This window comes from Hordeum vulgare, chromosome 4H (genome assembly GCF_904849725.1).
Source record: "Hordeum vulgare subsp. vulgare chromosome 4H, MorexV3_pseudomolecules_assembly, whole genome shotgun sequence".
Classification (NCBI taxonomy): domain Eukaryota; kingdom Viridiplantae; phylum Streptophyta; class Magnoliopsida; order Poales; family Poaceae; genus Hordeum; species Hordeum vulgare.
Genome location: NC_058521.1, coordinates 356,487,456 through 356,559,544, shown reverse-complemented (window position 1 = coordinate 356,559,544; position 72,089 = coordinate 356,487,456). Strand labels below are relative to the sequence as shown.

General features: G+C 46.7%; 1 protein-coding gene across 1 annotated transcript; it reads right to left on the bottom strand.

Moving 5' to 3' along the window:
- Positions 1–15,121: 15,121 nt before the first annotated feature.
- LOC123448614 (chromatin-remodeling ATPase INO80) lies at positions 15,122–27,794 on the bottom strand. Its single transcript, XM_045125567.1, has 22 exons — positions 27,551–27,794; positions 26,536–26,620; positions 25,518–26,308; positions 25,238–25,435; positions 25,006–25,116; positions 24,301–24,686; positions 24,075–24,183; positions 23,919–23,999; positions 23,534–23,700; positions 23,315–23,440; positions 23,001–23,162; positions 22,870–22,927; positions 22,478–22,708; positions 22,240–22,386; positions 21,567–22,121; positions 21,192–21,449; positions 20,824–20,931; positions 19,076–19,170; positions 18,825–18,981; positions 17,550–17,750; positions 16,722–16,850; positions 15,122–15,852 (listed from the first exon to the last, which is right to left on the bottom strand). The coding sequence occupies exons 1-22, from the start codon at positions 27,626–27,628 to the stop codon at positions 15,595–15,597; spliced, it is 4,491 nt and encodes a 1,496-aa protein (XP_044981502.1). The 5' UTR covers positions 27,629–27,794; the 3' UTR covers positions 15,122–15,594.
- Positions 27,795–72,089: the final 44,295 nt, after the last annotated feature.

Here is a 72,089-nt window from a genome sequence, read left to right as displayed (position 1 = left end):
CATCAATTTGAAAAGCAACACTTGGAATTTTGCATATCAATTCTTGCTTGTATCAAGGCAAAGAATCAATTAAGATGAATTGATTCTATTTGCAAGAAATTAGAAATCTCAATTGCAAATAAATGTATTAATCTCAACATGTAGCGAACATGGAGATACATACATTTCGGAATACATCGTACTCAACACAAATACACTACTATTGTAATGAATAGTAATGATATTGCAAACTTGATGTTCAAGTGAAAAACTTGATTTGTATAGTCCTCAGATTAAAGGAGATGATCTTGTATCAAGTTGCAAGATAATTCAGCAAAGTGAATTAATATTTTGCGAGAGAAAACTAATCTCAATCGCAATGAGATTATTTTGCGAGAAAATAATAATTCTCGATCATAAATTAATATTGTTGTGCGAGAAAATTTAATCTCAATCGCAAAACAATGTCTTTGTAACAGTTTTGAACATGTAGGTGAAAAGGATCGAGATGGACCTAGAGGGGGGTGAATAGGTACAGTTCCAAATTTTAATAATTACTTAGCAATTTTAGGCAAAGGTACGGAATATGAGCGTGAGCTTAATAATTGCAATGACAAGGAGCAAGCTATTTAGAGTGAAGTAAGGCAACCGGTAAACAATAATCAAATGCAAGTACGTAATAAGGATTAACACACATAGAGAGTTAGGGTTAGGGATAACCGAAACTACAAGAGAGACGAGGATGTATCCCGATGTTCACTTCCTTGGAGGGAAGCTACGTCACCGTTAGAGGGGCGGATGTTACCACGAAGGCACACCAACGCCACGAAGGCTCACCCTATTCTCCCTTTGAGATAACACCACGAAGGCGTTTCTCAACCACTAGTGGTAAGCCTTGAGGTGGCTTCCAAACCTTCACAAACTTTCCGAGGGTAATCTCAATGGTTTGATTCCTCTCCGAACACTCCTACCGCCTAGGAGTCTCCAACCTCCAAGAGTAACAAGATCACGAGGATTGCTCAAAACTTGCTCAAATCACAAATCACTTTGGTGGAGAGGAGGAGAAGGAGACGATCTATCTTTTGATTGGAACAACACTCAAAGGGACTCACAAATGCTCTTGGGATCTAAGATTTGGTGTAGGCAAGAGTGAGTGAGGAGAAAGGTGTTCTTGTAAGTGTCCTAGTTGTGTTGAACACCCTCTCACGAAGTGGGAGGGGGGTATTTATAGTGGGGAGAGTAAAACAGCCGTTGGGGTCACTTAAGTCTGACAGTGGTTGGACATCCGGCAGTTTCTCGGATGTCCGGACGCCCACAAGGTGTCGGACGTCCGACAGGGTTCGGTCGTCCGAGAGATGTATATATATCTGGAATCACTGTGTAGTTGAACTGGGACTGGACGTCCGGAGGAAGCCGGAAGTCCGAGTTATTCGACTCAAACTTCTCTGGTGCGAGATTCCGGATTTTCGAAGGAGGTCGGACGTCCGGAGGGAGCCGGAAGTCTGAGTTATATGGCTCAAGTTTCTCTGGTGCAAAGTTCCGGATTTCCGAAGGAGGTCGGACGTCCGGAGGAGGCCGGATGTCCGAGACATTGGTTTTGTTTTGAGATAAGAGCAGAGTAGTGGGGATGTGGTATGAGCAGAAAAGTCGAGATGTAGTATGAGCAAGTTAATCGCAAAACCTGTGGTCCCCTCTTAATAGTGCGGGATCCCTATACTCAAGAATAGTAAATTTAAAGGATAGTCTACATCATCTTTTCTCAATCCCGAGCCTTCTTGACATATAAGTCCCGATCTTCTCAGACCACCTTGGCACATAATTCTCAATCTACTAAAAGTACTTGCCATCCTGAGATACACTCAACAAATAAGATTAGTTTCCTATGTATATGTTGTCATTAACACCAAAACTCGATTAAGGGCATGACTGCAGTTTCAATCTCCCCCTTTTTGGTAGTTGATGACAACATATACATAGCTCTCAAAAGATTTAACATACATTTTAGCTTTGGAGAGGTTTAGTACGGAGCTCCCCCTTAGTATGTGCATGGTAAAATATCGGAGCTCCCCTTTAATGTGTGTATCGAAAATATCATTAGCAAAGATAATAGATCATCATATGAAGTAATGGAGCAAAACATAATAGCATACGATGATATCATAGCAGTCCATAGCAATCACGACATTCCTAGGTAGCCATACATAGGTTTATCCATTACATTTCACAAACATGCAAATTGAGACTAAAGCTCCAAAGACTAAAAACTAAGATACATTACTCCCCCTTTGGCACCAAGTACCAAAAAGGGAGGCACCAACAGCATGAACCATGCTCAGAGATCATCAGCATCATCATCATCATCGTCGTCGTCAGGCAAGCCACTGCCACCAGCCTCGTCAAGAAAATCAGCCCACTCAAGACCAGATGGGAAGCCAAAGTCAGAAGGAGGAGGAGCAGGAAGGGCCTCATCGTCACTCACATCAAGAGCGTCCGAGTCTCTCAGACGAGCCTTGAGGGCATTCTTGGAGGAGACGAGGCGAGAAACCACATCATGAGTTTGACCGCACTGGAAAGAGAAGGCCTTCATCATAGCAGAATGTGCCTTGCAAATGAATTTGGCAAAGCGACCGAGAGGAGCTGAGCTGGATGAAGGGGTTGCTGTCTGGGCAGCAGTGCGGCGAGTGGAGGTGGACGGTGGGGTTTTCTTGGGAGCATAGTTATCCGCCATGTGAGCGGGAATGACCCACTTGTGATGCGTGTGAGTGGGAGCAACAGTGAATTCAGCAACACGGTGAATAAAAGCCTGGATGAAGGGGGCATGAGGGAAGGCTCGCTTGTATTGAAAACTAGCGAGCCGAATCTCATGCCATAGAAAGTGAGGCACATTAATTTTGCGCTTGGGGTTCTCGTGTAAATGTGACATGATGTCAATACAGTAGCCACTACAGGATCCCCTATCACCCATCTTGGGATAGATGGTGCGGATAAGACATTGAAAGATGATAAAGTAGGGAGAGCGCCAGATGGATACTTGGTTAAGATCCTCCATCCGTTCGTCTGCATCAAGTTCACGAAGTGGTTTGAGGAGAAACCCACACGCCTCAATTGGCTTATGTGCATGGTTAGGATCATTCTTATGGATTTTGAAGCCGGAGTCGGGGAAACCGAGTGCGGCAACAAACTCATCATAAGAGGCTGTGAACTGAACGTCAGAGGTCATCCAGCTAACAGTGTTGTTTGAGCCAAAGAAACATGTGGCATAAAATTGGTGAATAGCAGCACCGTTAAAATCGCACCGAAAAGCAAAGGGGGCAACAAGCCCCGATGACTCAATGAACTCAATGGCACCTGGGTATTTCGCCGGGTGCGTGCAAATATGCTCAAGATCAATAAAGTGGTGGACAGGGAGACCCTTAGGAACAATGACAGTAGTAAAGATGTCCGCTTGGACGTTTGTGCGGAAACGTGAGTCCATAGAGTCACGTACAACAGAAAATTGGTCAACGTCGCGGCGGAAAGTGAAGTAGGAAGACTTAGGAACCGTGGTGAAGTCCTTGACTTCACGACCTAAAGTAGGAGGAGGTTCAAGAGAGATGCGACGAGCTTCACCTTCGGGCTGTTCAGGAGGAGGTGGTGGCATATAGGAGGGCCTGCGAGTCCCACGCTTCGGCATAGACTTCAGAACGGCGGGCTGTTCAGCACGGTCCTCAGCTGCAAGCTCATCCTCGAAGTCAGAACCATCAGACGACGAGGGGAGCTGTTGAGGAGGAGGACATCGGGCGACCTGTTTGAAGGGACGGCGTTGCCCATCGGAGTCATCCGACCCCGTGCCAGTAGGGGCACGAGCGGATGAGCCAACAGTGTTCTTCCGGGCGGTGTGCTTAATCTTGGGCATGATGAACAAGGCCTACACGGTTGGAAACCCAATGGGGAATGGTCACGGTCAAACCACATGAACGAACACATGAACTTGGGAGAAAGGGGAACCAAACGCGAGTGAGACCGAGGGGATACCTGCAAATCGAGAGAGGAGAGGAAGGGAAGACGGATCCCGCGGAGGAGATCGGATCCTGCGGAGGAGATCAGCCAGATCCCGAAGGTGGCGGCGCGGGCGAGCTCCCCTGGCGGCGGCGGTTGTGGTGGCGGCTGGGAGAAAAGGAGGCGCGTGGGGGCTAGGGCAAGGCCCAGCCCACACCCTTCTATTTATAGAGCTCCCGATGTGTCGGACGTCCGACACGCGTCGGACGTCCGGAGAGAATTTAGCCGTCGGACGACCGACACGGGCCGGACGTCCGGAGTGTGTTTAGCCGTCGGACGTCCGAGACTCGTCGGACGACCGAGAGAGGAGTAGGCGGAGGCAAATTCTGGGATTTGGATGATGAGGTGATTGGACATGGTTTATCACAAGGGACACCGAACACAGTTGCCTACAAGAATTATATATACTACTTGTGGAAAGTAGTTGATTTATGCATATTTGTAGGATTAGAACACAAAATTATGACGTAAGTCCTAGTGACTCCCCCTAAATGCATGCCGACATCAAGACAAGAACATAATGTGAGTGTGTGCATGTGTACATGATTTCAAGTTATGTTATCAAGCTCCAAGATACCAAGTTCACGCCTAAGTTGACAGAATCTTTCTACGCTGAGTGGCTTGGTGAAAATGTCAGCGAGCTGCATGTCGGTACCCACATGGGTAATATCAATGTCACCCTTTTGCACATGGTCTCTCAAGAAATGATACCTAATATCAATATGTTTTGTGCGAGGGTGATCAATGGGGTTCTCGGAGATCTTTATGGCACTTTCATTATCACACAGAAGAGGCACGTGTCGATACGTGATACCATAATCCTTTAGGGTTTGCCTCATCCATAGCAGTTGGGTTGCACAGCTTGCGGCTGCAATATATTCGGCCTCGGCCGTGGAGAGAGAAACACAATTCTGCTTTTTCGAGGACCAACTTACCAAGGAGCGTCCAAGAAACTAACATGCACCGGAAGTGGATTTCCGTCCCACTTTGTCACCGGCCCAATCCGCATCGGAGTACCCAGTAAGATCGAACTTTGCATCCTTAGAGTACCATAGGCCTAACTTTGGGGTGTGAACAAGGTATCTAAGAATATGCTTAACCACCGTATGATGGCTTTCCCTAGGGGAAGCTTGAAATCTAGCACATATGCCTACACTTAACATGATGTTCGGTCTAAATGCGCAAAGATAAAGTAACGAACCGATCATAGAGCGGTAAGTAGATGGGTCAAAAGGAATACCGTTGGTGTCTTCATTTAGAACGACATCTCTGGCCATGGGTGTCTTCATTGGTTTAGCATTTGTCATATTAAATTTTTCAAGAATGTCCTTGAGGTACTTAGTTTGAGACAAGAAAATTCCTTCTTGAAATTGTTGTATTTGAAACCCAAGAAAGAACTTCAAGTCTGTGTTGAGTGACATCTCAAAGGTCTTGGTCATGGAGGCCGCAAACTTCTTGCATAAATGGATGTTAGGAGAACCAAAAATGATGTCATCTACATAGATTTGGCATAAGATCAAATCACCATTTTCCCTCTTAGTAAAAAGAGTGGGATCGATCACCCCTACTACAAAGCCATCATCGAGTAAGAACTTCTTAAGATGATCGTACCAAGAACGGGGTGCTTGTTTGAGGCCATACAGAGCCTTGTAAACTTTGTACACATGGTCTTTGTGGTGGGGGTCAACAAACCCAGGTGGTTGTGATACATATACCTCTTCTTGTAGAGGACTGTTAAGAAAAGCACTTTTCACATCCATTTGATGCAAAGTAAAACCATTGAAAGCAGCATAGGCCAATAGAATGTGAATGGATTCATGACGAGCAACGGGGGCGAAAGTCTCACCAAAGTCCAAACCTTCAACTTGGGAGTACCCCTGTGCTAATAACCTTGCCTTGTTGCGTAGGACAGTCGCATTCTCATCTTCCTTATTCTTGAAGATCCATTTAGTTCCAATGACATTGTGTTCCTCAGTTGGTCGTTCTACCAATGACCATACTTCGTTGCGTGTAAAACTGTTTAACTCTTCTTGCATAGCAAGGAGCCAGTCATTGTCACAAAATGCATCCTGAACCCTGTGTGGCACAGTACTAGAGACAAACGAAAAGTGAGCACAAAAGTTTGTTAATTGTTTACGAGTCACTCTACCTTCCGACACGCCGGTGAGGATTTGATCAATATCAACACGACCGGCCACACGTGGCATGATGGAGATCAGGGTTTCACGAGGTTCGACTTCGTTTCCATCATCAATGTCCTCAACATATGGATCATTAACGTGCGGTGGAAGATATTCCTCTTCGCGTTGCACCTGTTGAGGTTCATCATCAACCATATCCATACTTTGGTCTAGCTCTTGAAGATCAACTTGTTCTTGAGTGTGATCAGGGTGAGAGACATGTTCTCCCACTTGATCCTCAACAACTGGCATGATATGTGTGCTAGTATATTGTGGAGGTACGGGCAGTGAACTGTATTGAGGATGAGAAATACTCTCATCATCTTCATCGTCATCATGGGGTCTTTGTTCCATGGGAAGAAGTGCACCTACACCCATGTTCAAGATATCTCGCGAGGAATCTTCTTCACCTGCATCACTTAGATCAACTTGCTCCCCATGGGAGCAGTTAAATTCATCAAACGTCACGTCACAGGTTTCTATAACACATCCAGTGGATTTGTTGTAGACTCTGTAGGCGTGAGAGTTTGATCCATAGCCAACAAAAATCCCTTCAGTTGTTTTGGATTGAAATTTTCCTAACCGTTCCCGTTTGTTGAGGATGAAACACTTGCATCCAAATACGCGAAAGTACTTAACATTGGGCTTGTTCCTGGTTAGGAGCTCATATGGAGTCTTCTCCAATATTGATCGAAGGAAGAGCCGGTTTGATGCATGACATGCTGTGTTGACAGCCTCAGCCCAAAAACTATGTGGTGACTTGTATTCGTCTAACATGGACCTTGCCATTTCCACAAGTGTCCGGCTCTTCCTCTCTGCTACACCATTTTGCTGAGGGGTGTAAGGTGCGGAGTACTGATGTTCAATTCCCTCATCACTAAGAAATTCTTCTAGGGTGTAATTCTTGAACTCGGAGCCATTATCACTTCTTATTGCCTTGATGTCCTTGTCAAACTTCCGCTGGACTTGTTTGGCAAAATCAATGAAGGTGATCTTCGTATCGCCCTTGGACTTGAGAAAGAATACCCATGTGTATCTTGAGTAATCATCAACAATGACTAGGCCATACTTTTTCCCACCAAGACTTGCCCAAGAAGGAGGCCCAAACAGATCCACATGAAGGAGCTCTAACGGCCTTGAAGTGGATACAATGTTCTTGGATGGATGTTTTGATTGATGTTGCTTCCCATCTATGCATGCACTGCACACACGATCTTTCTTAAAAGATACATTGGTTAGTCCAAGGTTGTGATTGTCGTTTAAGAGATTTTGAAGATTTCTCATGCCGACATGGGCGAGCCGGCGATGCCACAGCCATCCCATGTCAGCCTTGGCCATTAGACAAGTTGTATGGAAGGTGCTCTCTTTTGAGAAATCAACCGTGTAAAGGTTGCCATCCAACCTCCAACAAAGGCCACTTCGAGAGTGTCTCTCTTAAAGACTTTCACATCCGTTAGTCCAAATAGTGTGTCATAACCAACGGAAGCCAATTGGCGAACTGAAAGTAAATGATATTGAAGAGATTGGACAAGCATGACATTTGCAAGAGACATGTCATTAGTGATTGCCACGTTGCCCAACCCAAATACCTGCCCTTTCGACCCTCCACCAAATACAATGCTCATGTATGGCCGAATGGCTTGCATGAAGTCATAGAGCAAGTTACTATCTCCGGTCATATGATTGGTGCATCCACTGTCGATCACCCATTTGACTCCTCCGGAGAAAACAGCCTGTAACGAATTAAGACTTGGTTTGAGGTGCCCATTTCGTCATGGGGCCTCTCACATTAGTTACAAGAGTCTTAGGGACCCAAATAGCATAAAACCGGAATGCATTACGGGGACCAACAAATTTAGCCTAAACCTCTCCTTCCTTTGATTTGCGAAGTACATAGGATGGAGGCATGAATTCAGTTGTCTTGTTGAGAGTGGGCAAACCCCTAGTGGCCGACCCACTCACAACATTACCTTTCTCCTTGTGTCCCTCTCGTACAAATATTTCTTTAAGCGGAGTGGTACACTTGAGAGGAGATGCACTTTTCTTGGCGGTGCTTGGATTGAACCCAAGCCCTTCCTTGGCAAAGACTCCATTGTGTTGACTTAAGATCTCATTGAGAGTCTTTTGTCCTTGTGCACATGTCATGAGACCTCTATCTAGCTGTGCCTTTAGCGAACAGTTTTCCTCAAGGATAGATGACAGTTCACTACTAGAGTTAGTAGTGCAGGTATCAACATTAATAATAGGTGAGGAGTAAGCCTTAGCTAGAGTGTCAAGATAAGTAACCTTGAGTTCCTCAAAGTTTTTTGTAAGAGCAGTGAGTTTCTCTTCCTTGTCCTTGAGAGACAAGGATAGGCGCTCACAGTCCTTGGAAAGAGAAGCATGAGAGTTCACTAGTCGGTTTTTATCATTTAATAACTCTTTGCACACAGATTCAACCTTTTTCAAGGAGGCAAGATCGTTAGCATGTTTATCAAGGTTTTCACCAACTTTTGAGCATAAAGCATCATTTTGTGCTTCCTCATACAGGACTTTCTGCTCAAGGATTTCATTTCTTTCCTTCTCCTCATTGACGAGGGTTTCGAGTTCCTTGATGGTATTGGTGTGCTTACTCACCATTTCCATAAGTATGCGAAACATAGTGAGCTTCTTTCCTTTAAGAGAGCACATAAATTTGTTTATTTTGACAAACACAGGATGATCTAAGTCATTATCCTCATAGTGATCTTCCGCATCAAGGTACTCATCAGGTGAGGTAGAAGCTAGACTGAAAGAGTTTAACCGTGGAGTTACCTTAACCTTATCATGGGAGCTTTGGTCTTCCTCATCTTCTATGGCAGTCTTTGCCATCAAACACTTGTGGGCGTTGCCCTTGTAGTCTTTCATATAGTTGTAGTGAACAACATCACCACTTTTATTGACTAGCCTCAAGGTGTTTTGTGTATCCTGAGATACTTCGGCAACCCCACCAACGTCTTCTGGATCTGATTCTTCTTTTGCAACCATTTCTCTTCCATCTATTCTCTTGAGCTTGGAGTTCATAGGGTTTGGCAATTTCTTCTTTACAAAGGTCTTCGGAAACCTTGGTTTATCTTCTCTCTTCTCATAAGGGCGGTCATTGGAGAAGTGGTTGATTTCCTCACAGTTATAGCATTTCCTTACTTTCTTCTTTGGGAATCTTCCCTTGAATTTTCCTGCACTGAACTTCTTTACAAAGAGAGCAATGTCCTCATAAGATGGGCTTTCATCAGAGTCAACATCATCACCATCTTCGCAGTCATCATCACCCTCTTCTTCTTCACTTTCTTCTTCGTCACATTCATGCTTGGCTTTCAAAGCAAGATTGATCTTTGATGTTGAAGTGCCATGCATGGCAAGGTGCTTTGTTGCATTTGCCTTTGACTCTTCAAATAATTGGAAAGTGGATATGATGTCATCTGGAGTCATTTCTTTGAACCCATGGTGCTGCCTCATGTCCCATACCATTTGATGGTGGTACGGAGCAAGAGCATGAAGTAACTTGTCCATGAGAAATCTCTTGGTCAGGTTGAAACCATCTTGCGTCTTGTCACAGTCACAGGACTCAATGTCTGCGGCGAGAGTCATGAGCCGTTCTAGCAGTTGCTTGGGAGATTCACCCTTTTCCATACAGAAATTCTGCAATTGCCCCTTGGCAATTTCATATTGAGCAAGCCGAAGAGTGGAGGTACCGGTCTTGGTCCTTATAATGCTATCCCACGGTTCCTTGGCACTTGTGATGTGAATGTAAGGTCTCCGTTGCTTGTCATTCATTCCTTTTCTTATGCACATGATCACAGTGTCGTTGAGATGCTTGTCATAAGTTTCTCTGGGAGTGAGGCACATTGGATCTACAGGATTGTAGCCATGCTCGAGGATGTCCAACATCTCATCATTGGCGTACCTAAGATGATCCTGCATACCAACTCTCCACAAAGCAAAATCAGAATTGTCAGCAAGCAAAGGAGGTTTTCCTCCAGGATTGTACTTAGGCTTCTCAACTTGAGATCTAGCATAAAGCCATGGAACACTAGTTTGGTTATTGCCTGGAGGTTGTTGGCCAAATGAAGAACCGTGCACATTTTGCCCTGAGGCCCTCGGGGACGTGGTTGTCCCCGTGGTTAATGATGCCAGTCTTAGTTGGACCAAGGCCTCAAGAGAAGCATCATGCTCCTCTTTTTGCTTGGCAAGGGCCCGTTCCAGGTCCTCAGAGGTGAAGGACCTGACTTCCGTGGAAGTCTCGTCCCTCTCCACTCGAGCTACAGTAGTGGGAATCCCGTCCATATCGCTCTAGGGCGGTTAAGCCACAAGAATAGAGCACGAGGCTCTGATACCAATTGAAAAGGATCGAGATGGACCTAGAGGGGGGTGAATAGGTACAGTTCCAAATTTTAATAATTACTTAGCAATTTTAGGCAAAGATGCGGAATATGAGCGTGAGCCTAATAATTGCAATGACAATGAGTAAGCTATTTAGAGTGAAGTAAGGCAACCGGTAAACAATAATCAAATGCAAGTACGTAATAAGGATTAACACAAGTAGAGAGTTAGGGTTAGGGATAACCGAAACTCCAAGAGAGACGAGGATGTATCCCGATGTTCACTTCCTTGGAGGGAAGCTACGTCACCGTTAGAGGGGCGGATGTTACCACGAAGGCACACCAACGCCACGAAGGCTCACCCTATTCTCCCTTTGAGATAACACCACGAAGGCGTTTCTCAACCACTAGTGGTAAGCCTTGAGGTGGCTTCCAAACCTTCACAAACTTTCCGGGGGTAATCACAATGGTTTGATTCCTCTCCGAATACTCCTACCGCCTAGGAGTCTCCAACCTCCAAGAGTAACAAGATCACGGGGATTGCTCAAAACTTGCTCAAATCACAAATCACTTTGGTGGAGAGGAGGAGAACGAGACGATCTATCTTTTGATTGGAACAACACTCAAAGGGACTCACAAATGCTCTTGGGATCTAAGACTTGGTGTAGGCAAGAGTGAGTGAGGAGAAAGGTGTTCTTGTAAGTGTCCTAGCTTTGTTGAACACTCTCTCACGAAGTGGGAGGGGTATTTATACTCGGGAGAGTAAAACAGCCGTTGGGGTCACTTAAGTCTGACAGTGGTCGGACATCCGGCAGTTTCTCGGATGTCCGGACGCCCACAAGGTGTCGGACATCCGGCAGTTTCTCGGATGTCCGGACGCCCACAAGGTGTCGGACGTCCGACGGGGTTCGGTCGTCCGAGAGATGTATATATATCTGGAATCACTGTGTAGTTGAACTGGGACCGGACGTCCGGAGGAAGTCGGAAGTCCGAGTTATTCGACTCAAAATTCTCTGGTGCAAGATTCCGGATTTTCGAAGGAGGTCAGACGTCTGGCCCTCAGACATCCGGAGGGAGCCGGAAGTCCGAGTTATATGGCTCAAGTTTCTGTGGTGCAAAGTTCCGGATTTCCGAAGGAGGTCGAACGTCCGGCCCTCGGACGTCCGGAGGAGGCCGGATGTCCGAGACATTGATTCTGTTTTGAGATAAGAGCAGAGTAGTGGAGATGTGGTATGAGCGGAAAAGTAGAGATGTAGTATGAGCAAGTTCATCGCAAAACCTGTGGTCCCCTCTTAATAGTGCGGGATCACTATACTCAAGAATAGTAAATTTAAAGGATAGGCTACATCATCTTTTCTCAATCCCGAGCCTTCTTGACATATAAGTCTCGATCTTCTCAGACCGCCTTGGCACATAATTCTCAATCTACTAAAAGTACTTGTCATCCTCAGATACACTCAACAAATAAGATTAGTTTCCTATGTATGTGTTGTCATTAACAACAAAACTCGATTAAGGGCATGACTGCACTTTCAGTAGGTCTAGCAATAACAGCCACATACTTATGGAATTCCAAACTCTATAAAAAAAATGGGCTAAATGCAGATCAATACATGGTCAAAACGTCACAAGTGTTAAAAATAACACTATTAGTTAGACCAAGCAGCAATAATCTGAAACTAGTACTAGTACTACTGACTAAAGAATAAACAAACACGTAGGTTGTTGGGGCGTTACTGCCATATGCACATCGCCACACAAGGCATCCAACCTGGTCCGCTCGTGTGGATAAGAAGATAGACACAAGAGAATTCCCTCATTTCCCTTCGTTCATCCATGCTCGAGGCAGAAGAACAAGCGGGGTGCTCCACGACCATCCGGCCGCCACCAGCACGCACCCTCTCGCTGCGGCATTCACTGGCGGCGAGAGGCGCTTCCTCCGCGCTCGTCCTCATCTGAGCATCCACCAGGGAGCTGTGTCCCGGGCGCGACGCCGTTCGCGAGTCCCAGTGATGCCGGACTCCACTAGCCGGCAAAGCGACCATGGCTGCTCGAATGCGAGGCCGCCGGTGGGCTGGGTGCCGGGAGGCCGAGGGCCACGAGGCGACGACGTGCGTCCTTCCTCGGCTAAGGCAGCGGTGTCGCAGGAGTTGGCGAGGGTAGAGGCGCGGCGGCCGTGTTCACATCCATGGTCGTGAAGCTGACGGAGGTCGACTCATTGGCCTGCGCACCGTCGGCACTGTCCATCTCAGAGTCGCTCCCACCATTGCCCGGATGCAGGGCAGCCACCACAGAGGCGACATGCATCCTCGGGGCTGCCGGACCGGCGAGGAGCCAGTTCTCCACCGCTGGCACTAGTGGCACGACATGCGGCGCAGCCGTGTGGTTTGCAGGATTCTCCCGCGCCGGAGCCGAACACGAAGGAAGAAGCGCCGGTCGGCGCTGAGACATAGGCGAGGGAATGACCCTCCATCTCGACAACCGCAGGGGTCAGAGGTGGTAGGTGCGGCGTAGCAATGTCGGCGTCAACTTCGACAGCTCTGGAGGTACCGCCGAACTCGAAGACGGAGGTGCGTGACTGCCCGACCGCGTCCTCGTTGACAGCGGGGCCGTACACGTGCAGGCGTGCAGGGGACAAGGAGTGAAGTCTGTTTTAAACCTTAAGATTATAAAGCCGGTCGGAAATGAACCCTCACCTCTAAATCCTTGAAATATGTATCCTATATTTATGAATCCCAATCAATCTCAACCCTGAACCTATCTAGACTTGTTTGACCCGCTAGGAAATCAAGTATCCCAGCCGGGATCACACTTTAATCCACTGACAGTACGGGTCCACATGTCATATTCATCTTCTCTAGCCCAATCTATCTATCTCTCTCCTGAGAAACCGCGTCGCTCATCTCCACACCTGCATCCGCTCCGTGCACGCCTGGGCGCAGCAGGGCCCGGCGGCGTTGGCCGCCTCCATGGCCATAGGGCTGGTGCACGTCGACGCGTTCGGCAACCTCCTCGAGCTGCCCAAGGCCCAGGGCGAGCTCTCCGGCACCGGCGGCAACGTTGACCGGCTCCTGTACTCGCCGACGCGCACGGATGCTTCCAGGAGGCCGTGGTCGCGCTCAAGCAGGACGTGGCCGAGGCGCTTGCCGTCGTGCACCGACGCGACGGGGCGCGCCTGGATTCGGCCGTGCGGCGCAACGCCGGGCCGGCAAGGAGCTTGCACGCCTCGCCGCCGCGGCCAGATAGTGTGCCAGCCGTCCCTCGCGCCTGAGAATCCTCGACGGTGGCCAAGGCAGCGCGACGGAGATGGAGGTGACGGGGCTGCTGATGGAGTCGGCCGCGACGGCGGCGTCGGCGTCCGCCGCGCTGTGCGGGATCAGCGTGGCCTTCTCCTTGCGACCGCGCCCAGAGCTTGGCGTGATATATATTGGCTGCCGAACTCTACGCTGGTGGTTGCCATCTTGTGCTGCTCCCGTGCTCCCCTCTGCTCAAGCTCGCCGTGGCCAGATGGGAAAAATGGATTGTGCTTGACCCACACCTAGGAGAAAAGCGAACACCCGACAGGATTGTGCTTTTCCTGCTCTGCCAAACATATCTAGGGATTGGATAGACCGGGATTAAAAAGGTTAGGGTACAGATTTCAGGGATTTAGAGATGAGGGTTCAGTTGCATCGGCAATTACAATCTTAAGGTTTATTTCAGACTTCACTCGGGGACAAACCACCCACCCGTGCGCTGAGCACGAGAACGGTGGTGGCTACGTGTCGATCCCGAGCATTGGTGCGGAGGGCATCGACAGTGGCGCGACACCGTTGGCCGGACCGACACCGATCTGGTGGCGGCGGCGATGGCCGTCGTGCTGCAGCAGGCAGCAATGGTACAAGGGCAGGAAACGAAGCATCGTTCTTACCTTCTTGCCCGTTCCTGCGATTGCCGGCGATTTTTGCTCTTGGTAGAGACAGTGTTGATAACGTGTTTGAGATTAAAACTATCTTATTTCAGGGGCAATCACAATATATATACAAGGAAACGGACGCGAAGGCAGCGATGGTACAAGGGCAGGAAACGAAGCATCGTTCTTACCTTCTTGCCCGTTCCTGCGATTGCCGGCGATTTTTGCTCTTGGTAGAGACAGTGTTGATAACGTGTTTGAGATTGAAACTATCTTATTTCAGGGGCAATCACAATATATATACAAGGGAACGGACGCGAGCAAAGAGATGTGTCCGTTAGCAGGGGCGTGAGGAAGCATCGTGACGGTTGCCAAAACAACCACACTAGAGATTACATAGGGAGGATTATCCCTTTAATTAAGAGAATTAATTAAATCCTAACAATTACAAGTCATTGTGTGAAGCTAATGGGTGTGCTCATGAACTCGCTCACTTCAGTTTCGAAGGACAAGAAACAGGCTCATGAACTCGCTCGCTTCAGTTTCGAAGGACAAAAAACAGGCAGATGTTTCCTGCATAGCAGTTCGGGCAAGAACTTGCTCACTTCAGTTTCGAAGGACAAGAAACAGGCTCATGAACTCGCTCGCTTCAGTTCCGAAGGACAAGAATCAGGCAGATGTTTCCTGCATAGCAGTTCGGGCAAGAAACAGGCAGATGTTTCACTTGCGTAAAGAAATCACTTGTTTGAATGAAGTGATATATGTTACCAACTCGGAAGCACAGCAGATGTTTCCTGCCATGTTCCTTTTTGGCCTAACAAAACTCTACGTCCCTACTCTCTTTACACAGTAAAATAATTCCTATATGTGATGGAACATTGCTAATGCTTATTTACAAAATGGCTAGACACATCGCCAACATTAGGGATAAGGGCTGGCGGTAACAGCCATCATTGGGCTGCAACTGCACTGAGGTTGCAGTCTCAGGCTTCTCAAAAGAAGCTGCACAACACAGTTAAATACTTATTAACTGCGTAAGACCTTGAGCAGATCCAGAGCTCCTCCTCTGGGCCAATAAACTGCCATCTTTGATGCTCCTACTAGACACCACAAATTAGAGTCTTGCCATTCGCATCTTATGTTCTCATCAGGTCAGCCCATAGGTCAACTACGCTGGAGGAGTCTGGTCTTGCAACTCTTCTGCATGATTGCTGTCATTGTTTTCAGCTGCATCTGCAGGTTTCTCAACATCAGAAGCAGCAACGGGTTCCTTATCTTCACCCATGCTCCTCACTAGTCTCTTTGATCTTTTAGGCATCAACGAAGCAATATGCTCCTCATCTTTGGCAGGACCACTCTCGGGGACATCACCATCCGCACCATCATTATCCTGTGACTTCGGAGGTTTCTTGTGCGAGCTTTTTTTCTGGAAATAAATATTAGCAGTTACTTAAACGAATGAAGCTCACACATAACAAGGCTGAGAAAGTTAGCTTAATCCGACAAAGCCTCAAGGAAACAACATGGGGACCAATTTATAATGATTGGTTAGTGTGCATTGTTATTATCTATTATTTCAGAGTTACATATTACAATTGTTGCAATTATGTAATACGTATAAGTTTTCCCAATACAGCACATTGCAAGGCAACTTATTCAGTGCAGGCAAAGATACTGAAATTGGAAGGGCGAGATAATCCAGCTCATTTTGTTTTGATCATCTCCTTAAATATATTGCACTTTTTGGTAGAATCTGGGCTAAAATGCAAGTCAAACCCAACCAATACACCTAAAGTTAATTTCATCTATGCATGTCAATCACAAAATGAGCTAACGAAGTTCTATATGGGTACCAATCCAATATCTGAAACTGAATCTATGTAAATACTCTTTTATATCCGCTTCAATTGGAATTTTAAGCTTGCATACTGAAGTAATGCCTCAATGATTTTGGGTTTGTATACGCACAGGGTGATATGAATTCCTAAGAAAATGCAGAAAAAGACAATTCAAAGCCTCAACTAAGGGTGTGATTTCCTATCACAAAAAAAAAGTGACTCGATAACTCATAAACATTTCCCTGTGTAAATACTCTTTTATATCCGCTTCAATCGGAATTTTAAGCTTGCATACTAAAATAATGCCTCAATGATTTTGGGTTTGTATAAGCACAGGGTGATATGAATTCCTAAGAAAATGCAGAAAAAGAAACTTCAAAGCCCCAACTGAGGATGTGATTTATCCTATCACAAAAAAAGAAGTGACTCGATAACTCATAAACATTTCCCTGTATACCTTTTTGCTGGTTGTATGATCTTGTTCTACAGGTTCTTCAGTTGGATCATCCAAGTCTTCAAGCTTCAAATCTCCTTCTTTGTCGACTTTGATGGCCTTTGCTCGCCTCTTCTTTAGTCGATCCTTTGCCTAAAAGGGTGAATATGCAGATGAGGAATATTCTTGCCAGACTTTTACCACTAACTAAAAATCATCTGTAAACACCTCAAAATGAGCTCAAGAATTCTTAGAAAATGCTTCGGTTTGAGCGAAGTGGTTGCTGACAAAGGTCTGAATTACAAAAGCTATCTGTACCAATTACCCGATGTTTGCTAGAAAAAAGGAACGATAAAATTTCTCCATAAAATTAATTCATAATGGGCAGAATCGCTAACACAAGACATCAGTAAACTCAAAGCCAAACAACCTAGCAGAGATCATGTTCATGGCAGGATGGCCTTTCCCTGTGAGTTGGAGAAAATGAGAACCAACAAAATTCTCCAATCTAAAACTGATTTTGGAATTAAAATTTGACGTAATAGCTTTCTTTGGGCACTCGGATTAAGGAGTTGATACGCTAGCCCTCTTAATTTCTTCAGAAGTATGTTTGTGTTCGAGTAGAAAGTCATCTTTAATGCAAGTCTGTTCACAATGTAACATATGTGCTTATACATAAAATGATGCATGCACAACAAACACACCTCACGGTATTGAAAAGCAGCAGTAAGAGTCAGTAACATTTAAAATAATGCCCACACAAAAATCAGCTGAAATTGTAAGACGTCGTCTATCCTCAAACAGAATAACAAGTCTAAATCATCATCTACTTATGAGTGAGGGAATAATTACCTGCATTGATATTTCTTTCAATTTGTGTGCAATCTGTGTATCATCAAGAAGTAATGAAACAACATCCTCCTGTCTCATCAGATGATCATCCTGAACTTGTTTCCCTTTCATAACCAACTCTTGCACTGCATTTTTCTGCTTTGCCCTTTGCAATATTTTCTCCTCAATAGTGTCTTTGCATATAAGTCTATACACGGTTACCTACAATTCCAGGTTTGAAACAATATATAAGAAACTGAGCTACTCAACTATTAATTTTAAATAGTGAATTTGTAAATTCGGATAACAGACTAGTGTTATTTGAGCCTGTGAAAACCAAAGAGTTAACAGATTGGAGCTAAACTTCAGTGCTTTTTTTACAAACACTGAAATTAGTGATCAAACAGGGTTTTTAGCAAACAAGAAAAACACAAGAAAAATCTGAAAAAGACTAATACAAGTAAACAATTGGCCAGAAACCATGAAAGATGAAAGATTGGCTAGTCTCAAAGCTTGCCTAGCCTGGTATAAAAAAAAGGATTAGAAACCATGTTTGTAACTTTCGCTGCCTTGTCACTCAACCCAAAATAAAAACTAGACATAAATGACTGCAGCAATAGCAGCATGACCTATATAACAAGAAACAGAACCACTCCTATGTTAATATTGTCAATTATGCAGCAACGATTCTCATAATAAAGAGTCCATGATACGAATGAATACATCCTATACAGGCAGTAAAATCTCGTGATGGCAGCCTAAGGATGAATCAGCAACAATACAATGATAACAAATCATCTTCTCACGCAAACGTTCGGGCCCATTTGCAAACAGATCTTCCCTTGCCATAATGTTGAATAGTTATCGGTCAAATGAAGACAAGTCAATCTAGACTATTGACAATGAATCTAGATTTACGCATTAGATTACAACATTGCTACCCAAGGAATACCAGGCAGGATTGGCAGTTTTAGTCCGAAAATCTTGGACAAGATTGGCAGATTTAGTCCGAGAATCTTTGTATAACAACAAATGCACATATTTTACAAACAGTAGCACAAGTCTGAAAATCTTTGTCTAGCCATAAATGCACAATATTTTATGAACAATATGGTGCTAAAATTGCAACAGGTTGCAAAGGCAGCCCTAAAGTAAACAAGCGAATGATAAACAAAAACTACACAATTCACAAGCACATCACACTGATACAGAATATCATAGCCAATAAAAAATGATCAAATAGTAGTTCAAGAAACCATGGCTAGACAATAGTATATATATTGTGGTTTAACTTACCTCCTTCGTCTGACCAAGTCTGTGTGTTCTATCCATTGCCTGCTGGTCTTGTGTCGGATTCCAGTCAATTTCGTAAAATATAACTGTGTCAGCAGCAGTCAAATTAATTCCAAGTCCCCCTGCTCTTGTACTTAGCAAGAAGACAAATATATCATTCCTACAGAAAACAAAACTCAGCTGAGGTCATGTTTGAAGAGCGTTATCATCTTAGTGTGGTAGTTACGTCCTATACAGTATCCACTAATGCCTACCTGTTCTGGAAATTCCGGACCATGTCACGACGATCAGAAATTGCAGAAGACCCATCCAGTCTGAAATACTTGAATTTCCTGAAATTCATGTAGTCCTGAAAATAGTAATGCATGACACACAAAGTTAGAGAAAGGTTCAACTTCCACTCATAAACACAACAAGATCTTTTGAATGAGTAGTTCATAGATAAAACTCATAATGATAGTAGGGCACACACTTCCCTGTTAATTTCAGTTCCTACACAAAGTTCACAAGGCCAGTCAAAAAATAATGGAAACCTAGGATGCTCCTAAAGTATCTGAAACACGGTACTCAATATTTTGCATCCTGTTGGTCAATTATGAAAGCTCAAATCCAAAGTGATATTTTTAGATATGCATGCATAACCAAGTTTTTTTTAGAATATTATTATTATTTTAACAAATCTCAGGTCTATCACTCCAAACTAAGAAATTGCAAAACTATCACCCTATCGTTGCTAGTGGCAATGAAAATAACTGGTCATGGTTGTTTGCAACAAAAAGTGGCTTTTCGTTTGGAGGGGCAACGAAAAGATTGCAACATCAAGGCACTGAGCATCCTAGCACACCGGAGGTCCCTTGGCCGAATCCTCACACCGTCAGGACAGTATTGACGAGGAGAATCCATCCAGATGAAGAAGAGCTCAAATCATGCATCGCACTCGATGAGAAATTTCCCAATTACTCGCATTCATCTACACATTTGGATGTAGCCAACCACCTAGACATTATCCCTTGTCCTATTGTTGCCAACTACTGCATGCACCATGATCCGTGGCAACATCGAGTTAATGTCCACGGATAGCACAAACGTGGAATCGAACTTCAGCGCATGGGGGTTGGGCAGGCTCAGGTTGAACCCATGATTTCGGCAATGGATGTCAGGATTGGTCAGGCTCGGGCTGAATTGAAGATTTCCGTAGTGGATGTCAGGGCTGGGCAAGCTCGGCTGAACCGGTGGTTTTGGTCATGGATCACTCACACGAGCACATACTAAAGCGTGTTCACAGATGCTCGCGTACAAGCAACATACATAATACCTTCACCGATGCACGCGTTGAAGCAAGCATGGATTCAGAGCAACACATGCACATATACTTACTAAAGCAGTCAAGTTTGTTCACCGATGCTTAAACTTGACTGTTAAACTCAACAAGCAGCTGGCAACGACGGGACTCTTTAGGGTGGTAGTTTTGCGATTTCTGAGTTTGAAGTTATAGATCTGAGATTTGTTAAAATAATAATAAGTACTATTTTAGAAAAACATGCATAACTGAGAAATAGTGATTTTAGTGGAATCAAAGTATCCAACATAACATAACACTTCATTAAAGGTATCTGATTATAGAAAATCAGCACAAATCTACAAAATAAAGATAATTGTGACGGCACAAACTTTCAGCTAAATAAATTTCAGTAACATTTTCCTGTGTGTCTATGATCTATCTAGTATATTCTAAAGAAAGCAAGATTAAAATTGTTAATTAGCTTTTACTACCTCCAGGCAAGTATACAGGGCCCCCTTGTTTTTTGAGTCAAACTTGACCACCACCAATTTAACAAGGAAAATATGAGTTATGTTCCAAAAATATATATATACTGTTAGAAACATCTTTCAAATGCAAATTCAATGGCGTATATAACCCATAAGTTTGACTCGGCCTATATGCCGTTCTGGAGGAAGTAACAATTATTGCAAGAAATATCTGAACCTTTTTCTATAGTACCTCAAGGATGTCCAACATTTTAGTCATCTGAGCAAATAGGAGCACGCGGTGATTTTCAGCTCGGAGTTGCCGCAGTAGTTTATCTAACGTATGGAGCTTCCCAGAATCCTGTCATCAAGCATTTCATGACAGTTAATAAGGGGTCATAAAATATGTGCAATAAAAACAAAATTACACCAACTTTTCCTAACGATCTATGTATATTTTGTGGAAAAATTGTGCAAGCAGCTGAGCAGTTCATAAAGCTAAGTAACTAAAAACTGATTTAATTGTAATTATAAAAGGAAAATATAATTGCGGAGCCAAAGCTACAAAATTAAACAGACAATTTCTAGCATTATATGCACAAACAGAAGTTATGAACTTACCGTGAGCATTTTAGCTGGATCGAAATTACTCATAGGCGGAGATGACCCAAATATCCTGTACGGTAACTGTAGCATCGGCTGAGGGATGGGCAAATCAGTACGTACTTCTTGTATCAAAGTATTATGACCATTCGGTATTCTAGGACCATTAAACTCAGAAGTGCGAGCAAATCCCAGAAACAGCTTCTTGATCCAGGGATCATGCATCTCATCTGTTAACTTGTAGGCAAAATTCCGATCTGAACAACAGACGTTTATCTGGAAGAAGAGGGAAGGGGAAAGGGGGGTTAACCAATACGACCATAGTTGTAAGTGGCTAACATGCATAACCAAATAAAGATCTCTACACTATATAGATGAAACAGATAAGCTTACCGGCGGTGCTCTAGCTGGTGGGATAAAACCATATGTTGAACGAAGAAGCCGTATGTTTGAGACAAGCCTGTCATGATGAGAAAGCACTGGTGCTTCACACGGGTTATCGCTCAGGCCTATTTCCAATTTTGTTCTGAGCAAACTGGAGTCTGTCCTTTTAGGTGAAAGCAATAATCTAGTAACAGCTCGGACTTTTGCAGCATCATACTGACTGAGCTGGAGATCAGAACCTTCTGAATCAAGGAATAGATCCATGATTTCATCAACGTACTCCCTCTTGCAACGTGTCACTGAAAACACTAGTCTCTCAAATAATGAACACGTGGCCAGGAAGGAAGCTTCAACTGGGGAAAGATTTGCCAAACGTGTAAAACCAAATGCACCAGATGGCAGAACAGATGTGGTTCGTGAAGTTGATTCTGGAACTGCCGAATTATGGATATTGCTCGGCAAAAAAATATTAAACAGCTTGTTGATATATCCATTCCGGAATCCACAACCATCGACAGGTATTTCTGTGTTACAGATGATTCCTTCATAAACTAACTTCGGAATCTGTGGAGATTGGGAAAGAAATACATTAGTAGTGTTTGACTGTCTGCTCAAAACGCATTGTAGACCATATGATCAACAACAGAAACTGTTGAGAGAGAGAGAGAGAGAGAGATCATACCTCGAACACTATAGGATTCCTCTTGCCCGCATAATGTATATCTTGCAACTCCCCAAACGGGGGAGGAAGAAGAGAATTTGGGATCTCCGCAAAATAGAAGTAATAGCTTCCCTCATTGCGCTCAAACAACTCTGGATGATTGCAGACCTAAGAATTACACGGAGCACATTAGAGGAAAAAAACTTACACTACCATAATTTTCAGTAGGGACCTAAAAAAATCAATGGTCTAACTGTACCTTACGTAGCTGCATGACAATATTCATCAGGCTAAGCAGCTTCTTATCATTTAGATTCCCACGACTTCCATCAAGCAACTCATTAAGAGAGATCTTATTCTTTATGGCTTGATAGAAGATTTGCTGGCGAGAACTCAATCTGCAGGGCACAATTTCTTCTTTCTTTTCCGTCATTTCTGCTATGACATCAATCTTAACACGGCGGAGCATAAACGGCTTCAATATAGCATGCTGTGGAAATAGAGAACGTGTCATAATCTTAAGAGATAGCAAGGTTGTGCCAAACTTTACCCATTTGAGAACTTAAAAAATCTTCTAAACAAGCACAAGACACAGCCAATCACTTCAAATAATTATGAAACCATAGCATTCACTATATATGACTATCTTACCAGTCGACTAAGTTGATGTTCATTCAAGGTCCCTCCATGTTCAGCATGGCCCTCAATCCTGGAAGGCCAAAGAAATGTAAGCAATAAAGGAAAGACAAAAAATAAATATAACTTCTGTAGGAAAACAGTACCCTTTTGAGAACCACTCATTAAACTGTTCATGGCTGTCAAACAGAGTGGGCATGATGAAATGAAGAAGCGCCCATAGCTCAGCCATGTTATTCTGAATTGGTGTCCCAGTAAGAAGCAAGCGATTTCTACAGTTAAAGCTTAGCAAAGTCTTCCAGCGCTGGCTGCAGTATAGAGCAAAAAGATGGTAATTATTTGTCAAGCAAGGGCCATGCAATAAGAAAAGAAAACAGAATAAACAAATGAAGACAAGCATGAGTTAGTAAATTCAACAAAAAAAAATGTTGAGAAACATACGAGACGCATGAAAATTCACCTGCTTGAACTTTTTATAGCCTGGGCCTCATCCAATACCATGTACTGCCACTTAACACGTCTCAAAAGCTTCTCTTCATTCACAAGTATCTGATAATTTGTGATGAGAATGTGGAAGCTAGCATCTCTATAAATGAGAAAACAATATCACATGGTTGGTTTATGACCCTGGTATAAGAGAGACAACACATGAAGATAGCAATGCTTCGATGAGAATCACCTCCGGTAGAGACGCTTGGGATTGATGTTCTTGCGAAGGACCACCCTTTCTGGGCCCCAATATGGGAGTATCTTAAGATCAGGGCAGAATCTGATCACCTCTTCAGCCCAATTATTCACAACAGATGCAGGAGCAACCACAAGAAAGGGACCCCATATGTTCTTGTCCTGCATGAGACACACGTATCATATCAAATGCTTGACATGCAATATTAAACTATAAATTACATGATATGACATCCCCAAAAGGAATAAACAAAAGAGCAAGAGATAAATTAAGTTTAGATACAACTGAGATCGGGTGAAAAGGTAAATACAGAATGAGACCCAAAAGCAATTGGGCAACAAATAACTTACTGAAAATTTAAGAAAATATATACACAAACCTCAGCCAAGTGAGATAAGAATGCCATAGCCTGCACAGTTTTGCCAAGACCCATCTCGTCGGCAAGAATGCCATTTAACCCCTGCAAGAAATCCAAAATACGAACGATGGTAGTCACCACAAGTGACCAAAACACAATAGCTCTGTAAGAGTTTACCTGTTCATAGCAATTGACCAGCCACTGCAAGCCCTTTAGCTGATATTCTTTTAATACACCTTTAAACAACTCTGGGGTCTGCACAGATGACTGCTCAGGCATTGTTGAGCTGAAAACAAGATATTCCCAAGCAAGCAATCAGCTTTAGAGAGTACTACTATTTCTTTGGTTCTAACATGCTTTTTTTTTTGCGGCGAAATAAGACAAAATTCCAGATATAACTTACGGGTGTAAGAGGTCAATCTTGCTAGGCTCCATAGTAGCGGAATCGTCGGTTGGAATACCAGACTCCGAAGATTGACAAAGCCTCACAATTTCACTATCAAATGCATTTGTCATCCTTTTTTGTTGGGACACAGCATGCTGAGCAGCTCTAAAAGCCTCTCTCTTTAGTTCAGCTTCCTCGGGATCTTCCTCATTATCAACCTCAAGAGCAGATCCCTCGTCAGGCAGTGCTGATTCGCCAGCCTTATTCTGCATAAAGTGACTATAGAGTTCAGTTTGGGATAGCAGAAAGTTGAGCCTCTGCTGCTGTCTTTTTGCTTCGCGTAGTTCCTCTTCTCGCTTCAAAGCTTCAGCTGCATCTCTTTCCTCCTTTTTCCTCAACTCATACTGTGAAACAGGCACATAGAATGAGTGATGTAATATTTATGTCCTGTTCTACTCTACAACGCACAAGAGCAGTAAACACCATGTGTCTTTTTCCTGAACTGAAGGCAATACAAGACAATGCACAAAACACTAACAGATTTGGGATATCGGTACTCATATAAAGAGCGAAATGGCTCAGGGGATGTATGAAATGGATATAGTATAATCAACTCATATAGTTCAATAATGGGAAATAGATAAGCATTCCTAATAAAAGGCAGACTGCATACTTTCATAATTGCAACAAAGTTAAACAATTGTAAGCTCGTGAGACAAATACCTGTTCCTTATCTACCCGTTTCCAAAATATCAACATATCCCTAGCAAGCTTCCTTGTACGTACTGGAGCACTTCTCATCAGTTTCAGTGACCTGCTGACTTTGAGCTTCACCTGGATGTCAAACAAGAAATGAGTAAAGGCTTCAGAACACAAATGGGTCAGCAAGAATGTAAACTAGAGCACATTTAAATGGTGTAATACTTTAAGGTGACACAATAGACAAATGCAATACCTCCCGTTGACAATTCTCAGAAAAGCGTTTAGCATCCATTTGCCGTTTCTTCAGCAAAGTAGTGAAATTTCTTTGATGCTTTGGAATGTTTCTAGCAATAATATGCCAGCGTTTCAAAAAACTTGCCAAATCTTCTTTCATGGTTTCAGAATGTTCCTTTGTCACTATTTGCTTCTTTGGCAAGCTCCGCTCAATAATCTGCATATATGAGATCACCTAATTGATAAGTACACACTAATACAACAGTATGAAACCAAATATTTCAACAAAAGAAACCAACCTCATATGTATCTCCTTTTTCCAAGACTTTAACATAATGAACCTGCAAACTGCCAGATTCTGAAATAATAGATCTCCGTATCCTCCCAGCTGATCCTTCTGGAATTGCAAAGGGGTCCTCAGTTACTTGAAGTGCAAATTTCTGCATCTTCACCCTTTCCTGGAGTGATTCATGTTGAGGCTGAGGTTCGGCTAATCCACCACGATTAGTAGCCTCAAACTTCCGGTCAGTGCCAAGCATTGCTGACAGGGTGCGCAGATCTAGCATGTCATTCAAGAAATGCTCCTCGACACGTATATCAGAAAAAACAGGCAGATTGAGGGAAGATGCCAACTTATCATAACCCTCTGGAATTAAGTAGCTCACATTATCCCCCATATCCAAAGAGGAAGAATCAAGTGAAGCTACAATCTTATTGAAACCACCATATGCGCTAATAGATCCCATCCCATTGTACTCAGGTGAGGTTTCTACCACACCTAATGCTGCAACATCCTTGAAATCGCTTCTGCATTTCATAACTCTTGTATTGCTATTTTTATGTTTTATCATTTGGGGGGTGTCTGCCCGAGGAGGATCAGAACCAAAAACACCCTCATTAACCTTTGACCTTCTGTACTTTTGAACATGTTCACTCAGCATTGTACGGTAGTACTCCTCAGTTATTTGGTTACTGTGGGCATCTGCTTCCTCATCATCGCTCGCAACACCAAGATGCCTTTTTCGCTTTCGATGCAGCCCATGAGAAGCATCACTCACACCATTGTACTGATCCGACAAGGACTCTTGACCTTAAAGGAAAAGTTGGGTAAGCAACAAGATTCACACAGAAGCATATATGCAACAGAAAAGCCAATGAAAAAGTCCTTCGTAAAGAGCTAATACAACAAGATGGATTTTAGACAATTGCCAGAGAGAGAGAGAGAGAGAGGGAGGGAGAGAGAGACAGAGAGAGAGCTTTGAGCAATAAAATATACTAGTAAAGAGAATGAAGAAAGGAAGAAAGAGTTGAGCTTACCTTGGCTACTCACGCTCCCATTTGGGCTACTATTCCCATAGCGATCAAGATCTTCCGGTAAAGGGACCTTAAAGTTTAGCAATGGCTACAATGTCCAGTAAAAAAACTAACATAAGAATGATAGATCAACAGAACTCAACAAAACAACAGCAATGTAAGAGCAGAAACAAGTTGTCTGCTTCACCAAGTCAAAAACAAAAGGCAGATTCCCCCCTTTTTCTAAAGACAGATGATGTCCACTATTTGTATTTTCCACACTAGATCGCTACCCAAGGCAATACATATTTCAGTTAACCTACACCCACACAGATAAAAAAGCAGACAGCAAAAATACCACTACAGAATCACCAAAATGATAAATGTGTAAGCCCCAATACGCAAATAAAGTAACAAATTCTAATTTGACCGAATGAAATTCCATTGCAAGCCCCAAAATCTAACATTAACAAACTGCAGAAACTTTGAACCCTTTTTTTATAGGGAGCATAAACTTTGAGCCTAATAGCAGAATTCTGCAGCACAAGCTAAGGATAGTTCAGCAAGAAACTAAAGCCAAGAGTCATGTGGAGATCCCAGCAACTAAAAAACTTCAATCGTAACTGAAACATAGCTGACGTATGCAATTGCATCAAAACGATATCCTCCTAATATATAAATGCTAGACAATCTAGGCAAAGGCATAAGCAGCAGAGATGATAAAAGATGACAAGACAAGTGGTAAACCGGACAAGGATAGCACCAGTAACCAGGGAACGGTAGCACAAGGCATCAGGTAATAAGCACGATTGCAACACCATCAACAAATAACCTGCATTAGTTTCAAACTAGCGAGCATCTAAACCTTGAGCCGAAACCGGCAGCGAGAGAAATCCCCGAGTTCAGTGACAAAGAGCTCCACAGACCATCCCCAGCCCCCGATCAGTGATCACGCCGCGCCCCTAGCACAAGGCAAGGCTTGCCACGCAGAGAGGCCTCCAGTCAGGCGAAAAAAGAGAGACAAGAAACGAGCAACTACCTCGAGGTTGAAGAGATTGGAGTAGGAGAAGCCGCTGCCGTTGGCGACGCCGCGCGGGGAAGGGCGGCGCGGGTCCATAGCGAAACCCTAGCTGGCGCCCCCGCGCGCGCGCGTGTGGAGGGACGCTCCGGGGGTGGAGTGGGAACCAAGGCGAGCGCGGGGAGCGGCGAGGATGGCGGTGGGGGCGGGCCGCAACGGCGGGGGAGTCGGCGAGATTAGGGTTAGGGTTTGTGGACGGGAGGAGGGGGGAGGCAGAGGGGACGCGGTGGAGGGGGGGGCGGATGTGGTGGGGGAAGTTAGTAGTAGGAGGCATGGCTTGGCCGAAGGAGAAGAGAGAGAAACAAAGGGTGTGCGAGGAGAAGGGAGGGTAGCAGGGAAAGCGAAACGGGACGGGAGTGCTAAGGGGTAGTACTAGATGACCCGTTGCGTCCGTCATGTAAAAAACTAGCGAGCCAAGTATTCAAACCGTGCAAATGTGATTCTTTAGGGTATGTTTGGTTTCAAATAAGGATGCGTTCCGAGTCCCTCCGCTCCACGACTCCGTGCCGGAGGGGAGTGGCAGTCAGTTAAAATTTGCAGAACTGGTAAAAGGACGCTCCGTCCGCTCCACTCCGTGGAGGGCCGTCGAACAGGCGCTAAGTCACTAATTTATAAGTTGAAAAGTGCAAAAAATGACTTATTTTATCAAACAGACTCAACTTATAAGTCACCCTAACTTATAAGTCATAAGCCGATATTTAGTCCGTTGGGGTTGGCCCGGCTGACATCCAGCTGTTATAATTAGATCGACGTTTGTGTCCAACAAGGCCACGACCCATAAACGATGCAGAAAAAAACATTTTAAAATATAAAAAACATTAGTTAAACATTTAATGTCGGCCTTTGGAAGGCCGACGATGGTCCATATTACATTAAATGTAAAATCTAATAAACTAAAAAACGAAGAGGCACGCTGTCCTAAGCGTCCTCCTCGTCGTCGTCGTCGGGGCCGATGAGGTCGACGAGCCTCGGCGCCGAACCAGCCAGGGGAAGGTCGTCTCCCAGGCGGCGGCGGCGGCGTCCGCCGGTGGTTGCACCGGCGCGCACTGGGCAGCACGTCGCTCCTCCTCCTCAGCTTCGGCCTCGCGCTCCATCAGCTCGATCCGTCGGGCCTATGTGCCCTCCTTCGACTCCCGTCGATGCCGTCAGTGCTCCATGTAGGGCGTTGTTGGGGAACGTTGCATGGGAAACAAAAAAAATTCCTACGCACACGAAGACCTATCATGGTGATGTCCATCTACGAGAGGAGATTTGCATCTACGTACACTTGTAGATCGCATAGCAGGAAGCGTTAAGAAACGCGGTTGATGTAGTGAAACGTCCTCACGTCCCTCGATCCGTCCCGCGAACCGTCCCATGAACCGTCCCGCGATCCATCCCACAATCCGCTCCGATCTAGTGCCGAACGGACGGCACCCCCGCGTTCAGCACACGTACAGCTCGACGATGATCTCAGCCTTCTTGATCCAGCAAGCAAGACGGAGAAATAGATGAGTTCTCCGGCAGCGTGACGGCGCTCCGGTGGTGGTGAAGGATCTACTCATGCAGGGCTCCGTCCGAGTTCCGCAGAAATACGAGCTAGAGGTAAAACTATGGTGTCTAGATCTGACATGCACGTGGCAAAAGTTGTCTCAAATCAGCCCTAAATCACCACTATGTATAGGAGGGAGGGGGAGGAGGCTTTCCTTGAGGGCCAGGCCCTCAAGGGTGCGCCCGCTAGGGAGGAGGAGGAATCCTACTCCAATCCTTGTCCAACTAGGATTGTAAAGTGGAGTCCTTCTCTTCCTTCCCACATTTCCTTTTTTTCTTTGGTTTTTCTTTCTTGGCGCATAGGTCCCTTTGGGTTGTCCCACCAGTCCGCTAAGGGTTGGTGCGCCACCCCTAGGGCCTTTGGGCTTCCCCCGGTTGGGTTGCCCCCCTCCCGGTGAACATCTGAAACCCATTTATCATTCTTGGTACAATCCCGGTAATGCCCGAAAACCTTCCGACAACCAAATGAAGTCATCCTATATATCAATCTTCGTCTTCGGACCATTCCGGAAACCCTCGTGACGTCTGTGATCTCATCTGGGACTCCAAAAAACATTCGGTAACCACACATATAACCCAACTATACTAAAATATCGCCGAACCTTAAGTGTGCAGACCCTGCGGGTTCGAGAACTATGTAGACATGCCCCGAGGTACTCCTCGGTCAATATCCAATAACGGGACCTGGATGCCCATATTGGATCCTACATATTCTCCGAAGATCTTATCGGTTGAACCTCAGTGTCAAGGACTCATATAATCCCGTATGTCATTCCCTTTGTCCATCTGTATGTTACTTGCCCGAGATTCGATCGTCGGTATCCGCATACCTATTTCAATCTCGTTACCGGCAAGTCTCTTTACTCATTCCGTAATACAAGATCTCGTGACTTATACTTAGTCATATTGCTTGCAAGGCTTGTGTGTGATGTTGTATTACCGAGTGGGCCCCGAGATACCTCTCCGTCACACGGAGTGACAAATCCTAGTCTTGATCCATACTAACTCAACGGACACCTTCGGAGATACCTGTAGAGCACCTTTATAGTCACCCAGTTACGTCGTGACGTTTGATGCACACAAGGTATTCCTTCGGTGTCAGTGAGTTATATGATCTCATGGTCATAGGAACAAATACTTGACACGCAGAAAACAATAGCAATAAAACGACACAATCAATATACCACATTCATAGTTTGGGTCTAGTCCATCACTTGATTTTCCTAATGATGTGATCCAGTTATCGAGCAACAACACTTTGCACATAGTCAGAAAACCTTGACTATCCTTCATCAACAGGCTAGCCAACTAGAGGCTTGCTAGGGACATTGTTTTATCTATTTATCCACACATGTATTTATGTTTTCGTTCAATACAATTATAGCATGGATAATAAACGATTATCTTTAAACAGGAAATATAATAATAACTATTTATCATTGCCTCTAGGGCATATTTCCAACAGTCTCCCACTTGCACTAGAGTCAATAATCTAGTCCTCACATCGCCATGCGATTTACATTGTAACAAATCGAACACCCATACAGTTCTAGTGTTGATCATGTTTTGCCCGTGGAAGAGGTTTAGTCAGCGGGTCTGCTACATTCAGATCCGTGTGCACTTTGCAAATATTCACGTACTCTCCTTCGATGTAGTCGCGGATGAGGTTGAAGCGTCGTTTGATGTGTCTGGTCTTCTTGTGAAACCTTGGTTCCTTTGCTAAGGCAATGGCACCAGTGTTGTCACATAACAGAGTTAATGGATCTAGTGCGCTTGGCACAACTCCAAGATCTGTCATGAACTGCTTCATCCAGACAACCTCTTTGCTGCCTCCGAGGCAGCCATGTACTCCGCTTCACATGTAGAATCTGCTATGACGCTCTGTTTGGAACTGCACCAGCTTACTTCACCCCCATTAAGAATAAATACGTATCCGGTTTGCGACTTAGAGTCATCCGGATCGGTGTCAAAACTTGCGTCGACGTAACCCTTTACGACAAGCTCTTTGTCACCTCCATAAACGAGAAACATTTCCTTAGTCCTTTTTAGGTACTTTAGAATATTCTTGACCGTCGTCCAGTGATCCACTCCTGGATTACTCTTAAACCTAGCTGACTGTAACGACCAAGATACGGTCCTTTCCGATCTGGGGATCGAGGCCCCGAATTGGAAAGGAGCGCATCTAAGCGTCTCGCAAACAGGTAACACAGCACATACATAATAATAATAATAATAAATAGACAATCAGGGGTTCAATTGCCTTCTCATAAATATATCAGAGTACATCATGCATACAATCAAAGTAGTTCCGCTACGGACTACAAAACAAGAGAAAATGGCTATGCTACCCTGCCTGCTGGCCCACGATCACGACCACGCCTCATTCTTCTAGATAGTTCACGTACAGGCGGTCGGTCTCCTCATCGTACTGCCACGCCAGCTGCGTGCCGTCGGGATCACCTGTCTCTGGGGTACCTGAACCTGTTGGTATTGTGGAGGAATCCGTGAGCCACGGGGACTCAACAATCTAAGACCTTGGTGCCAGAACTAGTCAAGTTATTAGGTTGGATAGGGTAGAGTGTTTAAGTTGCAGTCTCCTAAGCTTGATATGGTGGCTAACTTACGTAGAACATTTATGAAGGTGGACTATACTATCGGTCGAGAATACTTGATCACTAAGTGATCCTGAACACCTACCTACGTCAATCATAACCCCACCGTGTTCCCGATCGAAGAGAGATCTTCGAGGGGACAGTCACGGTTACGCACACAGTTGGCAATTTTATTAGCTTATGTTTAAGTTATCTATTACCGGATGTTAACAAAATATTCCAAGTTGCCACATAACCGCGGGCACGGCTTTCCGAAAGATTAAACCCTGCAGGGGTGCTCCAACTAGTCCATCACAAACGTGCACAGGCCGCAAAGTAATCCTCTATCACGAATCTCGTGATCTCCTCAGATTCCTTAGAGGAAAACCTCAACTCTGGGGAGAACCAAAGCTTCACCGGGATTCCTATACGCAAGATATATCGCTAAGGTAAGACAAGACTAGCAAGACCTCCCGACGTGTCGACGACCCTGATAAGAGCCGCGTATCTCAGTCTCACGACACGCCGGATGAGTCACACTACAGGTATACCAAACCTCAGGTTGCCCTGTGGTGGCCCCATAGTCTGCCCATTTTGGACCAACACTCATGAGGAGCACTGGCTCGGGTTGTTGATTAAATTCCTCGGGGTATCTATTCCCTATGCAGATTATTATTAAGTGATTAGCAAATTAACACCAATGTTGGGTCCTGCCGGACAAGTCTTAACACTACGCGATTTATCGAGGGGGTCCCCATAACAACCCCGATCGTGTTAGGAGCGATCAATATGGAATCAAACACCGGTAGCCGGTAACTATGGCGGCAATAACGGAACAAAGCACCCGGCAAAAGGCTAGGCCTTCCGTTATTTACCAAGTCTATAGGTGCATTAATTAAATAACAGAATTTAAGATAATGATATCAAGCTCATGTTATCACATGAGACAAAGCACCTGCATCTAGCAACGCTAACATTAGTAGCTGAGCAAAGCCTACTTAGCCATTCAAGTTTGCTAGGAAGGGGTAAGTGTTTGGTTTCATGGCATATCAAGAGGCAAATATTTCAGTGGTAGGCAGCGAGCATATGACAAGGAAACGTAATCTAGCATAACAAGTCTAGAGATGGAATCAAGGTCATATCATCTTGCGTGTGATATCCTCAGCTTGGAATGGTTCTTGATCGTCGTGCACGTATTATCCTGACTCCACGTATTCGTTCTCCGATCCCGGTGCTACCCAACATAAGAATAACATCCAATGAACAACAACACCTCAAGATGCAACAATCACATGATGCATGAGATGAATATGAGCATGCATCACTATTTCTATCACTAGCACAAGCATAAGGAGTAAATACATGTTCCTGGACAGAACTGCATGCTAACCTATTTTGACATGCATGAGAATGACATTATCATATGCGTCTCGTGAAAACGATGCAAAACCATATAAAGAACATTACAATCGGAGCTACGGATCAACGGGAATCAACGAAACAAGATATGAAGCCCTACGTGACAAAATCATCCCCACACACTCAAATGGCACAAATCTGGTATTCCCAGGTTGCCAAGACATAAAATAAACCATCATGGATGGGTTGGAGCAAAGAAGAACACCACAACATCAACTAAGCACTCACAAACATCAAAATGACAGAACTACACAATCTGTCATAAACTGCATCATAGCACTTTGTGAGCTACATGCAAAGCACCTATAGCCACCCAAACACGACAAATAATATATGTGGATGTATCTAGTCAAGAATACTACAAGCACAAGCAATAATCACACAAAAAGGAATTAAACACAGGAAGTTACAAGGCTGTAAACTTGCCCAAAAACATCAGTTTTCACGGACTTGGTGAAAATTCCAGATTCTCACTTTCTGTCTATGCTCTCAAGCATTTTGAAAGCAGCCAAAACTATATCTACAGGACTCCAAATGACATGAAATTTTACAGGGAGCTAGACAAACATATCAGGTCCAACTTTCAAGTTGAAAGCTAAGGCTAGATCATAACACATTGACCTGCACAACCTCATCAACATGAGAAGAAAATATAAACAGATTCTCAGACTAGATTTTCACTAATCTGGAATTTCAGTCACGTGTCTACTTTGAGTGGGCATAACTTGCACCTATGAAATCCTAATCATGATATGAAACCAACAAGAGGTAGAGGGGGCCACCCTCTACTACCACAACCAATAAACAATCACAAAGACCCTCCACAACTCATGGAATCAAGCTCTAAACATAGAAGAAAATGAAAATATGTCATCTCCAAAAAATGTTCCAATGGCAAAACTGAGTTCACCAATGGATTCCTTGGGAGATTCTACCCCAAAACATATAAAATATGCATACACTTGTTTGGAGCAAGTGGCCACAAACTAGGAAGGAAAAAACAACATAGATTCTTAAGTAGAGAATAGTGCAACATCACATGTGCAAAATTCACTAGAACACTATCTTCACTAGAACTTGCATGACCACAACACCAATGTTGACATGAGGGTTTTGACCCCATGTGTGTGTGCCATGGACATCACCATTCCAATCATATCTACAAGGCAACACACCCACACAAGAAACATGCACCACCCACATATGGACATATGAAGGTGCACCTTGTTCTAGTAGGTGGGGATTACACACACACAAGCACATGCTCACAATCCATGGTGCACATGAAATATGTTCATGTGTGTGTGTGCTTCACACACACCACTCCACATCCACACAAGTATATGCACACTAAGTCACATAAGCACAATTTATGTCTATCCACACACACAAACATTCCAAGGGCACATGAGCCCTAGTCCATGAGTTTGAGATGCACACCACTCATGCACCACAATCACCTCATGTAGGTGTGCCAACACACACACCATCAACATAGGCACACATACAACCATTACACCTAGTGCAAACACCCACACATTCCTTACATACACATCTACATATAACCTACACTTGCAGCAACAAGGACACAACAAAACAAAAGGAAAACTGTCATATCATCTACTGATCTCACATGCACTGCAATAATTGTTGCTAGCAGCAAAATTTCACAGCAAGGAATACAAAAATAACATAGGGAAAGAAAAAATAACAGGCCTGGGGGGGTTCGAACCCAGGCCTCTCTGCAACCTAACTCTGTTGTTGCCACCCTGCTACTGACTTTGCTTCGACAGAGAAGAAGCAAATGGCAAGAAACCTCAACTCTGCTAGCTTCTGTCGAACAGGAAAGGAAAAACAGGGGGGAAAAGGGGGTGTACCAAGGGACTCGAACCCTGCACCTGTTGGTTGCAATCACGGAGACACACCATTGCGCTGTGCTACGGCTACTTACAAAGAGGAGGGGGTATCTCTGAAGAGCAACCCTTCTGCTACGAATCACACGCCGGCGACCGAACCAGAGGAGGACGGCGGCGACTACCACGGCTACCTACGATCACTACACACTACCGGGGCGAAGCAGGATCCACAGGGGATCCATTCCCGCCTCGAAAAGAACTTGCCGTTGCATCTAGCAACGGGCACAACCATCAACTCTACTGCGCTGCTTGCTGCCATTGCCCCCGAGCAGAGCACCTCGGTGACGAGCTCGAGCTACACCTCGCTAGAGAGGGAAGAGAAGGGACGACGGCTGCTCACCGAGGGGGAAGGAGAGGAGAGGACGACGACGTAGTGGAAGAAGAAGAAGCGGTGTTGTTCTGCTGCAGGAAGAAGCCGCCGGAGCCGAGGAAGGAGGTGCACGTCGGGGACGTCGAGGAAGAAGTTCCGGTTCCGGCTCCGCGCACAAATGGAACCCCTCCTGGGTCCTCTTGCTTGCGCAGCTACGGGGAGGCGACGAGGTCGACGCTACGCCGGCGTCGAGCACGACTGGGAGCTGCTCATGGCGTTGGGGACGAGAGGGACTCCCTGGCGGCGCTGGAGGGAGAAGACGAGGGAGAGGAGGAACCCTAGCCGCCTGGGGGAGGGAGAGGAGAGCTTATATCGCCCTAGGGGGAACGATGGAGCCGCAAGATCAAGGGAGGAGTGATCGGGAGGCTGAGGCTCGATCGTACAAGGTGACATCGTCGCGGGGAAGAAGAGGGACGACGCTGGGGTGCTATAGTGAAGGTTTTTTTCTAGGCCTGGGAGGAGTTGGGTTGTTGTGCTGCAAGTGAGAGAGGGAGGAGAAAAACCTGAGGCCCTCTCTAATTTAAATACAACAACACTTGCAACTAAAATCCTAGGAAAAACTAAGGGCATAAAATTAGAGATAAACTACCCCTGGGCATAAGGGAATTATGCCCCAAATAAATAAAAGACCAAAAGGACTATTTGGGCAGCTAAAAATAATTGCCAATCAGATTTAAATAAATCTGAAATAAAGGAAAACCTCAAGCAAAAGAGGTTTTAAAAACCCCTCTCCTACATGCCCACACTCCAACTAAAATGCACTAAAGGTGTAACATTTTTAAAACAGCATAGGAGCAAATAGGTTTTGAACTTGGGAATAAAAGAGAGAAAAGGTTTGAAACTAACAAGGGGGTTTGAAAAATAATGCAAAGCACCACACTCACTACTTCACACCACATCATCACATGTGGATCATCACATGTAATCACAAGATCACACCCAACACAAGACCACAAACACCACATGGAATCATATGACCATATTGCAACAACAAGAACACATGGCATGAAACATTATGATATGCATGCATGCAAGGGAGACAAAAAAAAGAGACACATGGAATCATACATGCAAAGGGGCTCTCTCATATCAATGCCAAGGTGGTCCCACATGGAAGGTTACAAAAAGGGAAAGCTTTACACTTGGGGCACTACAAACTCTCCCACACTACGAAAAATATCTTGCCCCGAGATCTATGACTGAAAGAAATCGGGAAATTCAGAACGGAGGTGGTCCTCGCGTTCCCACGTAGCCTCTTTATCGGAATGGTGTGACCACTGCACTTTGAGAAATTTGACAGACTTGTTACGGGTCTTGCGCTCAGTCGCCTCGAGAACCGCAACTGGATGCTCACGATAAGAAAGGTCAGGCTGAAGGTCGATGTCTTGAAGATGAACAATGTGCTCGGGGGTCTTGAAGCACCTCTGAAGCTGAGAAACATGGAACACATCATGGACATTTGCAAAGGTGGACGGAAGCTCGAGCTGGTACGCAAGGTCGCCTCTCTTGCCAACCACTCTGAACGGACCAACGAAACGAGGCGCAAGCTTGCCTTTGATGCCAAAGCGCTGCATACCTATCATAGGCGACACCTTGAGATAGACGAAGTCATCAAGCTCATAAGACATGTCACAGTGCTTGCTATCATAATAGCTCTTCTGACGGGATTGAGCTGCTCTGAGGTTGTCGCGAATGATCCGACACATCTCCTCAGCTTCTTCTATCAAATCATTCCCAAGGATCTGACGCTCGCCGGTCTCGGACCAGTTGAGCAGAGTATGACACTTCCTGCCATGGAGAATTTCAAATGGAGCCTTGCCAGAACTAGCTTGATAACTGTTGTTATACGAGAACTCCGCGAAAGGCAGACAATCTTCCCACTTCATGCCAAAAGAGATAACAGAGGCTCTCAGCATATCCTCAAGAACTTGATTCACTCTCTCTACTTGACCACTAGTCTGAGGATGGAACGCTGTGCTGAAGCGGATCTTCGTGCCCATAGCAGACTGAAAGGAGTCCCAGAACATGGAAGTGAAGATACTTCCGCGATCTGAAGAGATCATCATAGGCACACCGTGCAAAGAGACAATCCTGGAGGTGTACAACTCTGCCAGCTGAGCTGCTGAAATGGACTCCTTGACTGGAAGAAAATGAGCCACTTTACTCAACTTGTCGATGACGAGGAAGATGGCATCATTACCCTTCTTGGACTTCGGAAACCCGGTGACGAAATCCATCTCAATGTGATCGAACTTCCACTCGGGAATCGGCAAAGGCTGCAAAAGGCCTGCTGGGCGTTGATGTTCTGCTTTCACCCTTCAACATACATCACATTCATTTACGAACTAAGCAATCTCACGCTTCATATGAGTCCACCAGAAGGTCTGCTTCAAGTCGTGGTACATTTTGGAGCTTCCAGGATGAATAGAGAGCAGAGAGTTATGAGCTTCCTCCATGATTACCTTCCTGAGATCACCTTTCGGGACGACAAGGCGATCCTCGAAGAACAACATGTCTCTGGCATCAAGAGTGAAGCACTTATACTTGGGGAGACTCTTTCCCATGCCAATCTTGACCTTCTTCACCATAGCGTCAAGAAGCTGTGCTGCTTGGACCTGATCTTCTAAGGTAGGAGAGATTTGAAGGTTTGCAAGAAATCCCTGAGGTACTAGCTGAAGGTTGAGCTTCCTGAAAGACTCACAAAGACCAGGCTGGAGAGGTTGCAGAATCAGACTGTTGCAATATGCCTTCCTGCTCAAAGCATCCGCCACGACATTAGCTTTGCCTGGCGTGTACTCAACACTCGGATTAAAATCCTGGAGCATTTCCACCCAACGTGTTTGCCTAAGATTCAAGTTAGGCTGAGTGAAGATGTACTTGAGACTCTTGTGATCGGTGAATACTTCAACCTTACGTTCCAACAAGAGGTGTCTCCAAGTCATCAGAGCGTGTACACAACTGCTAGCTCAAGATCATGCACAGGATAGTTCTTCTCTGCTGGCTTCAACTGCCTGGAGGTATAAGCAACGACCTTCTTATCTTGCATCAGGACTGCACCAAGACCCTAGAGAGAAGCGTCGCAGAAGACCTGGTAAGGCTTGGAATCATCCGGAGGGACCAAGACTGGAGTGGATGTAAGCTTCTCGTTGAGTGTATCGAAGGCCAGTTGACACTCTGGAGACCAAGCATACTTAACACCCTTCTGAAGAAGACTTGAGAGCGGCTTGGCGATCTTGGAGAAGTTCTCAACGAACCTTCTGCAATATCCAGCAAGCCCGAGAAAGCTTTGAAGCTGCTTCACATTCTGCGGAGGCTCCCATTCAACAATGGCCTGAACTTTGGACGGATCAACTTTAATGCCCTCGGCAGAGATAATGTGCCCGAGATAAACCACTTCTTTCAGCCAGAACTCGCACTTGGAAAACTTGGCATACAACTTGTACTCTCTCAGTTTATCAAGCACCAACCTGATATGTTCTTCATGTTCTTCCTCAGTTTCAGAAAAGACCAGAATGTCATCGAGATAGAGCAAGACAAAGTCATTCTTGAACGGAGAGAATATATAGTTCATCAGTCGACAGAATGTCGGAGGAGCATTTGCCAGACCAAAAGACATGACCGTATACTCATACGAGCCAAAACTAGTCCTGAAGGCAGTCTTTGGAATGTCTTCCTCACGAATGCGAATTTGATGATAGCCCATCCTGAGATCAAGCTTGGAGAAGACCTTAGCACCTTTCAACTGTTCGGACAACTCAATAATGTTCGGAAGTGGATATTTGTTCCTGATTGTCTTCTTATTCAATGGACGGTAATCGACACACAGCCGGTCCGTGCCATCCTTCTTCTTGACAAACAGAATACCACACCCCATGGAAACGAGCTCGGTCTGATCAAACCCAAATGCTCCTGCTCATCGAGTTGCCTCTTAAGTTCCTTCAATTCTTCTGGACCCATCTTGTACGACCGTTTGCACACTGGCTCTGTGCCTAGCTCAAGCTCAATCACAAACTCAAGTTCTCTGTGTGGAGGCATGCCTGGCAGCTCTTCAGGAAACACATCTTCATACTCGCAGACCACTGGGACTTGCGAAATAGGATTGATCTCACCCTTTTAATTCAAAGAGAACAGACGAATTGTATCATCGCGCGCCGCGAATATAATCACGTCCTCCGAAGAGTGGGTAAGATTCACTTCTTTGGCTTCACAATCAATTGACGCCTTGTTCATGGCCAGCCAATCCATACCAAGAATCAAGTCGATGTCGGAATTGCCTAAGACATACAGAGAGGCCAGAAAAGAATAACTTCCTATCTTGACAGAAGCATCCAGAACAACCCAACGAGAACTCATAAGCATACTCGGAGAAACAATGTCCAAAGACCTAGCCAATTCTTGAAGATGGAAATCATGCTTTGCCGCAAAAGGATATGACAAGAAAGAATGCGATGCACCAGAATCGAATAACACTTTAGCAGGAATATCATTGACGAGGAGGTTACCCATGATCACATCTGATGAGTTTTCTGCCTCAGCTGCATTCACCATGTTGACTCGAGCTGATCTGGGGTTGAACTTGACTAGAGCGTTGCTTGGAGGTTTGCCTAGAGGAGGAGCCGACAGTCGGAGTTGAGAAGTACACTTGTTGGCATAGTGACCCTTGTGCCCACACTTGTGATAAGTGACATCTGCTGGCTGCCGGTACTGAGTCTGAGGAGGCCCTTGCTTCTGATGATGGTATCTCTGCTGGAAGACAGGGTTGGGTGGGTGGGAAGAACCACAACCACCTGAGTGCTTGAGCTGCTGCGAGTGCCGAGGGGGAGGAGGAGAAACCCAAAACTTATGTTGCTTCTGAACCACCTGAGTCGAGGAAGAGCTGGAATCTCTGAAGCGCTTCTTAGAATTCTCCACCCTGGGCAAGGCTGCCTCTGCTCTGAGAGCTAGGTTGTAGAACTTCTCGAACTCCTCAGGATTGTGCAAGGCAAGAGCTAACTCAAATCTTCTTTCAAGCCACCTCTGAACTGATAAATCTTGTTCTTCTGGTCAGGGATATCCTGCAGCGTGTAACGGGCCAGCTCGTGGAACTCAACGTTGTACTTGTACACGGAATTGCCTCCCTGCTTCAAACGCCTGAACTTCTCACGCATCTCCTCCACAAAGCTGGAAGGAATGTAGTGGGACCTGAAGTCGCGACAGAACTCATCCCAAGAAATCACCCTGGCGCCTCTCGAGTCCTTCAGCTGCTGCCACCATATAGAAGCCCGCCCCTTCAATTGGAACGTTGCAAACTTGACATAATCCTCCAGACGCACATTGCTACACTCGAAATGTTTGTTCATATCACGGATCCAGTCCTCTGCATCAAATGGCTGGTCGCAAGAAGTGAACGTCTTTGGCTGGTTCGACAGGAACTGACTCATACTCGCAAACTGATTGCCACCATGCTGGAAATTGCCTTGCTGCCGATTGGCTCTCTCTTGCAGCAACTGTAGCAGCATCTGGGTATTTGCATTAGTAGCAGCCATCACCGCTTGCCAGGCCTCTACAGGAGGAGGCGGCGGCGGAGGAGGGTTCTTCGGAGGAGGAGGCGGAGGTGGCATATCCTCACGCCCTGGGTTCTAACGAGTCGGTGGAGCCATCCTGAAGACGGACAACATATTAGCCCACACAATAAATTGAAGATATTGCTGAATCAAAAGACAGGAATATTTGAACAGGAATAAGCAATTGCACTCGAACAAAATAGTAAGAATGCTTCCTCAAAGTGACGGATGACAAAATTCCGATTAAGACCACTGCAAACGAGTATGAGCTAGAACTGCTCGGAACAAACTTATGATCGAGATTTCATCCGATATCTTCGTGGATAAGATCGCACGGGCTCACATTTACAGTAGCCATCCTGTGCAAGGTAGTGCACACGACATATGAAGTATCCCTGAGTCGTAGCGAGCTACAAGGACTCTTTAAGACACAACGAGAACCGCTGTAAGACGACCGTCAACAAACGTACCCACTGAACATCGAATCCCAACCTCAATCATGCATCTGTAGGAAGATAGTCCTATAAGATACTACTTGATATCCCACCTATGAATTCCCGAAATAACTGGTCATGCAATCTGGTACACGGATACAAGGAGTAATAACACACAACTCCTATACTAACCCGTCACCTGTATCACATCCTCAACACACAACCAGCATCTCAGACCTTCATCTACAACAGACACTCGTGATCACAACGATACTAAGTATGGCAGTACTCCCGAACAATCTGCACCAGTACTGGGACATCGGGGTTATCTCACCACTACCAGTATTGAAGCAATTACGAACATCCTTCGTTCTTAGATACTCAGAAATCTGAATGATGGCGATGTGCGCAAGAATCCCGTGGAGCTCAACTCCCCGGAAGAAACTCAAAGCAGACAGGAGGCACCAAGACAGGATTCCGTCACATTGAAATCATATAGATTTCACAAATACCCGCGTGATCCTAAAAAAATTTGAGCGAGAAAAGGAGTAGAATTAAGGACTTCCTAAGACGGGAACCTCACCAGAGCATGGAAGAGGAGAAAAAAGAATCCTACTCTCCGATATAACTAAGACTCAAAACATTTTCTAGACTCGACTCGGCCAAGTACGATCACACAAAGGCTCCTATGGTCGTAAGGCTCTGATTACCAACTTGTCACGACCAATATGCGGTCCTTTCTAATCTGGGGATCGAGGCCCCGAATTGGAAAGGAGCGCATCTAAGCGTCTCGCAAACAGGTAACACAACACATACATAATAATAATAAATAGACAATCAGGGGTTCAATTGCCTTCTCATAAATATATCAGTGTACATCACGCATACAATCAAAGTAGTTCCGCTACGGACTACAAAACAAGAGAAAATGGATATGCTACCCTGCCTGCTGGCCCACGATCACGACCACGCCTCATTCTTCTGGATAGTTCACGTACAGGCGATCGGTCTCCTCATCGTACTGCCACGCCAGCTGCGTGCCGTCGGGATCACCTGTCTCTGGGGTACCTGAACCTGTTGGTATTGTGGAGGAATCCGTGAGCCACGGGGACTCAACAATCTAAGACCTTGGTGCCAGAACTAGTCAAGTTATTAGGTTGGATAGGGTAGAGTGTTTAAGTTGCAGTCTCCTAAGCTTGATATGGTGGCTAACTTACGTAGAACACTTATGAAGGTGGACTATACTACGGTCGAGAATACTTGATCACTAAGTGATCCTGAACACCTACCTACGTCAATCATAACCCCACCGTGTTCCCGATCGAAGAGAGATCTTCGAGGGGATAGTCACGGTTACGCACACAGTTGGCAATTTTATTAGCTTATGTTTAAGTTATCTATTACCGGATGTTAACAAAATATTCCAAGTTGCCACATAACCGCGGGCACGACTTTCCGGAAGATTAAACCCTGCAGGGGTGCTCCAACTAGTCCATCACAAACGTACACATGCCACAAAGTAATCCTCTATCACGAATCTCGTGATCTTGTCGGATTCCTTAGAGGAAAACCTCAACTCTGGGAGAACCAAAGCTTCACCGGGGTTCCTATACGCAAGATATATCGCTAAGGTAAGACAAGACTAGCAGGACCTCCCGACGTGTCGACGACCCAGATAAGAGCCGCGTATCTCAGTCTCAGGACACGCCGGATGAGTCACACTACACGTATACCAAACCTTAGGGTGCCCTGTGGTGGCCCCATAGTCTGCCCAGTTTGGACCAAAACTCATGAGGAGCACTGGCCCGGGTTGTTTGGAGCACTATCTTCAGTCACGTGCCTACTTTGAGTGGGCATAACTTGCACCTATGGAATCCTAATCATGAGATGAAACCAACAAGAGGTAGAGGGGGTCACCCTCTACTACCACAACCAAGAAACAATCACAAAGACCCTCCACAACTCATGGAACCAAGCTCTAAACATAGAATAAAATGAAAATATGTCATCTCCAGAAACTGTTCCAATGGCAAAATTGAGTTCACCAATGGATTCCTTGGGATATTCTACCCCAAAAACATATAAAATATGCATACACTTGTTTGGAGCAAGTGGCCACAAACTAGGATGGGAAAACAACATAGATTCTTAAGTAGAGAATAGTGCAACATCACATGTGCAAAATTCACTAGAACACTATCTTCACTAGCACTTGCATGACCACAACACCAATGTTGACATGAGGGTTTTGACCCCATGTGTGTGTGCCATGGCCATCACCATTCCCAATCATATCTACAAGGCAACACACCCACACAAGAAACATGCACCACCCACATATGGACATATGAAGGTGCACCTTGTTCTACTAGGTGGGGATTCCACACACACAAGCACATGCTCACAATCCATGGTGCACATGAAATATGTTCATGTGTGTGTGTGCTTCACACAAACCACTCCACATCCACACAGGTATATGCACACTAAGTCACATCAGCACAATTTATGCCTATCCACACACACAAACATTCCAAGGGCACATGAGCCTTAGTCCATGAGTTTGAGATGACACCACTCATGCACCACGATCACCTCATGTAGGTGTGCCAACACACACACCATCTACATATGTACACATACAACCACTACACCTAGTGCAAACACCCACACATTCCTTACATACACATCTACATATAACCTACACTTGCAGCAACAAGGACACAACAAAACAAAAGGAAAACTAGCATATCATCTACTGATATCACATGCACTGCAATAATTGTTGCTAGCAGCAAAATTTCACAGCAAGGAACAAAAAATAACACAGGGAAAGAAAAGAAAACAAGCCTGGGGGGGTCGAACCCAGGCCCTCTCTGCAACCTAACTCTGTTGTTGCCACCCTGCTACTGACTTTGCTTCGACAAAGAAGAAGAAAATAGCAAGAAACCTCAACTCTGCTAGCTTCTGTCGAACAGGAAAGGAAAGAACAGGGGAAAAAAGGGGATGCACCAAGGGGACTCGAACCCTGCACCTGCTGGTTGCGATCACAGAGACACACCACTGCGCTGTGCTACGGCTACTGATAGAGAGGAGGAGGTATCTCTGAGGAGCAACCCTTCTGCTACGAATCACATGCCAGCGACCGAACCAGAGGAGGACAGAGGCGACTGCCACGGCTACCTATGATCACTACACACTACTGGGGCGAAGCAGGATCCACAGGGGATCCATTCCCGCCTCGAAAAGAACCCGCCGTTGCATCTAGCAACGGGCACAACCATCAACTATACTACGCTGCTTGCTGCCATTGCCCCCGAGCAGAGCACCTCGACGACGAGCTCGAGCTACTTCTCGCTAGAGAGGGAAGAGAAGGGACGGCGGCTGCTCACTGAGGGGGAGGAGAGGAGAGGACGACGGCGTCGTGGAAGAAGAAGAAGCGGCGTTGTTCTGCTGCAGGAAGAAGCCGCCGGAGCCGAGGATGGAGGTGCACGTCGGGGACGTCGAGGAAGAAGTCCCGGCTCCGACTCCGTGCAAAAATGGAACCCCTCCTAGGTCCTCTTGCTTGCGCAGCTACGGGGAGGCGACGAGGTCGACGCTACGCCGGCGTCGAGTTCGACCCGGAGCTGCTCATGGCGTTGGGACGACGAGGGACTCCCTGGCGGCGCTGGAGGGAGAAGACGAGGGAGAGGAGGAACCCTAGCCGCCTGGGGGAGGGAGAGGAGAGCTTATATCACCCTAGGGGGAAGCGCTGGAGCCGCAAGATCGAGGGAGGAGTGATCTAGAGGCTCAGGCTCGATCGTACAAGGTGACGTCGTCGCGGGGAAGAAGAGGGACGACGCTGGGCTGCTGCAGCGAAGGGTTTTTTTGGGCCTGGGAGGAGTTGGGCTGCTGTGCTGCCAGTGAGAGAGGGAGGAGAAAAACCTGAGGCCCTCCCTAATTTAAATACAACAACACTTGCAACTAATCCTAGGAAAAACTAAGGGCATAAAATTAGAGATAAAATACCCCTGGGCATAAGGGAATTATGCCCGAAATAAATAAAATACCAAAATGACTATTTGGGCAGCTAAAAATAATTGCCAAACAGATTTAAATAAATCTGAAATAAAGGAAAACCTCAAGCAAAAGAGGTTTTAAAAACCCCTCTCCTACATGCCCACACTCGAACTAAAATGCACTAAAGGTGTAACATTTTTAAAACATCATAGGAGCAAATAGGTTTTGAACTTGGGAATAAAAGAGAGAAAAGGTTTGAAACTAACAAGGGGGTTTGAAAAATAATGCCAAGCACCACACTCCACTACTTCACACCACATCATCACATGTGGATCATCACATGTAATCACAAGATCACACCCAACACAAGACCACAAACACCACATGGAATCATATGACCACATTGCAACAACAAGAACACATGGCATGAAACATTATGATATGCATGCATGCAAGGGAGACAAAAAATAAGAGACACATGGAATCATACATGCAAAGGGGCTCTCTCATATCAATGCCAAGGTGGTCCCACATGGAAGGTTACAAAAAGGGAAAGCTTTACACTTGGGGCACTACACTGACATTTGGTCTAGTGCACAACATTGCATACATGATAGAACCTACGGCTGAAGCGTAGGGGATGGAAATCATTTGTTCGCTATCTTCCGCAGTTGCTGGGCACTGAGTCTTACTCAATTTTATACCTTGTAGTACTGGCAAAAACCCTTTCTTGGACTGATCCATTTTGAACTTCTTCAAAACTTTATCAAGGTATGTGCTTTGTGAAAGTCCTATCAGGCGTTTTGATCTATCCCTATAGATCTTAATGCCTAGAATGTAAGCAACTTCACCTAGGTCCTTCATAGAGAAACTTTTATTCAAGTAATCCTTTAGGCTCTCCAAAAGCTCCACATTGTTTCCAATCAGCAATATGTCATCCACATATAATATTAGAAACGCCACACAACTCCCACTCACTTTCTTGTAAATACAAGATTCTCCAACCACTTGTATAAACCCAAATGCTTTGATCACCTCATCAAAGCGCTTATTCCAACTCCGAGATGCTTGTACCAGCCCATAAATGGATCGCTGGAGCTTGCATACTTTGTTAGCATTCTTTGGATCGACAAAACCTTCGGGTTGCATCATATACAACTCTTCCTTAAGAAAACCGTTAAGGAACGCCGTTTTGACATCCATCTGCCAGATTTCATAATCGTAAAAGGCAACTATTGCTAACATGATTCAGACGGACTTAAGCATCGCTATCGGTGAGAAAGTCTCATCGTAGTCAACTCCTTGAACTTGTGAAAAACCCTTTGCCACAAGTCAAGCTTTATAAACGGTCACATTACCGTCTGTGTCCGTCTTCTTATTATAGATCCATTTGTTCTGAATTGCCTTGCGGCCCTCAGGTAGTACTTCCAAAGTCCACACTTTGTTCTCGTACATGGATCCTATCTCGGACTTCATGGCCTCCAACCATTTGTTGGAATCCGGGCCCACCATTTCTTCTTCATAATTCGCACGTTCATTGTTGTCCAACAACATAATCGTTAAGACAGGATTACTGTACCACTCAGGAGCAATACGTGATTTTGTTGACCTGCGAGGTCCGATAGCAACTTGATCTGAAGTTTCATGATCATCATCATCAACTTGCTCCTCAACCGGCACCGCAACAACATGGGTTTCCCCTTGCCCCGCGCCACCATCTAGAGGGATTAGAGGTTCGACAACCTCATCAAGTTCTATATTCCTCTCACTCAATTCTTTCGAGAGAAACTCCTTCTCAAGAAAAGCTCCATTTTTAGCAACAAACACTTTGCCCTCGGATTTGAGATAGAAGGTATACCCAACTGTGTCTTTTGGGTAACCTATGAAGACGCACTTTTTGGCTTTGGGTTCCAGCTTTTCAGGCTGAAGCTTTTGACATAAGCATCACATCCTCAAACTTTAAGAAACGACAATTTTGGTCTTTTGCCATACCACAGTTCGTCTGGTGTCGTCTCAACGGATTTTGATGGTGCCCTATTTAAAGTGGATGCAGCTGTCTCTAATGCATAACCCCAAGACGATAACGACAAATCGGTAAGAGACATCATAGATCGCACCATCTCTAATAAAGTACGATTACGACGTTCGGACACACCATTACGCTGTGGTGTTCCAGGCAGTGTCAACTGTGAAACAATTCCACATTGTCTTAAGTGAGCACCAAACTCGAAACTCAGATATTCACCCCACGATCAGACTGTAGGAACTTGATCTTCTTGTTACGATGATTTTCAACTTCACTCTGAAATTGCTTGAACTTTTCAAACATTTCTAACTTGTGCTTCATCAAGTAGACATAACCATATCTACTCAAATCGTCAGTGAAGGTGAGAAAATAACGATATCCGCCGTGCGCCTCTACACTCATCGGACCGCATACATCGGTATGTATGATTTCCAACAAGTCACTTGCACGCTCCATTGTTCCAGAGAATGGAGTCTTAGTCATCTTGCCCATGAGGCATGGTTCGCACGTGTCAAGTGAATCAAAGTCAAGTGGCTCCAAAAGTCAATCAATATGGAGTTTCTTCATGCGCTTTACACCAATATGACCTAAGCGGCAGTGCCATAAAAACATGGCGCTATCATTGTTAACTCTAACTCTTTTGGTCTCAATGTTATGTATATGTGTATCATCACTATCAAGATTCAATATGAACAATCCTCTCACATTGGGTGCATAAGCATAAAAGATATTACTCATAGAAATAGAACAACCATTATTCTCTGACTTAAACGAGTAACCGTCTCGCAATAAACAAGATCCAGATATAATGTTCATGCTTAACGCACACACTAAATAACAATTATTTAAGTTCATAACTAATCCTGATGGTAACTGAAGTGAAACTGTGCCGACGGCGATTGCATCAACCTTGGAACCATTTCCCACGCGCATCGTCACTTCATCCTTCGCCAGCCTTCGCTTATTCCGTAGTTCCTGTTTCGAGTTGCAAATATGAGCAACATAATCGGTATCGAATACCCAGGCACTACTACGAGAGCTGGTTAAGTACACATCAATAACATGTATATCGAATATACCTGATTTTTCCTTGTCCGCCTTCTTATCAGCCAGATACTTGGGACAGTTGCGCTTCCAGTGACCCATACCCTTGCAATAATAACACTTCGTTTCAGGTTTAGGTCCAGCTTTGGGTTTCTTCGCCGGATTGACAACAGGCTTGCCGCTCTTCTTGGAATTACCCTTCTTTCCTTTGTCGTTTCTCTTGAAACTAGTGATCTTATTCACCATCAACACTTGATGCTCTTTACGGAGTTCTGACTCTGCGACTTTCAGCATCGCGAATAACTCACCGGGTGACTTGTTCATCCTTTGCATGTTATAGTTCAACACGAAGCTCTTGTAGCTTGGTGGTAGTGATTGAAGAATTCTGTCAGTGATAGCCTCTTGCGGGAGTTCAATCCCCAGCTAAGCTAGATGGTTTGAGTACCCAAACATTTTGAGCACATGTTCACTGACAGACGAATTATCCTCCATCTTGCAAGCATAGAATTTATCGGAGGTCTCATACCTCTCGATCCGGGCGTTCTTCTGAAAGATAAACTTCAACTCCTGGAACATCTCAAATGCTCCATGACGCTCAAAGCGACGTTGAAGTCCCGGCTCTAAGCCATACAAGACTGCACATTGAACTACTGAATAGTCCTCCTTACGGGTTAACCATGCGTTCTTAACATCTTGGTCAGCCGTAGCGGGTGGTTCATCTCCTAGCACAGAATTAAGGACATAATCCTTCTTGCCAGCTTGCACGAGCAACTTAAGATTACGAGCCCAGTCTACAAAGTTGCTTCCACCATCTTTCAACTTAGCTTTCTCTAGGAACGTATTAAAATTCAGGGTGACTGTCGTGTGAGCCATTGATCTACAACACAAATATTTTAAAAGTGGACTTAGACTACGTTCAAGGTAATTAGAGTTTAACTAATCAAAATTACTTGCTAAACTCCCACTCAAAAAGTACATATCTCTAGTCATTTGAGTGGTACATGATCCAAATTCACTAACTCAAGTCCGATCATCACGTGAGTTGAGAATAGTTTCAGTGGCAAGCATCTCTATGCTAATCATATCAAATATACGATTCATGCTCGACCTTTCGGTCTCATGTGTTCCGAGGCCATGTCTGCACATGTTAGGCTCGTCAAGCTTAACCCGAGTGTTCCGCGTGTGCAACTGTTTTGCACCCGTTGTATGTGAACGTTGAGTCTATCACACCTGATCATCACGTGGTGTCTCGAAACGACGAACTGTAGCAACGGTGCACAGTCGGGAGAACACAATTTCGTCTTGAAATTTTAGTGAGAGATCACCTCACAATGCTACCGCCATTCTAAGCAGAATAAGGTGCATAAAAGGATTAATACCACATGCAATTCATAAGTGACATGATATGGCCATCATCATGTGCTTCTTGATCTCCATCACCAAAGCACCGACACGATCTTCTTGTCACCGGCGCCACACCATGATCTCCATCAACGTGTCGCCATCGGGGTTGTCGTGCTACTTATGCTATTACTACTAAAGCTACGTCCTAGCAATATAGTAAACACATCTGCAAACACAAACGTTAGTTTAAAGACAACCCTATGGCTCCTGCCGGTTGCCGTACCATCGACGTGCAAGTCGATATTAACTATTACAACATGATTATCTCATACATCCAATATATCACATCACGTCATTGGCCATATCATATCACAAGCATACCGTGCAAAAACAAGTTAGACGTCCTCTAATTTGTTGTTGCATGTTTTACGTGGCTGCTATGGGTATCTAGTAGATCGCATCTTACTTACGCAAAAAACACAACGGAGATGTGCAAATTTCTATTTAACCTCTCCAAGGACCGCCCCGGTTAAAACCAATTCAACTAAAGTTGAAGAAGCCGACAGCCGCCAGTCATCTTGATGCAATGAGGTTGCATGTCAATCGATGAAACCAGTCTTCCGTAAGCGTACGAATAATGTCAGTCCGGGCCGCTTCAATCCAACAATACCGTTGAATCGAGAAAAGACTAAGGAGGGCAGCAAATCGAACATCACCGTCCACAAAAACCTTTGTGTTCTACTCGAGATAACATCTACGCATGAACCTAGCTCATGATGCCATTATTGGGGAACGTTGCATGAGAAACAAAAAAATTCCTACGCACACGAAGACCTATCATGATGATGTCCATCTACGAGAGGAGATTTGGATCTACATACCCTTGTAGATCGCACATCAGGAAGCGTTAAGAAACGCGGTTGATGTAGTGGAATGTCCTCACGTCCCTCGATCCGCCCCGTGAACCGTCCCACGAACCGTCCCGCGATCCGCTCCGATCTAGTGTCGAACGGACGGCACCTCCGCGTTCAGCACACGTACAACTCGACGATGATCTCGGCCTTCTTGATCCAGCAAGCAAGACGGAGAAGTAGATGAGTTCTCCGGCAGCGTGACGGCGCTCCGGTAGTGGTGAAGGATCTACTCCTGCAGGGCTCCGCCCGAGCTCCGAGAAATACGATATAGAGGTAAAACTATGGTGTCTAGATCTGAGTTGCACGTGGCAAAAGTTGTCTCAAATCAGCCCTAAATCACCACTATATATAGGAGGGAGGGGGAGGAGGCTTGCCTTGAGGGCCAAGCCCTCAAGGGTGCGTCGGCTAGGGAGGAGGAGGAGTCCTACTCCAATCCTAGTCCAACTAGGATTGGAAAGTGGAGTCCTTCTCTTCCTTCCCACCTTACTTTTTTTTTCCTTTTCTTTGGTTTTTCTTTCTTGGCGCATAGGTCCCTTTGGGCCATCCCACTAGACCTCTAAGGGCTAGTGCGCCACCCTAGGGCTTTTGGGCTTCCCCCAGGTGGGTTGCCCCCCTCCTGGTGAACATCCGGAACCCATTCGTCATTCCCGGTACAATCCCGGTAATGCGCGAAAACCTTCTGGTAACCAAATGAATTTATCTTGTATATCAATCTTTGTCTCTGGACCATTCCGGAAACCCTCGTGACGTCCGTGATATCATCCGGGACTGCGAACAACATTCGGTAACCACACATATAACTCAAATATACTAAAACATCGCCGAACCTTAAGTGTGCAGACCCTACGGGTTCGAGAACTATGTAGACATGCCCCGAGGTACTCCTTGGTCAATATCCAATAGCGGGACCTGGATGCCCATATTGGATCCTACATATTCTCTGAAGATCTTATCGGTTGAACCTCAGTGTCAAGGATTCATATAATCCCGTATGTCATTCCCTTTGTCCTTCGGTATGTTACTTGCCCGAGATTCGATCGTCTGTATCCGCATACCTATTTCAATCTCGTTACCGGCAAGTCTCTTTACTCGTTCCGTAATACAAGATCCCATGACTTATACTTAGTCACATTGCTTGCAAGGCTTGTGTGTGATGTTGTATTATCGAGTGGGCCCCGAGATACCTCTCCGTCACACGGAGTGATAAATCCCAGTCTTGATCCATACTAACTCAACGGACACCTTTGGATATACCTGTAGAGCACCTTTATAGTCACCCAGTTACGTTGTGACGTTTGATGCACACAAGGTATTCCTACGGTGCTAGTGAGTTATATGATCTCATGGTCATAGGAACAAATACTTGACACACAGAAAACAATAGCAATAAATCGGCATGATCAATATGCTACGTTCATAGTTTGGGTCTAGTCCATCACATGATTTTCCTAATGATGTGATCCAGTTATCGAGCAACAACACTTTGCACATAGTTAGAAAACCTTGACTATTCTTGATCAACTGGCTAGCCAACTAGAGGCTTGCTAGGGACATTGTTTTGTCTATTTATCCACACATGTATTTATGTTTTCATTCAATACAATTATAGCATGGATAATAAACGATTATCTTTAAACAGGAAATATAATAATAACTATTTATCATTGCCTCTAGGGCATATTTCCAACAGGCGCCTCCTGCTCCGGCGTCGCACCCAACCAAACGGGTGGAGCGCTGACCCACTCGCGCACCACCCCGTCCTAGGCGTACAGTTCGGGCCTAAGGACCGGCAACCCTGGCTCAATGGGGGCGGCGGGGCCAGCGGTGGCACGACGCAGTCGCCAACGGTGGAGAACGCGATGGTCTCCACCAGCTACTTCTCGTAGACCGCCTCCTCCCCCTCCTCCTTGAGGCTTGCTTCCTCCTTGCTTGCACATAGGATGGCCGTCCAGCGCTTTCTGGTTTGCGGCCTTCGTTGCTTGGTCTTCTTATCGCGCGACGAGGGGCGGCGGCGGTCCAGCCACCACATCGCGGACGCCATGCCGAGGCTGATCCTCGTGCTTCCACGCAAACAAGACCTCCCCATTTGGGAGAGTATGCAACATAGACGGGGTTGCGCCACTGCTCTGGTATGAGTTGTTGCCGTTGGCGCCTCACCTCCTCTGCATGTGCCCACGCCAACCGCGACACTGTTGGCACTAGGTTTCTCTCTGGATCCAAATGATAGTCATGCGACATTGCGGCATCGGGGTAGGGTAGGGGGACGCGGTGCTCCCAATGCCACCTCGCCTGGTGCACTGCTACGCTCACTCGCTGTCGAGGTGGACGGGAGGAAGACGACGACGGCGGGAGCGCCGGGGACTTGCCCTTGTCTTTGCGGGAGAATAAACCCATGGTGGCTAGGGTTTTGCCGCCGCCGACGGAGCAGCGGATGGCTAGATGTGGATGGGGATGATTTCTGGAAGAGGATGAGGCCGCCAATAACACTCCCAGACCGATGCTCCACAAGATTCCTTTTGTATTCCATTCTCGTCGTGTGATTCGTTTGTCTGTCGCATTCATCATTGCGTCATCTGCATTACATTGGCACTCCGTTGCTGACATTGTTTTCCAAAACTTGCATTCGTTATTTGTTGTTGGTTCTCTCCGTTCTTGTCGTTGACCGATTCGAGAGCAACCACACACGCACGCGCCCGCGGCATCGTTAAATATTGATTTGAAAAGTGCGTATAAAACTTTCTCAGAATGGTTTGAAAGTTAGCATGCGGTCGTCACTTATTGTAGGTAGACCGCGTGCCAAATTTCTTCACACTCGGAGGTCGTTTGATACCCAACGGTTAACTGTAGCGGCACCGTCATCGATTTAATTACGGACGTTTTGGTTTGTAAAAAACACTTTGTCACGGGCTGCCATCTTCCCTCTCTTCTCAGCCCATAACTCCCTACACAACCCAACCACCATCTAACCCTAACCCCTTTGATCTGCACCATCCGACGGAGATCGAACGGTCCGAAAATGGCATCCAAAGTATTGGGGAACGTTGCATGCGAAACAAAAAATTTCCTATGCACATGAAGACCTATCATGGTGATGATCATCTACGAGAGGGAGATCGGATATACATACCCTTGTAGATCGCTAAGCGGGAAGCGTTAAGAAACGCGGTTGATTTAGTGGAACTTTGTGATCCAAATTGCCGCCGTCCGACGATCCATCCCGATCTAATACCGAACGGATGGCACCTCCGCGTTCAGCACACGTACAGCTCGATGACGATCTCCGCCTTCTTGATCCAGCAAGAGAGACGGGGAAGTAGATGAGTTCTCCGGCAGCGTGACGACGCGCCGGTGGTGGTGGTGGTCTATTCCTGCAGGGCTTCGCCTAAGCACCGCAGAAATCCGATCTAGAGGAAGAACTACGAAGTAGAGGTTTAGGGTTGCACATGGCAAAGTTGTGTCTCAAAAACCCTAAAACCTCTAGTATATATAGGAGGAGCCAAGGGGTGGTGGCTTTCCTCCTACTCCAAGTAGGAGGGCTTCGGCCGAGAGGGAGGAAGGAATCCTCCTCCAATTCGGTTTGAAGGAGGAGTCCCTTCCTTCCTTCCCACCTCCTCTTTTTTCCTTTGTTTTTCTCCTTGGCCGAAACAGCCCTATTGGGCTAGCCTCACTAGCCCACTAAGGATTGGTGCGCCACCCATGGTCCTATTAGGTTCTCTCCCGGGTGGGTGGCCCCTCCAGGTAAAACCCTGGAACCCATTCGGCACTCCCGGTACTTTACCCGAAATGCCTGAAATCTTTCGAGAAGCAAAATGAAACAATCATATATATCAATCTTCGTATCCGGACCATTCCGGAAACCCTTGTGACATCCGGGATCTTATCCGGGACTCCAAACAAAACTTCGGTCACCAGCACATATAACTCAACTATACATAAACGTCACCGAACCTTAAATGTGCAGGCCCCGCGGGTTCGAGAACTATGTAGACATGACCAGAGACACTCTCTGGTCAATATCCAATAGTGGGACCTCGATGTCCATATTGGATCCTACATATTATACGAAGATCTTATCGGTTGAACCTCTATGTCAAGGATTCAAACAATCCCGCATATCATTCCCTTTGTCCTTCGGTATGTTACTTGCCCGAGATTTGATCGTCGGTATCCCCATACCTATTTCAATCTCGTTACCGGCAAGTCTCTTTACTCGTTCCGTAATACAAGATCCCGTGACTAACTCTTTAGTCGCATTGCTTGCAAGGCTTGTATGTGATGTTGTATTACCGAGTGGGCCCTGAGATACCTCTCCGTCACATGGAGTGACAAATCCCAGTCTTGATCCATGCTAACTCAATGGACACCTTCGGAGATGCATGTAGAGTACCTTTATAGTCACCCAGTAACGTTGCGACGTTTGATACACACAAGGCATTCCTCCGGTGTCAGTGAGTTACATGATCGCATGGTCATAGGAATGAATACTTGACATGCAGAAAACAATAACAACAAAATGACACAATCACATGCTACGTTTATAGTTTGGGTCTTGTCCATCACATCATTCTCCTAGTGATGTGATCCCGTCATCAAGTGACAACAGTTGTCTATGGTTAGGAAACCTTAACCATCCTTGATCAACAGGCTAGTCAACTAGAGGCTTACCAGGGACATACTTTTGTCTATATACCCACACATGCATTTATGTTTCCATTCAATACAATTATAGCATGGATAATAAACGATTATCTTGAAACAGGAAATATAATAATAACTATTTTATTATTGCCTCTAGGGCATATTTCCAACAGTCTCCCACTTGCACTAGAGTTAGTAATCTAGTCTCACATTGCTATGTGATTTACATTGTAATGAATCTAACACCCATACAGTTCTGGTGTTGATCATGCTTCGCTCGTGGAAGAGGTTTAGTCAGCGGATCTGCAACATTTGGATCCATGTGCACTTTGCAAATATTTACGTCCTCTACTTCGACATAGTCGCGGATGAGGTTGAAGCGTTGTTTGATGTGTCTGGCCCTCTTGTGAAACCTTGGTTCCTTGGCCACAGCAATGGCACCAGTGTTGTCACAGAACAGAGTTATTGGATTTAGTGCGCTCGGCACAACTCCAAGATTTGTCATGAACTGCTTCATCCAGACTCCCTCCTTAGCCGCCTCCGAGGCAGCCATGTACTCCGCTTCGCATATAGAATCTGCTACGACGCTTTGCTTGGAACTGCACCAGCTTACCGCACCCCCATTGAGAATAAATACGTATCCGGTTTATGACTTAGAGTCATCCGGATCAGTGTCAAAGCTTGCATCAACGTAACCCTTTACGACGAGCTATTCGTCACCTCCATAAACGAGAAACATTTCCTTAGTCCTTTTCAGGTACTTCAGAATATTCTTGACCGCCGCCCAGTGTTCCACTCCTGGACCACTTTGAAATCTGCATGCCATGCTTATGGCCAGGCTGACGTCCGGTCTTGTGCCGAGCATTGCATACATGATAGACCCTATGGTTGAAGCATAGGGGACGACACTCATCTTTTCTCCATCTTTTGCAGTTACTAGACACTGAGTCTTACTCAACTTTATACCTTGTAACATATGCAAGAACCCCTTCTTGGATTGTTCCATTTTGAACTTTTTCAAAACTTTATCAAGGTATGTGCTTTGTGAAAGTCCTATTAGGCGCCTCGATCTATCTCTATAGATCTTAATGCCTAACATGTAAGTAGCTTCTCCTACGTCTTTCATTGAAAACCTTTTGTTCAAGTAATCCTTTACGCTCTCCAAAAACTCCACATTGTTTCCAATCAGAAATATGTCATCCACATATAATATTAGAAACGCTAGAGATCTCCTCTCACTTTCTTGTAAATACAAGCTTCTCCTACAACTTGTATAAACGCAAACGCCTTGATCACCTCATCAAAGCGCTTATTCCAACTCCGAGATGCTTGCACCAGTCCATAAATGGATCGCTGGAGCTTGCATACTTTGTCGTCATTCTCTGGATCGACAAAACCCTCGAGTTGCATCATATATAACTCTTCCTTAAGAAACCCATTAAGGAACACCGTTTTGACATCCATCTGCCAGATTTCATAATCGAAAAATGCAGCTATTGCTAACATGATTCGGACATACTTAAGCATCGCTATGGTGAGAATGTCTCATCGTAGTCAACTCCTTGAACTTGTGAAAAACCCTTTGCCACAAGTCGAGCTTTATAAACGGTCACATTACCGTTCGCGTCCGTCTTCTTCTTAAAGATCCATTTGTTCTGAATAGCCTTGCGACCTTTAGGTAATACTTCCAAAGTCCACACTTTTTTTTCATACGTAGATCCTATCTCGAATTTCATGGCCTCGCAGGCTCATTGTTGTCTAACAACATGATAGACAAGGCAGGTTTCCCCTACCACTCAGGAGCAGTACACGCTCTTGTCGACCTGCGAGGTCCGATAGTAACTTGATCCGAAGCTTCATGATCATCATCATTAGCTTCCTTTTCAACTGGTGTTGCCTCGACAGAAATTTCTTTCTGCCCTGCGCCACCATCTTGTTGAAGCAGAGGTTCCACAACCTCATCAAGTTCTATCTTCCTCCCACTCAATTCTATCGAGAGAAACTCTTTCTCAAGAAAAGCTCCGTTCTTAGTGATAAACACTTTGCCCTCGGATCTGAGATAGAAGGTGCACCCAACTGTCTATTTTGGGTAACCTATGAAGACGCACTTTTCTGCTTTGGGTTCCAGCTTTTCAGACCGAAGCTTTTTGACACAAGCATCGCATCCCCAACTTTAAGAAACGACAACTTTGGCTGCTTGCCATACCATAGCTCATATGGTGTTGTCTCAACGGATTTTGATGGTGCCCTATTTAAAGTGAATGCAACTGTCTCTAATGCATATCCCCAAAACGATAATGGCAAATCGGTAAGAGACATGATAGATCGCACCATATCTAATAAAGTATGATTACGACGTTCAGACACACCATTACGATGTGGTGTTCCAGGCGGTGTCAATTGTGAAACAATTCCACATTGTCTTAAGTGAGCACCAACTTGTAACTCAGATATTCACCCCCTTGATCAGATCGTAGGAACTTGATCTTCTTGCTACGATGATTTTCAACTTCACTCTGAAATTGTTTGAACTTTTCAAATGTTTCAGACTTGTGCTTCATCAAGTAGATATATCCATACCTACTCAAATCTCCGGTGAAGGTGAGAAAATAACGATATCCGCCGCGCGCCTCCACACTCATTGGTCCGCACACATCAGTATGTACGATTTCCAACAAGTCACTTGCACACTCCATTGTTCCAGAGAACGGAGTCTTAGTCATCTTTCCCATGAGGCATGGTTCACATGTGTCAAGTGATTCAAAATCAAGTGACTCCAAAAGCCCATTAGAATGGAGTTTCATCATGCGCTTAACACCAATATGACCTAAGCGGCAGTGCCACAAGAAAGTGGCGCTATCATTGTTAACTCTATATCTTTTGGTCTCAATGTTATGGATATGAGTGCCATCACAATCAAAATTCAGTATGAACAAACCCCTCACATTAATTGGGTGCATGACCGTAAAAGATATTACTCATATAAATAGAACAACCATTATTCTCTCACTTAAATGAGTAACCGTCTCGCAAAAAACAAGATCGAGATATAATGTTCATGCTTAACGCAGGCACTAAATTACAATTATTTCAGTTCATAAATAATTGAAAGTGCGTTATATCGACTAGAGGGGGGTGAATAGGAGATTTTTAGAATTTCATCACTGAGGAAATTCCTTTTGAGGAAATTCCTCACTGATGACTAACTTACATCGGAAATAGTACACGATCAGGAATGCAAAGTTTCACTACAACAGTTTTTCAGGATGAAGAATATGAAAACATTTTGCACAGTATGCACGCACGCAGAAAACAGATGAGGATTAACTTGCGTGAAGAATTTGGGGTTGAGGAATTTCAGAGAAAGTCTTCAGCAAATTCTTCAAACAGTGACAGTGGAAATCATCAACACATAATGTGAGGAATATAAAGAGTTGAGGAAATAGAACCCGTTTCACAGTGAAGACAGTGGTTGATGACCCAGTTCCAACTACTATGACAGTTGTACATCTGGTTTGGAGCGGCTTGGTATTGAAACCAAAAAGACACACAGTACCGGGACACACAGTCCCTACTGTATTCTCCTTGGGCTAAGAACACACAGTCCTCGCCCAACACTCGTTGTCGTGGGTATAAGCCTGACAGTAGATGTGTAGGATACGAAAAGGATGGGCAGAGCCTTAGCTACGGCGAGGTTGTATGAGTTCGGGCCCCTCTGCGGTGGAGGTAATAGCCCTACGTCTCAGTACTCAGGGAGCTTGTTGTCGAGTGGAAATATGGAATACAGTGAGTTGCTAACCCCTCTACCAGTGGGGGAGGGTGGCTTATATAGAGTGCGCTGCCCTCCACAACGGTTCCGGTACAGGGGTGGAGTAGTGGCGATTGAATGTGTACGTTACAGGTAACGTACGCCCTAAATGCTAATAAATGCACCTGGAAACGTACGACCGTTTCCCTCCAGGGGGGTTACGATGTACCGAGTGGTATCCAGTCGGTTAGCTTGATATCCTCCGAATGCTAGTCTCCGACTGGATGATCAAGGACCTGTTACCGACTGGATGATGGGGACTCCTTAATTCAGTCGGAACTAACTAAGGTCCTTGTCCTTTGTGAGGGGTAGTCCTTGGGTAGGACCTACAGGGCAGGCCTATGACCCTACCCTAGGACTATAACCCCATCATTAGTCCCCGAATGGATTGGGGTTGGAACGACGAAGCGATGCTTGAAGTTTGGATCCGATTGGAACGGATTTGGCTTGGGCATTGCTTGCCTCGATCCATTTTATCTTTTCTGACCAACGATCCGAGTGGAAATCTTCATGGAACAAACTGTCGGAAACCGAGTGTTTTCGGGGTATCTCTTGACGCGACCCGTCAACTGACAGCAGCGGATTTTCCGGGATCTTCAAATTTCGGTATCCGCGCGCTCAGCGGGGATGACGCCAGCGCGCTCGAGTAGCGCCTGACGTCTCGATTCTCGCGCCTTCAACTCCTCCACTGATATCGCCGCGGCCGGTCGGGGGATAAGGTTTCGGGGCCACCTGCCAGCGACCCAGTCGGAACCTTACTTAAATCCCGGCGGCAAGGGTTTTTCGTTACGCCCGCCGGATCCTTTGACTTTGCTTCATCTTCCTCGCCTCTTCCAGCGCACCTAACCTCTCCCCTCCTCCTCCTTCTCCGCGAACTCGCAACTTCCGCCATGACCAAGGGTCAGACCAGTAAGATGGAGGCGAGGAAGAAGAAGGGGAAGGCGGCGGCTCCTGCTCAGCGGCGGCAGCGGCCGTTGCCGGCGGGGTGGATTCAAGGTGACTTCCTCCCCTCCACGGTGACGGAGGGGGATCTGCTGCAGCTGGTGGAGGACGGGATGATCGTCCACAAGTCTTGGAGGCTGCCGGCTGAGAACGAGGTCGAGCCGGCACCTCGGGAGGGGGAGCGCGTCTTGCTGCTCAGCCATGTCTACCGAGGTTTCTCCCTGCCCCCGCATCCTTTGTTTAAGGGTATCATGAACCACTTCGGGGCACAGCTTCACCACTTTCCTCCGAATGCTATTGCGCATCTCTCTGCTTTCATCGTTATGTGCGAGTGTTTCATCGACTGCCCCCCCATTGGGGGTTGTTCAAACACATATTTTCTGCTAGATCCCAAACCATCAAACGACTCAGCCAGTCGGATGATAAGACACATCTTCTCCAGCTCTGCGGGGGCTTAGGTTTCCAGAAAAAGAGTTGGAGTAGTTATCCTGCTCTTCAGCTGAGCGAGTCGGTCAGGAACTGGTAGTCGACGTGGTTCTACTGCCAAGACGTTGCCTGTCCGAACGCCTCTTCGGGGTTGCCCCCTTTTATCCTTGATCGTCCCGCTCCACCTAAGCAGCTCGCGCTCACGAAGGCGGAGAAGCTCGACATCCAGCCCTTGGTCGACGCACTCGTAGACGTCGTCAGGAGGGGAGTCACTGGCATGGATTTGCTGGAGACTTTCCTTGGTCGGCGCATACAACCACTGCAGGCTCGCGACCACGCCATGTGGCACTACTCGGGGACCGAGGACTCCACTCGGACTAACGTCTTGAGCATGACCGAGGAGAAGGTGGCGTCGTGGGTGCTCCATATCACGGGCGCCTGCGAGAACCCCAGAGGGTCTCGGCGAGTGAGGGCTTTCAGCGCGGACAATCCTCCTCCGAATCAGGTGAGTACCATGTGTCGAGTGCACGTTTCTGTTTTAGTTTTATCGCTTTCTTGAATCTCTGCTTGTCGCTTGATGTCGCCGACTGTATTTCACGCAGAAGTGGTCCAACTAGTTTTCTCCCGTCTCGAACGGGAACCCGGCTGAGGAGGAGGAGGAAGGTAGCCAGGAAGGCAGCGTGGGGAGCATTGAGTATGTCTCTGACAGCGGGGAGTCGGAGGAAGAGAATAGCGAGGAAGAGGAGGAAGACGAAGAGCAGGATTCGCCGCCTCCGCAATTAGAGCATCGGACCGAGCGCCGACACGAGCCTGCCGTTCCCTCGGTCCCTCCGGCATCTTCGAGTGCTCCGCCCACTGCCCCAGTGGCCCCGAGTGCTCGGAGCACCAAGAGGGCAGGGATGCTGCCGCTGAGCCTGCGGGTTAGTCTTCCAAGGCGGCCAAACCGAGTGGGTCCAAACCTCGGAAGGCTCTGCCGTGGATGAGGGTTGCTGTCCCCGCCACCTCCACGTAAGTGTATCGATCTTCTAATTTCTTCTAATATCTGAGTGAACTCCTGTTTATTGGTCGAATGGATTTCACTCGATAGGGTTGCTACTTCTGCCACCTCTTCGGCGCGCCAGGAGGATGACCCCATGGACACGGACAACGTCGTCTCGTCCTAGCCAGGTGCGTTGTAGTGACTCCGAGTGTTTTATACTATCGCGTCTCGAATTCTATCATAGGTTCTGCCTCTTTCTTTTTCTGAGATCTCGCGCCGTTCGGTCTATCAGGGGCGATTTGCGTGGACGAGGGTGATCAGGGGAGAGCTGAACAAGCTGCGGAGCCTGTTCTTGAGGCTGCTCCGCCTGTTGCTGCTCTCGCCGCCGACGTGCTGCCAACTGAGGTGCTGCCGCCGACTGAACCAACGCTGGTGGTTGAAGAGCCGACTGGAGCGAACCTTGGGATGCCTCAGGAACTTCCGATGATGCTTCCGACGATGCCAGGCTTGTCGAACGTCGAGTTCAACATCCAGCGTCTCCCGGAGGAGCAGGTGGGAGCGGCCAAGGGAGCCATGGTGCAGGTGGAGCTGATGGCTGGGGAAGCCAAGAGGGCTTACGACTCCGTCGCATCCTTGTACCAGCGGAGCTTGGAGCTGCAGGATGATATCCGAGTAAGTGGGCTAGTAAGCATTTACTTTTCTCTTGTAACCCACTGGGTGTTTTTGGATAGCATCTGTTGTTTGCAATGGGTTCACTCTGAGTGAACCCAGTGGGTGTAGTCCCCGAGACTTCTGTCGAGTGCTTGCACCGGCAGTTGTCTTTATACATATTGTCTTTGCTTTGGTCAAGTCTGTAAATAATATGACCGGCTGCGAGCAGTTGTGGCACTCGGAGTGCACTTACTGTAAGAGTCCCCGAGACTAATTTTTACTCAGGTCGGGTAGTATTGGCCTCGTAGGCGTAGGTGGTAACGTGCATCTCAATAGGGCGGGCCTGCTTGAGTTGCATGCCAGTGGGGTCACTCTTAGTGAACCCACTGGGTGTAGTCCCCGAGACCGCTGTCGACTGCTTGCGTCGGCAGGGGTCTGAAGAACTTAGACTTTTATTGTTGAATTTTCTGATTGTCCCTTGGTGTTTGCTGGCAGAAAACTTGTGAAATGGGGACAACATATGAGACTCCGAGGGCGGAGAAGATTCAGCTTGCTGGTGAGCGGGATGCGGCACTGCTTGCAATGGATGGTATGAAGGTGGTTCTGGCGGAGCGAGAGAAATCGTTGGAGGAGGCTCGTGAAGCGAACAAAGTGCTGACTCAGGAAGTTGAGAAGATGGGGAACAAAGGACTGCTCTGATGGGACAAATGAACGTGCTGAACAAACGGTGCAAAGCGCAGGAGAAATATGTCAGCGACTGGGCTCGGCAGATGATGACGTGTTTGGCTGGTAAGTCCTGCTTTTCCCGAGTGCTTGTGGTATGCGCGTCACACTCGGCGCTTATTGTTTGCTTGTCCTGTCGTCGCAGATTTTTGCTTTGACGCTGAAGCTGAAGCAGCTGATGTGGAGTGGTCGATTCTTGAGAACGTTCCACTCGGCGAGGATGCCAATCGGGATCTGCTCCGGGCGCACATCCGCGTGGGCAAAGTTGGCCCTTTCATCGGTCGACTGAGAGAAGTCGCCGGCCGAATCGACAAGGAGCTTTGGCCAGAAGATGAGTCGCGACAGGAGATGGAGAACCTGATGGCTCGACTGGAGGAGATTCTGAACCGAGTGCAGTCGTGGAAGAAATCTGCAGCTCATTGTGGTGCAGATGTTGCTCTGTCCCTGGTCCGAGTCCATTGCAAGGAGGTGCGCGAGGAAAAGCTGAAGACATTGAAGGTGGCCAACACGAAGAAACTTTGATTCGAAGACTTCATGGAAACCTTCCTTGAAAGTGCCACCCGCATCGCCGACGGAATCGACCTGGACACCTTCGTGGAGCCCTCTAGTCCTGGCGCTACTCCAGACGGCGTGTAAGAAAACTTGATCCTCGGTATGCCGAGTGTTGATTTGTAAGAAACTTTGGCCACTGCTGTTGGCCGTCACATTCTTGTTTCGGTGTGGGTAAGCTTGATCCACACCGAGGCACTATCTTTGGTTGAACTTTGAATCGAATCTTTTGCTCTTCTGTTGCAATTTTGACTCGAGTTTTTGTTTGGCATTTCTTGGTGAAGCCAAAGGCAAACATTCGGAACATGTCAGTTGTCTTGACATCTGCATGAGCCTCATTGAGGGTCCGTGGAATTTCCGATTGGATCCGTATTGTCACCGAGTGGATCGGTAGGATCACCGCTAGGTTGTCGAGTGCAACTATCAGGTCGCACTCGGGGCGAGTTGGTACTGATGTAGTTGTCAGTTGTTTTGACATCCACATGAACCTCAATGAGGGTTTGCAACTCATGTAGTTGTCAGTTGTTTTGACCTCCACATGAGTCTCAATGAGGGTCTGCAACTCATGTAGTTGTCAGTTGTTTACCCGAGTGTACCTGTAGGATACATTTGAAGGCATGTGGGTGCTTAGGCGATTCTGCATCGCATCTAAGTCCTTGAGTGTGGCATTAAGTGAACACTCGAAGAAACTTAATACTTAGGCAATTCGTGATCGCAGCTAAGTCCCCGAGTGTGACGTTAAGTGCACACTCAGAAAAAGTTCATACTTAGGCGATTCTGGATCGTAGCTAAGTCTCCGAGTGTGACGTTAAGTGCACACTCGGAGAAAGGTCATACTTAGGCGATTCTGGATCGCAGCTAAGTCTCCGAGTGTGACGTTAAGTGCAGACTTGGAGAAATTTCATACTTAGGCGATTCTGGGTCGCAGCTAAGTCCCCGAGTGTGACGTTAAGTGCACACTCGAAGAAAGTTCATACTTAGGCGATTCTGGGTCGCAGCTAAGTCCCCGAGTGTGACGTTAAGTGCACACTCGGAGAAAGTTCATACTTAGGCGATTCTGGATCGCCGCTAAGTCCCCGAGTGTGACGTTAATTGCACACTCGGAGAAATTTCATACTTAGGCGATTCTGGATCGCGGCTAAGTCCCCGAGTGTGACGTTAAGTGCACATTCGGAGAAATTTCATACTTAGGCGATTCTGGGTCGCAGCTAAGTCCCCGAGTGTGAGGTTAAGTGCACACTCGGAAAAAGTTCATACTTAGGCGATTCTGGATCGCAGCTAAGTCTCCGAGTGTGACGTTAAGTGCACACTCGGAGAAAGGTCATACTTAGGCGATTCTGGATCGCAGCTAAGTTTTTTTTTTGAGACCAGAGTCTGCGACCGCGGAAGAACTTTGAACCTGCAAAAAACTCAATCTGCTTTATATTATTTCACCAATACTTGTTCTTTACATTGCTTCAGTCGACGGTCACGTGTAGAAGTGCTTCAGGAGATCTCCGTTCCATGCTCGCGGCTCGTCTATCTCCCTGTCGACGTTGTAGAGTCTGTATGCTCCATTGTTCAGCACCTTTGAGATGATGAAGGGTCCTTCCCAGGCAGGAGCCAACTTGTGAGGTCTTTGCTGATCCACTCGGAGCACCAGGTCGCCTGCTTGGAATGTACGACTCCTGACGTGTCGCGCGTGAAAACGCCGCAGATCTTGTTGATAAATGGTTGAGCGAGTCAGTGCCATCTCGCGCTCCTCCTCTAGAAGGTCCACTCCATCTTGCCTTGCTTGTTCTGCTTCAGCTTCAGAGAAGAGTTCGACTCGTGGCGCATTATAAAGCAAGTCACTCGGAAGGACCGCTTCTGCTCCATAAACGAGGAAGAACGGTGATCGCCCTGTAGATCTGTTCGGGGTTGTGCGGAGATCCCAAAGTACTGAAGGTAACTCGGTGACCCATGCGCCAGCGACGTGTCCCACCTCTCGCAGTCAAACCTTGAAGAATAAGCCCATTCGCCCGCTCTGCTTGTCCATTGGATTGGGGGTGTGCTACGGAAGCAAAATCCACTCGGATACCTTGGCTTGCACAGAAACCTTTGAATCTGTCCGAGTCAAAGTTTGTCCCGTTGTCCATGATTATGCTGTGAGGTACACCGAATCTGGAGATGATGTCCCTGATAAAATTGACGGCTGTTGAGGCGTCGAGTTTCTTGATGGGCTTGGCTTCGATCCATTTCGTGAACTTGTCGACTGCCACCAACAGATGTGTGTATCCCCCTTGGCCTATCTTGAATGGTCCGACTGTATCTAATCCCCAAACTACAAACGGCCACACAAGAGGGATTGTCTTCAACGCAGATGTCGGCTTGTGGGACTTGTTGGAGTAGAACTGACAATCCTCACATCGGTCGACCATATCTTTAGCCATATCGTTTGCCTGCAGCCAAAAGAAACCAGCCCTGAATGCCTTGACAACGATTGCTCTCGAAGAGGCGTGATGACCGCAGGTTCCCGAGTGAATATCTTCCAGGATCAGCTGCCCCTCCTCTGGGGAGATGCATCATTGGAGAACGCCTGAAACGCTCTCCTTGTACAATTGGCCATCAATGATAGTGAATGACTTCGACCTGCGGACTATCTGCCTGGCCTGGACTTCGTCTTCTGGTAGTTCCTGTCTCAGGATATATGCAATGATCGACACAGTCCAATCGGGGATGACAACAAGAATCTCCATGACCAGATCAACCACAGTGGGAACATCGACTTCAGTCGGATCTGTTGAACTCTTTGGTTGTACTGGTTCTTCTGTAAAAGGATCTTCTTTGACTGAGGGAAGGTGAAGGTGCTCGAGGCAGACGTCACTCGGGACTGGTCTCCGAGTGGATCCGAGTTTCTCCAATTCATCAGCTGCTTGGTTTTTCAGTCGCGGAACATGGTGGAGTTCCAGACCTTCAAACTTTTTCTCGAGCTTCCTCACTGCATTGCAATATGTGGTCATGGTGGGGTTCCTGACATCCCACTCTTTCATCACTTGATTGACTACCAAATCTGAATCGCCGTAGACCATCAGGCGACGGACACCGAGCGAGATGGCCATGCGCAATCCGTAGAGGAGAGCTTCATACTCTGCCTCGTTGTTGGAGGAATCGAAGTGTATCTGCAGCACGTACTTGAGTTTTTCGCCCTTTGGCGATATGATCACAACGCCAGCGCCGGAGCCATTCAGCATCTTGGACCCATCGAAGAATATTGTCCAATGGGCCGAGTAGATGTGGGTCGGTTGCTGTTGTTCTACCCATTCTGCTATGAAGTCAGCCAGAGCTTGAGACTTAATAGCTTTCTTGGCCTCGAACTTGATATCGCAGTACAGCATCTCCATTGCCCACTTCGCCACTCGGCCTGACGCGTCCCGATTGTGGAGAATTTCCGACAACGGAGCATCAGAAACGACAGACACCGAGTGGTCTTGGAAATAATGGGCCACCTTCTTCGCAGTCATGTAGATCCCGTAGATAAGCTTTTGATAGTGGGGATACCTCTGTTTGGAAGGAGTTGGGACTTCGGAGACGTAGTACACTGGCCGCTGAACTTTGTATGCTTTGCCTTCTTCTTCTCGTTCAACTGTAAGAACAGTACTGACGACCTGATTTGTAGCCGCAATGTACAAAAGAAGGGGCTCTTTACTGAGCGGAGCAGTAAGAACCGGCTGGGTGGAAACTAGGACTTTGAGGTCGTCGAATGCGACTTGGGCTTCGTCTGTCCACTCGAAAGTATCTGATTTCTTCATGAGTCGGTACAGAGGAAGTGCTTTCTCGCCGAGTCGACTGATGAACCTGCTCAAAGCCACTAGGCAACCTGTGAGCCATTGAACATCGTGTATTCTGACCGGCCTCTCCATTCGGACGATGGTCCCGATCTTCTCGGGGTTGACATCGATCCCTCGTTCGGAAACGAAGAAACCGAGTAACTTTCCGCTGGGAACGCCGAATGAACATTTGGCGGGGTTGAGCTTGATATCGTACCTACGAAGGTTGGCGAATGTTTCTGCCAAGTCAGTCAGCAGGTCGGAACCTTTGCGTGACTTGACTACGATATCATCCATATACGCCTCCACATTCCGACCGATCTGGTCGAGGAGACAATTTTTGGATCATGCGCATAAAGGTAGCTCCTGCATTCTTCAAACCGAATGGCATAGTGATGTAGCAGAAGCACCCAAATGGGGTGATGAAGGCTGTTTTTAACTCATCAGGACCATACAGACGGATCTGATGATAGCCCGAATAGGCATCAAGAAATGACAGACGCTCGCAACCCGCAGTTGAATCGACAATTTGATCTATGCGGGGGAGCGGAAAATGGTCTTTCGGGCAGACCTTATTGAGATGCTTGAAGTCGATGCACATTCGGAGCGACTTGTCCTTCTTGGGCACCATGACAACATTGGCGAGCCACTCGGAGTGGTGAACCTCGCGAATGAAGTTGGCTGCCAGCAGCTTGGCCACCTCCTCCCCGATTGCTTTCCTCTTGTGCGCGGCGGACCGGCGCATGCGCTCTCGGACAGGCCGAGCAGTGGAATCCACGTGCAGTCGGTGCTCAGCAAACTCCCTGGGTACACCTGGCATGTCAGAGGGCTTCCATGCGAAGATGTCCCAGTTCTCACGGAGGAATTGGGTGAGCTCGGCTTCCTATTTAGGATCGAGGGTGGTGGAGATGTTCGTCGGGGCAGCAGTGGCGTCCGTCGGGTGGATGCTGACCTTCTTCGTTTCTCCCGCCGACTGAAATGCAGACTCTGAAGCTGGCTTCTTCAAGTGCATCAGGTCGGCGGGGTCGACTGTTTTCTTGTACTCGTCAAGCTCGAGGACGGCCATCTGCTCGTCGGCGATTCTTGATCCCTGCTGCAGACACTCTTCGGCCCGTTGCCGATTGCCTGTGATGGTGATCACACCCTTCGGGCCTGGCATCTTCAGCTTCAGGTATACGTAACATGGACGGGCCATGAAACGCGCATACGCTGGGCGACCCAGAATTGCGTGATAAGCGCTCTGGAAGTCGACCACTTCGAACGTCAGCTTTTCCTTGCGGAAGTTCTTGTGGGAGCCGAAAACGACGTCCAATGCGATCTGGCCGAGTGACTTGGCCTTCCGTCCAGGGACGACTCCATGGAACTGCATGCTGCTCTCGCTGAGTTTGTACATCGGGATGCCCATACCCTTGAGTGTGTCAGCGTACATGATGTTCAAGCCGCTACCGCCATCCATGAGGACTTTGCGCAGTCGGACTCCATCCACCATCGGGTCGACGACCAGAGCGTGTCTCCCCGGGGTGGGTACATGTGCTGGATGATCCGACTGGTCAAAGGTGATCGCAGTCTGAGACCATTTGAGGAACTTGGGGCTGGCAGGGGTGGCCATGTTCACCTCCCTGTTCACCAGCTTCAGTCGACTCTTGCTCTCGACGTAAGCAAAAATCATCAGGGTTGCATGGACTTGGGGGAACGGATCCTCCTTATCCTCCTCATCCTGTTCATGGTCCTTCTCACTCGGTTGCCCTTCGCTGAACCCCTGGATCAGGAGGCGACACTGTCGAGTGGTATGCTTCGCATATATGGGGTTGCCCTCTTCATCCATCTTCGTATGAACCGGACACGGCTGGTCCAGGATGGGGTTATTGAACTGCTTCTTCTTGGGGGTGAACCGAGCCTTCCCTTTGCCCTTGAACTTGGCATTGGTTACGGCTGCAGCTTCTGCTTGCGGAGCAGTCAGAGCTTTCTGCTTCTGCTTCCGAGTGTTGCCTCCATCTCCATCAGCGACTGTTTTGTGCTTGCCGCTTCGGATGCGGTCTTCTTCTTCGCCATTAGCATAGCGCGTCGCTATTTCCATCATCTTGCTCATGGAGATTTCGCCTGTCCGACCGAATTTCAGATACAGATCTCTGTACCGCACGCCTGCCTTGAAGGCGTAGACTGCTTGATGCTCGGTGACGTTCTCCACCGTGTGGTAGAGAGTTGTCCAACGCTGAATGAAGTCACGCAGGGGCTCATTCTGCTTCTGGATGCAATGCTGGAGCTCCACGAGGCCTGCAGGGCGCTTGCACGTCCCTTCGAAGGTCTTGATGAACACTCAGGCCAGATCTTCCCAACCGTAGATGCTGGAGGGGGCCAACTGGTTCGGCCACGCTCGCCCCGAGCCGTCGAGCATCAGAGGGAGGTGCTTCATGGCGACATGGTCATCCCCTCCTCCGATCTGGACCGCCACTCGGTAGTCATCTAGCCACGTTTCTGGCTTGGACTCTCCTGTAAACTTGCTGATTCCCGTCGCCAATCGGAAGTTGGGCGGGATGTCAGCCGAGCGGATGGCTCGACTAAAACACTCGGGACCAGACACGATGGTCCTGCTTCCACTTGGATGGTCCATATCGTGACCATCGCGGTGGGCTCGGCCCCTGTCGACCCTTCGCTGGGCGATACGCCCTCTTGCGTCGGGCCTTGGGTCGTAAGTGTCACCGACTGAACGCCGATCATCCTGAACCCCGCGGAGGGGTGCGCGAACAGCGGCGATCTTCGTGATTTATGGAACGGCTGCCTCCTCTGTGCCGCTGATGGGAACCAGGTCTATGAACCGACCGATGCATATTCGCATGAACGGAACTATTATGGATCCTGTTATGCGACTGGGAGACTGCCGAATTCTGCTGCTGCGCCGTGTGCAACAGGGCTCGGATCTGCTCGATTCCCCTACCAGCCTTTGAATCAGTCGGCTGAAGGGAATCGGCTATCTTGGCAGCTGCAGCCAAGTTGAGGAGGGGTGTGCGGAACAACTCCACGTTGCTCCGCCGAGTGTGTCGACTGGCGGAACGGCGAGGCGGACGACGCGCGCCGGACGTTTCGCCGATCTCGTGCTCGTTCCGACCAGCTTGACGGGGATCTTCATGGGAGTTGGCTATGAGTACTTCTGCTGCAGGCCCGCGACCCGCGTATTCGGAAGGAAACTCAGTCGGAACCGAGCCCGAGTGCTGGGACTGCGAGGCAACTACAACAGACTCTAGAACCGCCACTTCTGAAGACGCGTTCTGGCGCGCCTGGGCGTGCTGCACCCAACGCTGGAGCCGCGGACGGCGAGACCGCTTGCTGCGGCGCGTGACGGCGATGCAGGTCGACACCGGAGCCAACTGTTGGAGAAGAAGAATGCCGCGGGCGCCGGCACGGGAGTGCGTAGCCCCACGACGGGGAAGCGTCTCGACGTCGAGGGGCGCATCCTGAAGCCACGCCGAATCGTCGATGATGAAGGAGAGAGCGTCGAAGAAGATCTGGTGACCCATGCTCGAACCTCTACCGGACGACATGACGAAAGGAAGTAGTCGCAAACTCGCCGGAAGTCGCTTAGACGCCTGCCCCACGGTGGTCGCCAACTGTCGTGGGTATAAGCCTGACAGTAGATGTGTAGGGTACGAAAAGGATGGGCAGAGCCTTAGGTACGGCGAGGTTGTATGAGTTCGGGCCCCTTTGCGGTGGAGGTAATAGCCCTACGTCTCAGTGCTCAGGGAGCTTGTTGTCGAGTGGAAATATGGAATACAGTGAGTTGCTAACCCCTCTACCAGTGGGGGAGGGTGGCTTATATAGAGTGCACTGCCCTCCACAACGGTTCCGGTACAGGGATGGAGTAGTGGCGATTGAATGTGTACGTTACAGGTAACATACGCCCTAAATGTTAATAAATGCACGTGGAAACGTACGACCATTTCCCTCCAGGGGGGTTACGATGTACCGAGTGGTATCCAGTCGGTTAGCTTGATATCCTCCGAATGCTAGTCTCCGACTGGATGATCGAGGACCTGTTACCGACTGGATGATGGGGACTCCTTAATTCAGTCGGAACTGACTAAGGGCCTTGTCCTTTGTGAGGGGTAGTCCTTGGGTAGGACCTACAGGGCATGCCTATGACCCTACCCTAGGACTATAACCCCATCACTCGTGGTAAGTCTTTAGGGCAGACTTCCAAACCCTCACAAACTTGGTCACCCGGCGATCCACAATTGACTGCTGGATTGCTCTAGACCATGACGCCTAACCGTCTGGAGGATGCACGGTCCTCAAAGGTAAAAGGCTTCAGTCCCACACATGAACAACTTCTTCAGTGATGCTCAATCAATTGATTCTCGGTTTGTGGTTTGGTGTTTGGGGGTATTTCCTCACTGATGAATTACTCTCGAAGACTCTGAGGAATTTGGGTTGCTCTTATGACAAGTGTCAGTTTCTAATGGAGCAGCCAACCAGCTAATGGTTGTGGGGGCGGCTATTTATAGTCTGGGAGCATCCTGACATGATTTGACATTAATGCCCTTAAGTAATATGACCGTTGGTGTGGATAAGACCAATGATGTGGCGTGACTATCGAAAACGGTCGGGACCCTCAACCGTGAGAGTCCTCATGTCACTCATATTCCTCACTTGAGGCTTTTGGTAGGATTAGGCTTGGGTTGAGCATCATGAGGAAATTCATTCCAATGTGTTACCTCGACCCCCTTTAACAGTACGGTGTTCCTATTACTCAAGTGTGAAGAAAACAAAACGGAAAAAATAAATCTTCATGCTTCAAAGTCTTTAGATTGATTTTATTTAGGACACACCGAATTCCTCAATTTCAATATCTTCATGAGGAATATCAATTTC

Bases quoted from the DNA above. Each gene is read 5' to 3' on its own strand.
- LOC123448614 (XM_045125567.1), bottom strand. From the start codon at position 27,628: ATGGACCCGCGCCGCCCTTCCCCGCGCGGCGTCGCCAACGGCAGCGGC. The intron at 25,436-25,517 runs GTTGGTTTCTTT...TCATATATGCAG, and splicing joins AAAAAGGAGATACATATGAG to ATTATTGAGCGGAGCTTGCC. The intron at 20,932-21,191 runs GTAAGTTCATAA...GCTTGATGACAG, and splicing joins ATCCAGCTAAAATGCTCACG to GATTCTGGGAAGCTCCATAC.